Below are 62,576 nucleotides of genomic sequence, written 5' to 3'. Positions count from 1 at the left end.
ATTATATGTTTTCGGTAATAATTTTAAGGGGGATAAAATGTGTCATTTTTCATATCAAATCATTAAATTGCTTGCCAGTACTTCATAAATACCTTGTTTTTATTCAGTCCTAGCCTCCTGTTCAGTGTTTTTGTTCAAAACAAGCCTGCATGCATGAGAGATTTTATTTTTTTCCATGTTCTTATACATATATATGGCGGAAAACACTCAGGTGACTTGGGGTTCCGCTCTGAGACCCCCAATTTAGCCAACTTTCAAAATTTTCCGATATGCATGTGTGATACATCATTGGAAAGCGTAAAATTTCTATTTTCTGGGGGAAGAAAATTTTTGGACTGGAGGGCATTTAAAATTTCTTTTTTTTTTTTAAACAGCAAAACCCTATCTGGAGGTGAGAGCACGCGAGAGCAGAATTAAAGACGCCATGACTTTCATGAGATATCATCGCATAATTACCGTGTTTCGATCCAAAAACTCCACATAGCATGCATCACTGAGTGTCAACACACAGCTGTGAATGGCCACAGTTGGATTTTGGGGGGATTTTATGGGTGAAACATGGTCATATAACAAGGGTCGCGATGCAGAAATCGCAGACATCAAGGAGTGGTCGAAATGTGGCTTTTCATATATTTACCCTTTTAAACTTTTTCAATTTTTCTTCTTTTTCTCTGGATCGATTATCATCTAAGATATCGGAGAAAATGCGACAGTGACGAAAAAATACAATTAAGCGATAGTCATGAGGTAGATAGCCGTCACGTTTTTACAGACGCCAATTTTTTCATTGTGACGTGATTTGTTTAAAAGTTTAAAATGACAGAATAATTTTTTTGTCGTTTATTTTTTAAAATTAAACATTAGACATCAATTAATGATTCTAAGCTAAAAATGCCGGACATTTCGAATAACAAATATATTTACTTACCTTCTTTTTATGGCTCGGTTGAAACAAAAGTGGTTGCGCGACGTCTGTAAACGGGGGTTTTCAGGGTAAAACGGACAATTTAAAAATAGTTCGGGGGCTTATTGTGCCATGAATCTGCTATGGCAGCATGTAGACATGTTGTTCTATCAAACACAACTGTTCTTTTGGCTTAGAACACAGCAGTTTATTTTAAAGAGGGGTGCAAGAGCAGAAACTGCTTTTTCAGTCTTGTTTGTGTTTTCCGCCATATATATATATATATATATATATATATATATACATATATGTGTGTGTGTGTACTCAAGGCCTGCCCAGCCTATACGCAGACTATGCAGCTGCTTAGGGCCCCTGACCACTAGGGGGCCCCCAATCTGGCAACCTCATTTTATACGTTGTTAATGGAGCATCATGAATAATGTGGCGCGCATTGCCGTTCATCTATGCAAACATCCGTTTACGACAGTTTGCTTTATTTGACTTTTGTGAGTTTTGATACTTCATTACAAGCTTGAAAAAATAAAACATTAAAAACAGCAAATATGGCGGAATGTCGGCTTTAATCAGGGCCAGCCCAGCCAATACGCAGACTATGCAGCTGCTTAGGGCCCCTCACCACTAGGGGGACCCAATCTGGCAATTTTTAAAATTGATATTCTATTTTGTTTACTACAGTTTGCTTTATTTGACTTCTGTGAGTTTTGATACTTGATTACAAGCTTAAAAAAATAAAAGTTCTTCCTTAACTTCTTTCTCTTACTCTTTTAGAAAAAGGTTTGGTGCCATCTACTTTAAGTACTGACAATCATTTGGTGTGAGAAGTTTGAAGTATGCAGTGCAACAAAATCTGATTAATATACAAAATATGGACCTATGGGTTGGATTGCATGTATGGGTTTCACAGTACACTATCCGGTTAGAGCCACTATCCGACTCCATCACGATCATTTTATAGTGTTAGCCGCTAGCGTTAGCCTGTGGCTTGGCTACCAGTAGAAAGCACCCAGGGTTGCCAACTGTCCCTTGAAATAAGGAACGATCCAAAATTGGGAATTAAATGTTGCGTTCCTTATTGAACTAATCCAGAATATAAATGAATCGATATATTTCAATGCTTTTTAGGAGTTTTGGAGATGTTCCTTTTTTTCTCTGCCTGTACAGCTTTGGGCGCGAGGGGGGCGTCTCAAATTTCTTATTTCTGAAAGGTGGTAACCCTAAAAGCACCCGCTCCTAAAATTGTGAGAACCAGGGAGGAAAGCGGGCGAAAGCCCGTTTGGAGGCCGCCAAGAGTCTACTTAATGGCGGGTGAAAGTTTGGCGAAGCTCCCTTAAGCCCGACTCCATCACGTTTGCTTGTAGCGATAGCCGCTAGCGTTAGCCTACCGGGCTTCTGTTTGCTTTGAGTTCCTGATAACCACGTGACTTCATATGTAAGCACACTGACTGCTTTCTTAAAGGGGAATGAACATAGCCGAACAACACAGAGTCAAAGCGGGATGAAAAGACTAAGTTACCGAATTTACCAACATGGTCAAAATTACGTCGGTCATCGTGAAGAATTTCGGTAACAGTAAATTTTCGGTATACCGCCCTGCTCTAATTTGCCTTACACACTGTTCTGTTGTATTTGACAGTATTTATCTTTTTTTATTTTTATTTTTTGATTGTTATCAGCTCATATGTCTTTTTTGTAATTTCTATTAGAAAAATGTTTCAGTAAAATGTTAAACATTCTTGTCTATTTCCCACAGTTACATATTGCCACAGTTAACATCGAGGCTTTGGGCCTCTTTTGACCTCGTTGAGAGTTTGTAAGGTTGTGACTTCTGATGAAACAAACTAGATGCCAATCAAAATGTTTGTTCTTCTTTTTCCCCAAATTAGAATTGATAAGAGAATCGATAAAGAATCGAATCGTTAAGCAATATCGATAATGGAATCGGAATCGTAAAAATCCTATCAATTCCCTAACCCTAACTGTCACCCGAGACTGCAAAAGAAGACCAGTGCGCAGCTTGGAAGCCTATTACTCATTGCAGCACACATGGATACTGGAATGCCTGTATTCCAACACCACACTGAGAGTCTTCATTACAAACTCAATGAAGCTGTGGAAGACCACCCTTGAGGCCAACTTTGAGCCAATTGTGCAAGTTGCCGTCAAATTGGCATATACCAAGGAGAAGCCTTATCCCCACTGCTGTTCTGCATAGGCCTGAACCCCCTCAGCCAATTGATTAACAAGACTGGCTACTGATATCCACTTAAGAATTGGGCCAGCGTCAATCACCTCTTCTACATGGATGACATCAAGTTGTACGCTAAGAGCGAGCGAGACATTGACTCATTGATCCACACCACCAGGAGCTACAGCGGGGACATCGGAATGTCATTCAGACTGTAGAAATGGTGACAAAGACGGGGACGGTAGTCCAGACAGAGTGTGTTGCACTCCCAGAGGGGAGGATGGTAGATGTTAAGGAGAGATACAAGTACCTTAGAATACCACAGGCAGATGGTAACCACGAAGAGGCCACAAGTATCTGCAATGAGTAAGGCACGTCCTGAGAAGTCAGCTCAATGGCAAGAACAAAATTTGAGCAATTAACAGCTATGCCCTACCAGTGGCTGTGCAGCCAAGCGGAAGGCTCTGGACTGATTTGTCCGGGTTTCGTTGGAGATTTGCTGGGGCCACCTGATGTTCTTGATGGTTCTGATAGCCCTCCTGTCTTGCGGACAGTGTCTTGTTTAAGGGCCATGTTTCAGAGCCATAGAGGAGAATAGAGATTACAGTGGTGTTGTAGATTCGAAGCTTCGTCTTCCATGAGATGGCTTGGTGCCACCAGAGTGGTTCCCAGAGAGACTGCAGGGCAGCGGCAGCCAGGGCTCTCTGGCGGAGAACCTCTGGTTGTAGGAGGTGCTGAGCAAGATGGTGTCGTCAGCATACTCCAGGTCGGTCAGTTGGTAGTTGCCAAGAGACACTCGAGGTAGTCGCTCACAGACCCTGCACATCAGGTGGTCAATTACACAATTAAACAGGTCTGGAGCAGCTACAGAGCCTTGGTGGACACCACTGGAGTTGGGAAACCAGTCAGTCACAGCCGTTGACGCGGACACAACTCTGTGTATTGCTGTAAAGCAGCCTGAAGAGGGTGGTGATTTTCGGAGGGGGTGTCAAGGGCTTGTAGGATACTCCGCAGTGATGAGTGGTGGATTGTATCAAATGCGGCCTTGAGGTCTAGGAATTAGTGTTGTATCTGTCGCGAACGATTCGTTCTTTTTGAACGAATTGTTTGGGTGAACGAGACCGAACTAATCACCATCTGCACTGATTCGTTCTATGAAGTTGGTGGCGCTTGTTCGCTGCGTGGGAGGGCGTTGAGCAAGCGGCAGCGTCTTCTGACATCGCACACGACCAATCAGACGCCAGCCTCATTGCGTGCAGGGGAGGGAGCGGAAACAGAATCAAGGCGTCTGTCACTCATTTCCACGTGTGGCCAAATAAGCAGCAAGCGTGCAGGCAGGGGGGAAAGACTTGAGTTTTGTCACTTCCCGTTCAGTGATTCGATCCTCCGGTTCCTGACCTAGCTTGCTGCTAACTTGACTTTCCAGTAATGACTATGCGGTGAACGAGTCATAAAATGAAAGGAAATGACTTTGTCACATATTTGTTAACGTGGAGCCTATCAAATGCTGCTCAAACAGACAAAAACACCGCACAAATCTAGCGAGCATGGTTTAGTGTTCTACTTTTCTCAACAGACTCGGGACTGTACCTATGACGATATACTATCAAATTTACAGTAATTTAAAACACGCGTAGCTACGAGGCAAGCAAAAGCTGAGCTGCGGTCGCGTGACGGCAGTGAAGCGGGCAGAGAACTGTCACTATATGGAGGCTTCATGGCAGCGATATTTACCTCATATGTGCACAGAAAAAAAATAATATTTAGTATGATCACCATAATACTGATTTGCAATGAAACTGTATATACATGTCAATTTTTTCCGAGTGTTTTTTTTTTTTTTTTTTTTTTCGTGTCAGAGGGTGTCGGTTGGTTTGACAAATTATGTCAATCCGTCCATCATGTGCTACTCAAGCGCCCAAAACAAAGCGCGCGGACACGGGAGATGTCGCAATATGTCTACATTTTTCTTAACAGACTAATGAGAGTAGAAAGGCGACATCATAAAGAGCAAACAATTATTTCTCGTCAGCATTTGACGATCTGAGATGCGGGGACGACAGGGGAGCCGACCGGATTATTTTATTTATTAATACCAGTGCAAAAATTCAATACGATCGTCTTAATAATAAAAAAACAAAAATACAGCAGAGCAAGAGGTAAATATGATGTGTTGGTCGTTCCATATTTAGGAATTAAACTTTCGATTTATTTTTATTTTCGTGACAGCAAGCATGCCGCGTTGGCTGGTAGAAGCAGCAGCATTGTATATGTGAGCAAGATCATGCTAAAGAAAGTCCGTGCGCCCCCGACCCCAAACCCCCACTTTCCCCTCAAAAGGAAAATGTTTAACCGTGTCCTAAATCGAAATGCAAGCACGAGCCATGACTTTGAGCCCATAGAACTAGGACAGACGACGCGGAAGTTCTCCCTCGCTTTTGGAGCAGCGGGAGGGAGACGAGGCTGTCTGTGAAAGCAGAATGATATCGCCTGTCACTCATTTCTGAAACTACGACGAGTGGTCAATGTGCAAGAGAGGGAGGGACCAAGCAATGTCACTTCCCGTTCAGTTATACTGCAAAGCGGTCTTTGGTGATTCGTTCGGCAACGTCACTTCCCGTTCACTAACCGAACGATTCATTTGGGCGGGGAGGGAGATGAGGGGGGCGAACGATTCGTTGAACGATTCGTTTGAACGAATCTTTTTACTGAACGAACCGGAATGGATTCGTTTACTCAAGTGAACGACAGATCCCGTCACTACTAGGAATCCAATGTAAAGATGCTGGTCCTTCCGGAATTCATAAACTTCGCTAAACTTCCAACCTGCACGAATACATCACGAAGAAGGCCTCAAGAGGTTAAGCACTTAGTGAATGTCTCAGGCACTGGAGACTGGAAATGGAGGAGTTGGAGGAACTATCATGGGAGGAAAAAACCCTGCATGGGATGTACCACCAGCAGATAACTGGAGTGGTAGATATGAACAAGTCCTATTAAGGGTTAGAGAGGGCTGGACTGAAAGACAGCACAGAGGCGCTAACTAGGGTTGCCACCTGCCCCTTAAAATAAGGAACGATCCGAAATTGGGAATTAAATGCTGCGTTCCGTATTGAACTAATACGGAATATAAATGAATAGATACATTTCTTTGCATTTGAGGAGTTTTGGGGATGTCCCTTTTTTTCTCTGCCTGTACAACTTTGGGCGCGAGGGGGGCGTCCCATATTTCTTATTTCTGAAAGGTGGCAACCCTAGCGCTAACACAGGAACAGGCCTTGAGCACCAGAGCAATAGAGGCCCAGATATACAACACCAGGCAGGATCCCAGGTGCAGGCTGTGCAAAGTGGTGCCTGAAACAACCCAACACATAACAGCAGGGTGTAAGATACTGGCAGTAAAAGAATACATGGAACGCCATAGCCAAGTAGCCGGTATAGTGTACAGCAGGGGTCTCCAAACCGGTCCTCGAGGGCCGCTTTGGGTCCTGGTTTTTGTTCATACCGATCAAGCACATACCTTTTAACCAATGAGGTTTCTACTAAAACAAGCAGCATCTGACTGCAATCAACTAATTACACTTATAAAACACCAGATTGGTGACAAGATGTGGTCTTGTTTTGTTGGAGTGAAATCCTGCACCCACTGCGGCCCTATGTGGAATAATTTGGAGACCACTGGTGTACAGAAACATCTGTGCAGAGTATGGACTGGAGACTCCTAGTTCGGAATGGGAAACACCTCCCAAGATGGTGGAAAATGAGAGGGCTAAGATCCTTTGGGACTTCCGGGTACAAACTGATAAGATGGTCATCGCCAACCAATGCAAGTTAGCCAATTGTTGTAAACATTAGCATTATATAGCATTTGAGTTAGCAAACCTTTGCTATGCAAGTTAGCCAATTTTCTATAGCGGACTTTTGCTATGCAAGTTAGCCTAGCATAGCAAAATTCCGCTAGCTTAAATGCTATATATTGCTAATGTTTTACAACAATTGGGTAACTTGCATAACAAAAGTCCGCTAGCTTAAATGCTATATAATGCTAATGTTTACCAGATAGTTTCTGGTGCGCACAAGAAACAATCTTGTGCACACCAGATAACCTCTGATGCGCACCAGATTGCTTAAATTAATTTTATTTCTGTCGATGAACGTTAGGAACACTGTATTTTAGTCTCGTAAGACAAGTTTCTAGCTTGTTAAAATTTCCTCATCATTAAAAATATTGTTCGTTAGCAAAATATTTTCGTCATCGTTGACAAAAACCACACTGAATCTTTTTTTTTTTTTTTTTAAATGTCAACAATAGTTTCCGCACATGACGTCGGCCGCACAAGCAGACAGCTATGAATTAGAAGACAAGCAGACTTTGAGTCAGCTGCTTCTATATGTCTGAGCAACAAAACCTGTTTTTGTGTCACTGTGGGTGCCCGCCTTTCCTTTCGAGCGATGATCAGAGATGCCCACCAAAAAGTTGGCTATCTTGGAGTCGTTGGAGAACTTGTCCAAGAAGAATTATGACAGGTTCTGCGTGGCTCTGGTCGACCGGCGCGGAAAACGGAGGGTGGCCCTGTCCAAGGTGGAGGACGAACCACGCACGGAGGTCACCAACGTGCTGGTGTCCACCTTCACCGAGGCCACAGCTCCGTCTATCGTCTGTGAGCTCTTGAGGCAAATCGGGTGCTTCGATGAGGCTGAAAATCTGAGTATGTAAACAACTTTTTTTCCAGGGAATTTGGAAAACCTGTCTTTTTTCCTTTCGTTTTGCAAGTGCACACATGTACCATCTTGTTGAACGCGGTGGTCTGACTTGTTTTTCCAGTTTAGTTGTCACTCAAAAATTCATGTCTTATTCCCACACCGACAAATACAGTATTTTCTGGAGTTTATACATACAGATAAAATGGTCTGGTTTGAGCTCTCTATTTCGCTGGTATTGTCTGTTTGAATATTTTGTGGTGCGGGAACTAAATTACACTACCTCCCTTTGGAGAGTGTGAAATTATCACTACTAACACCCCCACCCCACATGATACTCAATCTAGGTAGTTTTTTAATCACTCTTAAACTCCACACCAAATGAGAATCAATCAGGATCTATCTTAATTCAACTCTAGAAACACCCAACACCACAAGATAATCACTCTCACTGCATGATAATCAATTACAATCATCGTTTTTCCATTCTTGAAACACCCAACACCACAATGTAATCACTCTCACTACACGATAATCAATCTAGGTACTTTTTTAATCACTCTTAAACTCCACACCACATGATAATCAATCAGGATCTATCTTAATGCATCTCTTGAAACATCCAACACCACAAGATAATCACTCTCACTGCGTTATAATCAATCTGAACTTAATTAACTTCTATAATCTCTCTTGAACTCCACACCACATGATAATCAATCAGGATCATCTTTTTTCCACTCGTAAAACACCCAACTCCACAAGATTATCACTCTCACTATATGATATCCAATCTGGATTAACTTTTATAAGATCTATTAAACTCCACGCCATTTGATAATCAATTACAATGATCTTTTTTCCACCATTGAAACACCCAACACCAAAATGTAATCACTCTCACTACATGATACTCAATCTAGGTACTTTTTTAATCACTCTTAAACTCCACACCACATGATAATCAATCAGGATCTATCTTAATGCAACTCTTGTAACATCCAACACCACAAGATAATCACTCTCACTGCATTATAATCAATCTGGATAAACTTTTATAATCTCTCTTGAACTCCACACCACATGAAAATCAATCAGGATCATCTTTTTTCCACTCGTAAAACACCCAACACCTCAAGATGATCACTTTCACTACATGGTATTTAATCTGGATTAATTTTTATAATCTCTCCAAAACTCCACACCACATGATAATCAGGATCTTTTTTCTACTCTTGAAACACCCAACACCACAAGATAATCACTCTCACTGCATTATAATCAATCTGGATAAACTTTTATAATCTCTCTTGAACTGCACACCACATGAAAATCTATCAGGAACATCTTTTTTCCACTCGTAAAACACCCAACACCACAAGATAATCACTTTCATTACATGATAACCAGTCTGGATTAACGTTTATAATCTCTCTTAAACTACACACCACATGATAATCAATCAGAATCATCCTTTTTTGCTCTCTTGAAACACCCAACACTACAAGATAATCACTCTCACCACATGATGATCAATCTGGATTATCTTTTAAATCACTCCTAAACGCCACACCACATGATAATCAATCAGGATCATCTTTTTTCCCACTCTTGAAACACCCAACACCACAAGATAATCAATCTGGATAAACTTTTTTAATCACTCTTAACACACTCCTTATTTACCAATTAAGATATATTTTTTAAAATGAAATAATTCTAAACACAACCTAAACCATCTGATGATCCTGAGGATCTCCCACTTTGACCCGAATGTTGGTAAAGGAGAGTACACCGCTTAAATATGATTTTTTTGCAGATGTACAAATTGCTCAAATCGACAAAGAGTCATTGAATGCATCTCCTGACAAACGTGAGTCTTTTCCTTTGTTTGTGTTTTGTACTCGCTATATTGCAAAACAACATCATAAACTATGAATTGGTTTCTTTACAAAGCCTGTTCTGTGACTGATCGGCGACCAGTCCAGGGTTGTGTCGGCCCTTCACCCAGAGTCAACTGTGATAGATTCGAGCAATCTAAGAACCAAAGGAGGAGCAGCGGGAAAGAAAAGGGAAGAATGGATGCTGCCAAGGCAAAAGAACGTAAATGTGAAATTTATATTTTCCAAACCCGAACTCTTCATGAAGTGTGACAGTATTACAACGAACATACCCCACATCACATTATAATCCAATTTTTTAAATCATTCATTTCACAACACATACCACAGGATAATCACACAGGATCATCGTATTTTCAAAATTGTTTTAAACATACCCCACACCACATGATCTTCAATAAGATTATCTTATTTTCAATTACTCGTAATACACCAAATGTTAATCAATTGGGATAATCATTTTCATCCCTCTTAACATACACGCACTACATGACAATCCAATTTTTTAATCACTCTTGACACAACACACACCACATGATAATCACACAGGATCATCCTATTTTTTAAATTGTTTTAAACATACTCCACACCACATGATAATCAATAAGATTATCTTATTTTCAATTACTTGTAACACACCAAATGTGAATCAGATAGGATAATCATTTTCATCCCTCTTAACATATCCGCACTACATGACAATCGATTTTTTTTTTAAATCACTCTTGACACAACACACACCACATGATAATCACACAGGATCATTGTATTTTAAAAATTGTTTTAAACTTATCCCACAACAAATTATAATCAGTAAGATTATTTTATTTTCAATTACTTGTAACACACCAAACGTTAATCAACTGGGATATTAATTCTCATCACTCCTAACACACAGGCACCACATGACAAGATAATTTTTTAAAATCACTCTTGACACAACACACACCACGTTATAATCACACAGAATCATCATATTTAACCCTGTTTAAACGTACCCCAGAACACACGATAATCAATGAGATTATGTTATTTTAATTTACTCATAACACACAAAATGTTAATCAATTATGATAATAATTTTCATCACTCCTAACACACCCCGCACCGCATGAGAATCCAATTTTTTAAAATTACTCTTGACACAACACACACCAAATGATAATCACACAGGATCATCGTATTCTTAAAAATTGTTTAAAACTTACCCCACACCACATGATAATCAACCAGAATCACCTTTTTCTCACTCTTAACCAGTGTTGGGCACGTTACTTTAAAAAAGTAATTAGTTATAGTTACTCACTACTTCTTCGAAAAAGTAATTGAGTTAGTAACTGAATTCCTCTATAGTAAAAGTAACTAGTTACCAGGGAAAGTAACTATTTCCGTTACTTTAAAAAGAAGTTGTTGTATGACAAAGAATTTGAAATTTTCTGAGCAGTATTCGAGTCAGTTGAATAGAGAAGAACAGACAGGTACTGTAGTTGTGTTATAGAACCTTGTAATATTTATTGCACCTCACCAGCAACAGATTTATCCTACACTTGAAGTGCAACAAAAATAAACAGTAAACAATATAATAAAATAACAATCAGAGGTAAACAATATAAAGTGAGTTTAATCAATTAAATCTAACTCTCACAACCTGGGACAACTGGTCAAGTAGACATAGCCTACTGTACTTCAAGTATTTTGTCAACAAAAGTCAATAGTAAAACAATATAAAGTGAGTTGCTTACCACAGATGTCGACAAAAGCTTCGCCCCGGGACATAAATAACAATTTACATGCACGTTCTTTCCTTTAATTTCGACCAACTTGAAATAGTGTTTATATCTCCACCTCGTAAAGGACAAATTTTCCTCTGAATGCTCTGCCATCATATCCCTCTGCATCTGTTTTGCGTGTGTGTGTTTGCCGCACGCGCTGTTCCGGTTTGTGTGTGAAAACACCGGCTCTGATTGGCTTACCATGACACATGACTCTAAGCGTCAGCCAATCACAATCACTTCCATCGCATCTATCCAGGGGGTGCATTCAGGTAGCCTCGTCCCCCTACTCCTCCCGTTACCCTCAAAGCGTCTGCCGTTCTCAAGATGGAAGCAGCATTTTTGCTGGCTGACAGTGAGGGATAGGAACGAGGCTAGCATTCAGGTGTAGCAAACACAGAAACGTTAGCAAGCTTTGGAAAGCATTGTCTAATTGAATGAGCAGGGACAAACAGCCTGGAATCATAAGAAGTACGTTCGCTATTCTCGAACCTGAACGCACCCCAAGTCTTGGATGACAAATAAACAGAGCAGAGTAGACTCGCTACGCCTGGTAGTTTCTTCAATTTATTCAAAGTAAGTAACGCACCGCTTTTGACCGTTAGTAAGGGTAACGGCGTTGTAACGGCGGAAAAAATTATTCGTTAGATTACCCCCGTTACTGAAAAAATAACGCCGTTATGTAACGCGTTATTTATAACGGCGTTATTCCCAACACTGCTCTTAACGCACAACATATCTAACAATTAGGATATGTAATTTTTAATGAAATAATTCTAAACACAACCTAAACCACACGATGATCCTGAGGATCTCACATTTTGACCCAACCGCTTAAATCTCCGATTTTTACAGATGCACAAATTGCTCAAAATGACAGAGGGTTATTGGATGCAACTCCTGACAAACGTGAGTATTTTCCTTTGTTTCTTTTTTACTATGGAGGTAGATTTGTGTCTTTATTATTCAATCCAAAAAAAAGTTGCTTCAATCAAATAAAAAGTTGCTTCAATCAAAATATATATTTTCAATCGAAGAAAACATCACTTCAATCAAAAAAAAAAAAAGTGTTTGAATGCAAAAATAAATTTGAAACACAAAAAAATATATTTGAAAACTATTTTTCTTTGATTGAATTTTTTATTTTTTATTTTATTAAAGTTTTTTTTTTATTGAAACACCATTTTTGTCATGTAATTTTGCGTTTGGACCACATTTTGGCTAGGGCTTTTGTGTCTTTATTATTCAATCAAAAAATAAATTGCTTCAAACAAAAAAATATATATATATTTTCAAAAGAAAAATCACTTCAATCAAATTTAAAAAAAAAAAAAAATCAATCGTAGAAAAAAAGGTTTGAATGTGAAAAAATATTTGAGACTCAGAAATTCGCATTTGAACACTTTATTTTTCATTCAAACTGTTTTCTTTGATTGAAGCAATCCTTTTTGTGTTTGAGCCATATTAGTGGTAGGACGTTTGTGTCTAAATCATTCAATCGCAATAAAAGTTGATTTAATCCAAAAACTATTTTTAATCAAAGAAATATCTTTGAGAAATGGCTTTCTTCTTGCCACTCTTCCATAAAGGCCAGATTTGTGCAGTGTACGACTGATTGTTGTCCTATGGACAGACTCTCCCACCTCAGCTGGAGATCTCTGCAGTTCATCCAGAGTGATCATGGGCCTCTTGGCTGCATCTCTGATCAGTTTTCTCCTTGTTTGAGAAGAAAGTTTGGAAGGACGGCCGGGTCTTGGTAGATTTGCAGTGGTCTGATGCTCCTTCCATTTCAATATGATGGCTTGCACAGTGCTCCTTGAGATGTTTAAAGCTTGGGAAATCTTTTTGTATCCAAATCCGGCTTTAAACTTCTCCACAACAGTATCTCGGAGCTGCCTGGTGTGTTCCTTGGTTTTCATAATGCTCTCTGCACTTTAAACAGAACCCTGAGACTATCACAGAGCAGGTGCATTTATACGGAGACTTGATTACACACAGGTAGATTCTATTTATCATCATCGGTCATTTAGGACAACATTGGATCATTCAGAGATCCTCACTGAACTTTTGGAGTGAGTTTGCTGCATTGAAAGTAAAGGGACCGAATAATATTGCACGCCCCACTTTTCAGTTTTTTATTTGTTAAAAAAGTTTAAATTATCCAATAAATGTTGTTCCACTTCACGATTGTGTCCCACTTGTTGTTGATTCTTGACAAAAAAATTAAATTTCATATTTTTATGTTTGAAGCCTGAAATGTGGCGAAAGGTTGCAAGATTCAAGGGGGCCGAATACTTTTGCAAGGCACTGTATATTTTGATTGAAGCAGCTTTTTATTTGATTGAAGCAAGTTTTTTTTTTGATTGAATAATAAAGACACAAATTTACCTCCATATTTTACTGGCTATATTGCAAAACAACATCAAAAACTATGATTTTGTTTCTTTGCAAAGCATGTCCTGTGACTGATTTGAGACCAGTCCAGGGTGCTGTCGGCCCTTCACCCGGAGTCAGCTGTGATAGATTCGAGAGACCTAAGAACCGAAGAAGGAGAAGCAGGAGAGAAAAGGAAAGAATGGATGCCTCCACAGTGAAAGAAAATAAAGGTGACATTTATATTCTCAGCAAAAAAGACACCAAAAGTCCAAACCCGAACTCTTCATGAAGTGACGCCTTCAGACTAGTGTTTGTCTTTTAATATACGCTTTGTCTTAGTCTTTTGGACGAAGATACTTATAAATAACACTCTGGACTACATCATTTGCTTCACACATTTGAATCTCACACAGACCTTAAAGTTTCATGCTTAAAAAACTGTACATTTTACAAGCTACTTGAAGTGTTCTTGTTTCCAGCAGCGGCGCAGGCATTGATGGCCGTAGGCAAAGCTGCAGCAATACACTCCAAAGGTAACAAGGCATGCAAAGTGTTTGTTATTCTATTTCTTAAATTACTCATGACACAACACACACCACATGACAATCACACAGGATCATCATATTTTAAAAATTGTTTTAAACATACCCCACACCACATGATAATCAATAAGATTTTTAATTACTCGTTACACACCAAATGTTAATCAATTAAGATAATAATTTTCATCACTCCTACCACACCCGCAACACACGAAAATCCAATTTTTTAAAATCACTCTTCAGACAACACACATCACATGATAATCACACAGAATCATATTTTTTAAATTATTTTAAACGTACCCCAGAACATATGATAATCATTAGGATCATCTTATTTTCAATTACGTGTCGTAAAACACCAAATGTTAATCAATTAGGATAATCATTTTCAGCTCTCTTAACACAAACGCACCACATGGCAATCCCCTTTTTTAAATCCCTTTTGACACAACACACACCACATGATAATCACACAGGATCATCGTATTTTCAAAATTATTTTAAACACAACCACACCACATAATAATCAATAAGATTATTTGAATATCAATTACTCATAACACACCAAATGTTAATCAATTAAGATAATCATTTTCAGCTCTCTTGACATACACGCACCACATGCCAATCCCTTTTTTAAATCACTTTTGACACAAGACACACCACATGATAATCACACAGGATCATCATATTTTTAAAATTATTTTAAACACAACCACACCACATAATAATCAATAAGATTATCTGATTATCAATTACTCGTAACACACCAAATGTTAATCAATTAGGATAATCATTTTCAGCTCTCTTAACACACACGCACCACATGGCAAACCCTTTTTTGGCAATCCCTATTTTTAAATCACTTTTGACACAACACACACCACATGATAATTACACAGGATCATCGTATTTTCAAAATTATTTTAAACACAACCACACCACATAATAATCAATAAGATTATCTGATTATCAATTACTCGTAACACACCAAATGTTAATCAATTAGGATAATCATTTTCAGCTCTCTTAACACAAACGCACCATATGGCAATCCCTTTTTTTAAATGACTTTTGACACAACACACACCATATGTTAATCACACAGGTTCATCGTATTTTTAAAATTATTATTAACACAACCACACCACATAATAATCAATAAGATTATCTGATTTTCAATTTCTCGTAACACACCAAATGTTAATCAATTAGGATAATTATTTTCCATTTTTTCTAACACACCCGCACCAGATGAAAATCCATTTATTTTAATTAATCATGACACAACACACACCACATGATAATCACACAGGATCATCATATGCTTAAAATGGTTTTAAACATACCCCCACACCACATGATAATCAATAAGATTTTTAATTACTCTTAACACGCCAAATGTTAATCGATTAGGATAATAATTTTCATCACTCCTAACACACCACGCACCAGTTGAAAATCCACTTATTTTAATTAATCATGACACAACACACACCACATGATAATCACACAGGATCATCACATTTTTGAAATTATTTTAAACGTATACATACCAAATTATAATAAAAAAGACTGTCTTATTTACAGTATATCACTCCTAACCTGCTTTCCACTCTCACTACATAATAATCTCTCAGAATTTCAACAAGTACGTCAAAACTCTCACACTTTGACCCGATTGTCGGTAATGGGTGAACCACGTTTAAATCTCTGATCTTTGCAGATGCCCCAATTGCTAAAATCGACAAAAAGTCACTGAATGCAGCTCCTGACAAACGTGAGTATATTTCTTTTTGTCAGATATTTTGCAAAATATCGTAAACTAATTGGGTTTCTTTACAAAGTGTGTCCTGCAACCGACCAGCGACCAGTCCAAGGTGCAATTGGCCCTTCACCCGAAGTCATCTGTGATAGTTTTCAGCAATCTGAGGACCAACAGAGAAGCACCAAGAAAGAAAAGAGAAGGATGGATGCTTCCATAGCGGAAGAACGTAAATATGAAATTGAGAAGAATAAGAAAGACAGTTTTTTTTTTAAAAGTTTTTATGTTTCACACCTGCTACTCTTGTGCCCCAAACCCCATACAACCCCAACCGACAGTGTCTTTACTGAACAGAAAACACCAAAACACAACAACCGCAATCACCACTCTCAGTCAGGGTTGCCACAACTATCCATGAACCATTGCGGGCGTAACACATAATAAATAATAGTTGCTACAGTAGGAATATCCAGTCGAAATTATTTTCTGAATAATAATCCGGAAAATTTTACATTTTCTTTTTTTTTAAATCCAGCATCTTGTTATGGAGTACTCAAAATCACGACCGATCATCCCAGCACATTTGAATTTGTACATTAAACCGTAAAGTTTTAAAGCCAACTGCAATATTGCACTTTTGCCCAAAAGATGGCGATGTTTCCTCCATAATCAGGGATTTTCTATGCTAATTCTATGCTAGTTCTAATGCTAATTACGCACCATAAGTAAGTCCACACAGACAAACTTTTTTATGGTTAAATATAATTTGAGGTAACTCCGTTGAGAAAGTTCGACAGTATCACTGTAAACACATTCCACATCACATGAAAAATCCCAATTTTTTTCACTCATGACACAACAATACTCACCACATGCTAATCACATAGGAGCATCATATTTTTAAAATTTTAAACACACCCCATACCATATGATAATCAATCATATGATCTTATATTCAATCACTCCTAACATACAACAAATGTTAATCAATTTATATAATCCTTTTCATCACTCTAATCTCACCCGCACCGCATGATAATCACAATCCTCTTTTTTCATCACTGTCAGCACACCGGCACCGCATGATAAATTTTGAGATTATTATTATTATTTTTTAAATCACTCTTAACTCACACCAATCGATAATCAATCAGGTTGATATATTTTCATCCCTCTCAACACGCCAACACCACATGATAATCATTGTGATGATTATTTTGTTTGTTTGTTTTTAAATCATTCTTAACTCACTCACACCACTTGATAATCAATCAGGTGGATATTTATTCATCCCTCTCAATACACCAACACCAAATGATAATTACGATCCTCCTTTTTCATCACTCTCCGCATACCCACACCACATGATAATCACTGGGGATTAACTTTTTGTAATCACTATTGATGCCCCACATCACATTATAATCAATCATGTGAATCTTTTTTTCATCACTTTTACCTCACCCACACCACATGATAATCCCTCATCATCTGATTTTCTCAAATCATTCTTAAATTACATCACACTAAAATAAACCCAGATAGAATCACTCTTCACATACCACATGATAATTGGACGGATTTTTTTTTTTTTTTATTAAATAAGTTTAAACGTAACCCACACTCAACGATAATAAGATGTTTGTTTGTTTTTGTGTTCTCAAATCACTCTCGACACACTCACACTACTTGATAATCAATCAGGTTAACATTTTTTTCATCCCTCTCAACATACCAATAGCACATGATAATCAAGAAAGTTATCTTATTTTCAATCACTCCTAACACACACCAAATGTTAATCAATTAGGAGAATCATTACATCACTCTAAAAACACCAATACTACATGACAATCACTAGTGTTTAACCTTTTGTAATCATTCTTGATGGCCACATCACATTATAATCAATGGTGTGAATCTTTTTTCACCATTTTTACCACACCCACACCACATGATAATCCCTCACAATCATTTTATTTACTCAAATCATTCTTAAATTGTTCCACGTCACGTCACATTAAAATCAATCCAGATAGGATTTAAAATCACTCCTCACACACCAAATACAACACAATAATAACACAGATTAATGTATATTTTTAATAAATATAAATTTAAACATAATCCACACCACATGATAATTAATCAGGTTAATATTTTTTCATCCTTTTAACACACAAACACTACATGATAATCATTCAGCATGATCTTTTAATCACTCTTGGCACACCCCACACCACGTGATAATAAATCAGGATCCTCTTTTCCGGACATTCGAACATCATGCTTTTTCTGACGTTTTAGAAGTGTGGGGAAAAGCTAACCTTAACGCATTTATTGGTGTTGATTAGGTATGTATAACTCTAAATCTCTTTTGCAGATTCCCAAATCACTCAAATTGACCAACAGTCATTGAATGCAACTCCTGATCAACGTGAGTCATTTCTTTGTATTTTTGTTTGCAATTTTGTTAATTTTGCTACTTGGATTTTGTTTCCTTGCAAAGCATGTCTTCCGACTTTCCGGCTACCAGTCCTGGGTGCAGTCGGCCCGTCATCCGAAGGCAGCTGTGATGAGCTTCAGTTATCTGAGAAACCAAACGGGATCAATGGCAAAGAAAACGGAAGAAAAACGGAAGAAAAGATGCTTCCACAGTTCTCAATGAAGAGAGACCCGTCGGCCGGTAATGAAAACAAAAAGTTTTAACTCATTAACAGCCATTGACAGCGATGGACGTCCAATCCATTTAATGGACTTAAATGGATTGGCCGTCCATCGTCATCAGTAGCTTCACCTAATATGTTTTGTCATCATCGTTAATTCTAGAGTTGGCCGATAAAAGCATTTTAAAGTGATATCGGATAATATCGACATCGATTTTTCATTATCGATTTTTGACTAATATGCATGTTGCCTTCAAAGTGAATGTACAGTGCCTTGCAAAAGTATTCGACCCCCTTGAATCTTGCAACCTGTCGCCACATTTCAGGCTTCAAACATAAAGATATGAAATTTTATTTTTTTTGTCAAGAATCAACAACAAGTGGGACACAATCGTGAAGTGGAACAACATTTATTGGATAATTTAAACTTTTTTAACAAATAAAAAACTGAAAAGTGGGGCGTGCAATATTATTCGGCCCCTGTACTTTCAGTGCAGTGAACTCACTCCAGAAGTTCAGTGAGGATCTCTGAATGATCCAATGTTGTCCTAAATGACCGATGATGATAAATAGAATCCACCTGTGTGTAATCAAGTCTCCGTATAAATGCACCTGCTCTGTGATAGTCTCAGGGTTCTGTTTAAAGTGCAGAGAGCATTATGAAAACCAAGGAACACAGCAGGCAGGTCCGAGATACTGTTGTGGAGAAGTTTAAGGCCGGATTTGGATACAAAAAAAATTCCCAAGCTTTAAACATCTCAAGGAGCACTGTGCAAGCCATCATATTGAAATGGAAGGAGCATCAGACCACTGCAAATCTACCAAGACCCGGCCGTCCTTCCAAACTTTCTTCTCAAACAAGGAGAAAACTGATCAGAGATGCAGCCAAGAGGCCCATGACCACTCTGGATGAACTGCAGAGATCTACAGCTGAGGTGGGAGAGTCTGTCCATAGGACAACAATCAGTCGTACACTGCACAAATCTGGCCTTTATGGAAGAGTGGCAAGAAGAAAGCCATTTCTCAAAGATATCCATAAAAAGTCTCGTTTAAAGTTTGACACAAGCCACCTGGGAGACACACCAAACATGTGGAAGAAGGTGCTCTGGTCAGATGAAACCAAAATTGAACTTTTTGGCCACAATGCAAAACGATATGTTTGGCGTAAAAGCAACACAGCTCATCACCCTGAACACACCATCCCCACTGTCAAACATGGTGGTGGCAGCATCATGGTTTGGGCCTGCTTTTCTTCAGCAGGGACAGGGAAGATGGTTAAAATTGACGGGAAGATGGATGCAGCCAAATACAGGAACATTCTGGAAGAAAACCTGTTGGTATCTGCACAAGACCTGAGACTGGGACGGAGATTTATCTTCCAACAGGACAATGATCCAAGACATAAAGCCAAATCTACAATGGAATGGTTAAAAAATAAACGTATCCAGTTGTTAGAATGGCCAAGTCAAAGTCCAGACCTGAATCCAATCGAGAATCTGTGGAAAGAGCTGAAGACTGCTGTTCACAAACACTCTCCATCCAACCTCACTGAGCTCGAGCTGTTTTGCAAGGAAGAATGGGCAAGAATGTCAGTCTCTCGATGTGCAAAACTGATAGAAACATACCCCAAACGACTTGCAGCTGTAATTGGAGCAAAAGGTGGCGCTACAAAGTATTAACGCAAGTGGGCCGAATAATATTGCACGCCCCACTTTTCAGTTTTTTATTTGTTAAAAAAGTTTAAATTATCCAATCAATTTTGTTCCACTTCACGATTGTGTCCCACTTGTTGTTGATTCTTGACAAAAAATTAAAATGTTATATCTTTATGTTTGAAGCCTGAAATGTGTCGAAAGGTTGCAAGGTTCAAGGGGGCCGAATACTTTTGCAAGGCACTGTAGAAGCCTTCTTCTGCCTTTGTACAAGGGCTGGTCATAGCTTAGCACAGCAGTTATGTTTAATGACAATTAGATGCATACTTGTCAACCCGAGGCCGTTGGCAATCTTACAAATAGTGACGTATGCCCTTACAAATTGGTGACTAATCTTACGTTGTTCATAGCGTGCAATGTGAAACAAAAATAAAAGTCAATTTTTAAAATAATATGAATTTATTGGTAATATCGTCACATATAACCTGGTGTAATCAATATTTTCAGCTACATCATGATTACTAAAATTAAAAGTGACTTCTGTTATAATTGTATGTAGCACGTTTGGCAATTTCTATCATGTCTTGATGGCTGCACTTCATGGCACTTCAGCTCGCAATTCAGTTAGACTTGAAGGTAGTTCGTTAGTGTGTCCAATTATAAAAAAAATCAAAAGGTCAGTTGATAAAATTAACTCACCGACGCAATCTTTGAGTCAGGTAACATTTCTTTTGCCAGTTCTGAGAAGTGATCAGCAATAGTTGCAGGCAAATCGTGTTCGGCAACAAATTGGCAGAATAAAATCTCCGCTGTCGTCGCTTGTCATTCAGCAGACTTCATCTTTATGACCAGTGTTGTTAATCTTACTTTCAAAAAGTAATTAATTTGTTACAAATTACTTCTCCCAAAAAGTAACTGAGTTAGTAACTCAGTTACCTGAATGTAAGTAAGTGAGTAATTGAGTAATGAGTCATTAGTTACTTGGCAAAGTAACTGGTGTTAAAACATAGTAACCTTTGCTATGGTAGGAAGTCATTTTCATCTGTCATTTCGCTTGTAGGTTGTCGGCTACAGTCAGGAAATATTGGAGCCACCTAGCCTAGCATCGCGTTTGCAACAGCGTCACAACAAACACTTCGCTCTTCGTGTCGCTGACTTTTCTCGCGTCATTCAACCAACGTAGTAACGCATAGTAACGCACATTGTCTCGTTGCCGAAACGGTGACAAAATACGAACTGAGAAAAAAAATGTAATGCACGAAAAACGTACAGATTTTGAACATACGGCCTACACATTTAAAAATCAGTGCTCACTTGTACAAATTACGCTAAAACCGTACAACTTGACAGGTATGTACTGTAGATGTCTCCAAACTAAGATACTTGGGATTTGTTATGGGAGCAGACAATTTAAAAAATAATGAATAAATCAAGTCCACGACCGCATATATCGGAATGGGTTTGATATCCGTGTAGGAGCCACAACGAAAGCCCTTCAACCTGACACTATCCTCTTCCTTCTTCCTCACTTCTCGCGGGACAACAGGCAAAGGAGAAACTCTCTTGCCGCTCCTTACGTTCGTTCTTTAATCCAACAAAAGGTAATCCACGGTTTGACATCAAAGTACAAACAAAAGAGCAACTGAGAGATCGATAGAAAGCGAGGTACAGTGGGGCAAATAAGTATTTAGTCAACCACTAATTGAGCAAGTTCTCCCACTTGAAAATATTAGATAGGCCTGTAATTGTCAACATGGGTAAACCTCAACCATGAGAGAGAGAATGTGGAGAGAAAAAAAACAGAAAATCACATTATTTGATTTTTAAAGAATTCATTTGCAAATCATGGTGGAAAATAATTATTTGGTCAATAACAAAGTATTGAGATTAACTTTTTGTATGTACCCTTTGTTGGTAATAACGGAGGCCAAACGTTTTCTGTAACTTTTCACAAGCTTTTCACACACTGTTGCTGGTATTTTGGCCCATTCCTCCGTGCAGATCTCCTCTAGAGCAGTGATGTTTTGGGGCTATCGTTGGGCAACACAGACTTTCAACTCCATCCACAGATTTTCTATGGGGTTGAGATCTGGAGACTGGTTAGGCCACTCCAGGACCTTGAAAGGCTTCTTACGAAGCCATTCCTTTGTTGCCCTGGCTATATGTTTGGGGCCATTGTCATGCTGAAAGACCCAGCCACGTCTCATCTTCAATGCCCTTGTTGATGGAAGGAGATTTTCACTCAAAATCTCTCAATACATGGCCCCATTCATTCTTTCCTTTACACAGATCAGTCGTCCTGGTCCCTTTGCAGAAAAACAGCCCCAAAGCATGATGTTTCCACCCCCATACTTCACAGTGGGTATGGTGTTCTTCGGATGCAATTCAGTATTCTTTCTCCTCCAAACACGAGAACTTGTGTTTCTATCAAAAAGTTCTATTTTGGTTTCATCTGACCATAACACATTCTCCCAGTCCTCTTCTGGATCATCCAAATGCTATCTAGCGACCCGCAGACGGGCCTGGACGTGTACTGGCTTCAGCAGGGGGACACGTCTGGCAGTGCAGGATTTGAGTCCCCGGCGGCACATTGTGTTACTGATAGTAGCCTTTGTTACTGTGGTCCCAGCTCTCTGTAGGTCATTCACTAGGTCCCCCCGTGTGGTCCTGGGATTTTTGCTCACCGTTCTTGTTATCATTTTGACACCACAGGGTGAGATCTTGCATGGAGCCCCAGATCGAGGGAGATTATCAGTGATCTCAGAGTTTTTCCTTGCCGACATGGAGGGTCTAAGGATGGGGGATACCCAGGACTTGAATTTATTTATTCATCTTTGTTTCTTCATTTGCTGTTTCTGATTGTGTATCATATTGCCTCTGCAAAGCCCTTTGAGACAACCTTGTTGTGATCCAGGGCTATACAAATAAAATTGAATTGAATTGAATTGTATGTCTTCCATTTTCTAATAATTGCTCCCACAGTTGATTTCTTTACACCTAGCAAAGAGTGAAGAGTTACAGAAAACGTTTGGCCTCTGTTATTGCCAACAAAGGGTACATAACAAAGTATTGAGATGCACTTTTGGTATTGACCAAATACTTACTTTCCACCATGATTTGTGAATAAATCCTTTAAAAATCAAACAATGTGATTTTCTGTTTTTTTTTTCTTCCACATTCTGTCTTTCGTGGTTGAGGTTTACCCGTTGACAATTACAGGCCTCGCTAATCTTTTCAAGTAGGAGAACTTGCACAATTGGTGGTTGACTAAATACTTATTTGCCCTGCTGTAAAACCAAATAAATTATTTACAATTAACATAAATAATTATCCAAACATTATTTTAGCAACCAACAATCGGTATAGAATTTTTGAAGTTAGACAAAAGCGGGATATCGGTTAAAATGTGATTATTGGACAACTCTAGTTTATTCTTGTCTGCAACTCAATATATTTGACATCAACATTGTACGAAGAAATGAACCTGAATTGTCCTTACCATCATTTCTGCTGCAGGAAAACAAACACCTGTAATCCAGATACGCAAATTATCTGACAGCGACGAATCCAGCGACGACTACAGCGATTACTCCAGCGGTTGTTTAGACAGTGATGACGACATACTTGATCGAGTTCGATTTTATTGGAGGAGGACGAAGAATAAGACAATGAAATTTATGAAAAAGCATGTACGCCTAAAAAAATAAAATCTTGTGTGAATTTTCATTTTCAACTGTATTTCTTTAAAGTTTTGGTTTTGGGGTATTCATAGACTCCACCATCAGTTGACAAGACAACTCACACAGACTTTGCGCCACGCCTTCCCGTAGGGGGCCGACCCGTAGAGCGTTGAGGTGGCTGTCACTATTCGCTGTGATAAACGCAAACACACGCTGCGTTCTAACGCCAGATTTAGTTGGAAATAGGACAAAGGTTTACTGCATACAAGCAGGCAGTACTGTCTCAGGAGTGATTTGGTCGAGAATTCAGATTGCAGAGATTTATTTGTCATTGACACCAGCTCTCACAAGATGACAACAGATGCAACAAAATTTCGTTCGATGAGTGAGCATCGGGCCGCTGCAGACTTTCTGCGCTGCCAACTTCTCTCTCTTCTTCAGAAATGACAGAGCAAGTTACAAGTAGACACACATACAGTCCCTGACAAAAGTATTGTCGCTTATCCATTTTGTAGAAACAATTGCTAATAACCTGACTTTTAATTATTCAATTGGTTTCAGAAACGGCTCATATGAAAGCTAAGACCCACCAAATGACCCCAGACCATGATTTTGCCACCACCAAACTTCAGTGTTTTGTGGCAAAAGGTGGATTTTTCAGATGAATCTTCCATTGAATTACACCACAGTCGCCGCAAATATTGCAGGAGACCTACTGGAGCCTGCATGGATCCGAGACTCACTCAGAAAACAGTGAAGTTTGGTGGTGGCAAAATCATGGTCTGGGGTTACATCCAGTATGGGGGTGTGTGAGAGATCTGCAGGGTTGAAGGCAACATAAATAGTCTGAAATAACAATAAATCTTAGCTGCTTCTTACATTCCTAACCATAAAAAGGGACAAATTCTGCAGCAGGATGGTGTTCCATCGCATACTTCAATCTCTACCTCAACGTTCCTCAAGGCAAAGAAGTTTAAGATCCTCCCGGACTGGCCAGCCCAGTCACCAGACATGAACAGGATGAAAGAGGAAGCATGGAAGACGAAATCCAAGAATGTTGATGAACTCCGGGAGGCATGCAAGACTGCTTTCTTTGATGTTCCTGATGACTTCATCAATAAATTGTATGAATCCTTGCCGATGCCCATGGAAGTCATACAAAATATTAAATTTGGATCTCACAGCACCACTACTTAATTCGCTTATGTTATGTAACATATTTTTTGTATTTGAAGTACATTTTTTGTTCAATTTTCACACTACTTTCTGTAGGCGACAAAACTTTCGTCTTACCAAAACTGGACCTTTATGTCTTCATTAAATGATATATCTTTTTTCAATGAAACAAATATATTTTTGTTCATTCAGCATCATTTGGGAGGGTCTTAGCTTTCATATGAGCCATTTCTGAAACCAATTGAATAATTAAAAGTCAGGTTATTAGCAATTGTTTCTACAAAATGGATAAGCGACAAGACTTTTGTCAGGGACTGTACTTGTATAAAAAAATATATATATATATTCGGGGATTTTATTAAGGAAACGACTTTGAATTTTTTGGATATCGCTGCTCATGGAGACTCATATACAGTTGTGGTCAAAAGTTTACATACACTTGTGAAGAACATAATGTCATGGCTCTCTTGAGTTTCCAGTTATTTCTACAACTCTGATTTTTCTCCGATAGAGTGATTGGAACAGATACTTCTTTGTCACAAAAAACACTCATGAAGTTTGGTTCTTTTATGACTTTATTATGGGTTAACAGAGAAAGTGATCAAATCTGCTGGGTCAAAAATATACATACATGGATCTGAAAAAGCGAATCATTGACTTGAACAAGTCAGGAAAGTCACTTGGAGCCATTTCAAAGCAGCTGCGGGTCCCAAGAGCAACAGTGCAAACAATTGTAAGTATAAAGTGCATGGCACTGTTTTGCCACTGCCACAATCAGGAAGAAAACGCAAGCTATCACCTGCTTCTGAGAGAAAATTGGTCAGAAGGGTGAAGATTCAACCGAGAATCACCAAAAAGCAGATCTGCCAAGAATTAGAAGCTGCTGGAACACAGGTGTCAGTGTCCACAGTCAAGCGTGTTTTGCATCTCCATGGCCTGAGAGGCTGCCGTGCAAGAAGGAAGCCCTTGCTCCAAAAGCGGCACCTCGACTCAAGTTTGCTGCTGATCACATGGACAGAGATAAGACCTTCTGGAGGAAAGTTCTTTGGTAAAAATCGAGCTGTTTGGCCACAATGCCCAGCAATATGTCTGGAGGAGAAAAGGTGAAGCCTTTAACCCCAAGTACACCATGCCTACCGTCAAGCACGGTGGTGGTAGTATTATGCTGTGGGGCTGTTTTGCTGCCAGTGGAACTGGTGCTTTACTGGAGGAGAAAAGGTGAGGCCTTTCACCCCAAGTACACCATGCCTACCGTCAAGCACGGTGGTGGTAGTATTATGCTGTGGAGCTGTTTTGCTGCCAATGGAACTTGTGCTTTACAGAGAGTAAATGGGATAATGAAGAAGGAGGATTACCTTCAAATTCTTCAAGATAACCTAACGTTGTCAGCCCGAAGATTGGGTCTTGGGCGCAGTTGGGTGTTCCAACAGGACAATGACCCCAAACACACATCAAAAGTGGTAATGGAATGGCTAAATTAAGGTTTTCGAATGGCCTTCCCAAAGTCCTGACTTAAACCCCATTGAGAACTTGTGGACAATGCTGAAGAAACAAGTCCATGTGAGAAAGCCATCAAATTTAACTGAACTGCACCAATTCTGTCAAGAGGAGTGGTCAAAGATTCAACCAGAAGCTTGCCAGAAGCTTATGGATGGCTACCAAAAGCGCCTAATTGAAGTGAAAAAGGCCAAGGGACATGTTACCAAATATTAGCGATGCTGTATGTATATTTTTGACCCAGCAGATTTGATCACTTTTTTCTGTTCACCCATAATAAAGTCATAAAAGAACCAAACTTCATGGATGTTTTTTGTGACAAAGAAGTATCTGTTCCAATCACTCTATCAGAGAAAAATCAGAGTTGTAGAAATAACTGGAAACTCAAGAGAGCCATGACATTGTTCTTCACAAGTGTATGTAAACTTTTGACCACAACTGTATGCCTAAGGAAGGTGTTTGTTTTGGTTTTAGGTCGCTGGCGGCTTTGGTTTTGAAAATACTAGAATTTTGCGTTTTTGAAAATAAGCCCTGTACGAATCCGCCCCGAGCACCGTGTCCCGCCAACTGATAGTGGAGTCTGTGGGGTATTTGTCTTTAGAGCTGCAAGAAAAATGTCGAACGGCGTCTTTGGAAGTGAAACAGTTTCTATGTGCTCCATTATGTCAGCGCCATAAACAGAGAAAACAAGCAGACTTCAGATCAGTTACCTGAATGTTTTTATCTAACTGACACGCCAACCTTTGCTCCCTTCCGCCTCGGCTCACCTGTGAGTATACAAGATGTCTACCAAAAAGTTGACCATCTTGCACTCGCTGGAGAATTTGTCCAAGAGTAACTACGACAGGTTCTGCATGGCTCTGGTGGACCGGCGTATGAAGCCGAGGGTGACGTTGTGCAAGGTTGAGGACAAGTCACGCATGGAGGTCACCAACGTGTTGGTGTCCACCTTCACCGAGCCCGGAGCTCCGGCCGTCGTCTCCGAGCTCTTCAGGCTCATAGAGTGCTTCGACGAGGCTGAAAAGCTGGGTATGTGCTCAACTTTTTTCGGAGGATTTGGAAATAGTCTCATTTACTTTCACTTTCGAGAGAGTTTTTGCTTGCATGACCTGGTTTTTTTCACATTCATATTTCTCTCAAAGTCCCCATTCAAATATTTCCATGTGTTATTCAAACATTGGCATGTTTTTTCCTGGGGTTCACATATACAGATAAGATGTTCCAATCCAAAACACTCTATTTAAATGGTGTTGTCAGTGTGATTATCTTGTGGTGTGGGACCTGAAATAGCACTACTTTATTTGAAAGAGTTTAACAGTGTCTCTATTGTTGAGTTAATTATCGAGAGTTGATTGAATATTTGCTTGATTGATTGAATATTTGCTTGTGCTCATATATACCTGATTGATTGAATATTTGCTTGTGCTCATATATACCTAATACATACATAATACATATTGCCATATTTTTCTTATGTGATATAACCAGTAAATGATTATTTTTTGCTATACTAGGTATAATGTTTAAGTGTTACAAAGTGTTAAAAAGGGTCGGGGGGACAACTGCCTTGCTTCATGGCCGCAGCGTTGCATAACTGAAGTGTCTGGGTCATTCTGACCACTTTACCTAAGTGCCCTTGCTTACACTCGTGTATTTAGTTAGTTCCACCTACATGCTCACACATAGCCAACCAAAATCACATGGGTGTCTCCAGCTTGCTTTCCCCCTCCTTTTAGGGCGGCACCCTTCTGTGTCAGGACAAACCCCTAATAAAAGAAAGAGCAAGGTTTTTTTTTTTTTTTAGATCAATTTTAGTGACTATACAGCTTAATCTAGCATTTCTCTGCCTAGTCCCTCCTTGCTCTCCTTGGCCAAGAAAACTGAGTGTCTTCTATCCTTATTTTTGGGTAATTTTACTAATGTCTACCTAAGGATCTATTTTTGAACTTGACATCTATCAACATCCTCCACATCACATGATAATCGATATATATACTGGACTGTCTCAGGAAATTAGAATACACAATATTCTAATTTTTTGAGACAGTCCTGTGTGTATATATACAGGACTGTCTCAGGAAATTAGAATACACAATATTCTAATTTCCGGACTGTCTCAAAAAATTAGAATATTGTGTATTCTAATTTTCTGAGACAGTCCAGTATATATATTTTACCACTCTTTAAACATCTCTACCACATGATAATCAACTAGGACCGTCAGTTTTTTTAATCACTCTCAGCACAATGAAACCAAATGATAACCAATCACTATCATAAATTTTCATCATTCTCACCACTCAAGATCTTTTTCAAATCACTCTTAACCCTTAACCATACCAATCAATATGGCAATCTTTATTAATCACTCAACTAGTGCTGCAACGATTAATCGATTAATTTGAGTATTCAATTAGAAAGAAAGACTCAAATTAATTTTTGCTGCTTCGAGTATTCGTATAATTAAAGTGTCGTTGTAATGGTTTATTTTGAAAGTGTTTTTAATTTAGTTTTATTGATTTGGGTGGATACACTGCCCTCTAGTCTGCCTCATTTCACATGGCTGAATCCAGCTGCTCCCTGTTAAGACCAACAGAAGGTTTTTTTTTTTTTTTTTTTTTTTTTAATGCATTCGTAATTTAGTTTATAGGTATATTCAACGATTTTTTTGTGGGAATATGTATTTGAACCATTTGTTAAGAGCAAAAAAAAAGTTAACATTTTATAGCATTTAAGCTAACAGACTTTTGCTATATAAATTATCCAATTGTTCTTTTGTTGTACATACGTACGTACATCCTCATTTATTTATTTTTTTATACCGTTTGGGGCTCAGCTCAGGTATTTTAATTTTTCACGTTCCTCATCCGATTACTTGATTATTCGAACAAACAAGTTCATTGATTAATCGACTACTACAATAATCGACAGCTGCAGCCCTACACTCAACACACCAACACCACATAATAGTCAATCAGTACCAACACAGGTGTTTTTCCAATCACTCCTAAATCAGTTTCAGCATTTTTTAAAATCAAAACTCTTAACACACCATACACCATCCATCTATTATCTACTACATAATCCGGGGTCGGCTCGCAGGGGCCTCAGCTTTAGCAGGGAAGCCAAGACTTCTCGCTCCCCAGCCACTTCAATCAGCTCATTTGAAAGGATCCCAAGGCGTTCCCAGGCTATTCGTCCCCGGGGCCTCCTCAGCTGGCTCCTCTAAACGCAGAGGAGTAGCGGCTCGACGCCGAGTCCCTCCCGGATGACCGAGCTTCTCACCCTATCTCTAAGGGAGAGCCCGGACACCCTGCGGAGGAAACTCATTTCGGCCGCTTGTATCCGGGATCTTGTTCTTTCGGTCACGACCCACAACTCGTGACCATAGGTGAGGGTAGGAACGTGGATCGACTGGTAACTCGAGAGTTTGGCTCAGCTCCTTCTTCACCACAAGGAACCAGTACAGAGTCCGCATCAAAGCAGAGAGTGTACCGATCTGCCTGTCAATCTCCCGCTCCCTCCTACCCTCACTTGTGAACAAGACTTGGGGCAGGATCTCATCCACGACTTGCAGAGGGCACGCCACCCTTTTCCGACAGAAGACCATGGTCTCGGATTTGGAGGTGCTGATCTTCATCCCAACCACTTCTAAATTGGCTGTAAACCGCTCCAGTGAGAGTTGGAGGTCACAGCTTGATGAAGCTCAATGCACTACATCATTTGCAAAAAGCGGAGATGTAATGCTGAGGCAACCGAACCGGACCCCCTCAATGCTTGGGCTGCGACTGGAAATTCTGTCCATAAAAGTTATGAACAGAATTGGTGAAAAAAGGCAACCTTGGCAGAGTCCAACACTCAATGGGAACGAATCCGACTTACTGCCAGCATAGTGGACCAAACTCTGACATTGGTTGTACAGGGACCGAAGAGCCCTTACCTGGAAAGGGCTCTTTACTCTTAGACCCTGCACCGATCCGCCAGTCCATCTTCCGTTCCCTCCTACCCTCACTTGTGAACAAGACCTCAAGATACTTGAACTCCTCCACTTGGGGCAGGATCTCATCCCCGACCCGGAGAGGGCATGCCACCCTTTGCCGACTTAGGACCATGGTCTTGGATTTGGAGGTGCTGATTTTCATCACAACCATTTCAGACTCGGCTGCAAACCGCTCCGGTGAGAGTTGGAGGTCACAGCTTGATGAAGCTCAATGCACTGCATCATCTCCAAAAAGCAGAGATGCAATGCTGAACCTACCAATCCGGATGCTCTCAATGCTTCAGCTGCGCCTAGAAATTCTGTCCATAAATGTTACAAACAGAATCAGTAACAAAGGGCAATCTTGGCGGACCCCAACCCTCACTGGGAACAGATTCGACTTACCGCCGGCAATGCGGACCAAACTCTGAAAACAGTCGTACAAGGACCGAACAGCCCTTACTAAGGGGTTCGGTACTCTACTCCTGTAACATGCCCTACAGGACTCTCCGAGGGACACGGTTGAACGCCTCCTCCAAATCCACAAAACACATGTAGACCAGTTGGACAAACTCCCATGCACCATCGAAGACCCTGCCAAGGTTGTAGAGCTGGTCCACTTTTCCACGGCTGGGACGAAAACCACACTGCTCCTCCTGAATTACAGATTTGACTTCCCGACGTAACCACCTCCAACCATTATATGGTGATTATTCTAGATCATTTTTGAATACAGTATATAAATCAGACTTAACACAACCTAAAGAAACTTAGATCATGCGGATCATCTTGTTTTCCTCAACTACTCAACACACCATATATCACATGATAATCAATCACATTCATCTTTTTTAATCACTCCCAGCAAACCCACACCACATGATAATCAATCTGGATTATCTTTTCTTCAATCACTCTCAACACACGCCCAAAATATGCCTAAAACCAATCACAATGCCTTTTTCATAGCACATTTACACCACATGATAATCACGCAGGATAGTATTTTTTTTCCCCAAAATTGCTCTTGACGTAACCCATACCAAGTGATAATCATGCAGAATCATCTTACACCCCACACCACATAATAATCAATGATAGGGCTGCAGCTATTGATTATTTTAGTAGTCGATTAATCTATCAACTAGTTAGTTCGAATAATTGCGCAATCGGATTAGGAACATTTTATGAGCTGCAGAATATATCTAAAAATATGTAAAGCAAAGGCTTGCTATGATTGCATTTAAAATGAATTAACTCATTCACTGCCAGCCATTTTCACCGGTGCAACCCCCTTCGCTCCCGGCCGTTTTACTGGATTTTGACTGATTTTGCAAGGCCCACAGAAAATTCTGTTCGATTGCTATATAAACATGGAACCCACCAAAAGAAAGATTCGACTCTCTTATTTCAGCAGGAAAAAAAGTTCATATCTTTTTCCGTTCTTTAGAAATCACCATTAGAAAATAGCTTAGTTTGAGCAATTTTCCAATATCTGATGAAAAAACTGAGAAACTGAGCTTTTTGTAAAAGCATACATTTCAAACATAACTTTGACTTTAACACAGCTATTTTGCATTAGTTACATCCCAAACATTTGAATAATGTTTTCCTTCTACAAAATAACATAAACAACAAGACAAATAGAGCTTTTGTTAGCAAAGTAACAATTTATTTGCACATGGCTGGACTGTTGGGCTGGGAGATGGCGCTGTTGTGGCCGCCGCAGCTGTCTCGGCGGACGGGGTGGGCTTTTTCCTCGTTACCGCCTGTAGTATCTCATCAAGATGGATTTTTTTTAGTCTTTCTTTTGTGGTAACCACTGCCTCGTGGCGGAGTTTGCCGCTGGGAAACCTGTGTTGTGTTCCTGGGGGGCAACTGGTTTGGCCGTGCACGTTTCCGGCTGAGTTGCGGGACACTGGAAGGTGCGGGGGGCGCGTGCGGCCGAGCACGGCGGCGTGCACTCTGCTCCGCGAGCAGCACGGACACAACTGCATCCTCCGCTGCACTGGTGGTCCCGGTCGTCCTGCTCAGACTTCCTGACGTCCTGGACGTCCATTCGGTCGTTTTCTGCCAGCACCCTGGCCGTGCGGCCCGGCCGTTCATTCCGTTGAATTGGGTTGCGAGTCTTACCAAATGCGCTACTGCCCTCCAGTGGCCAGTTTTATTGCTTTAAAATGGATTTTCAGCATTGTGCTTCTGAGCTAAGTTGCATCAGAACCTAGAGATGTCTCTTATGAAAAAAAACCCCGTAAAAGACGTATAAATACATCTTTGGGACACTGAAACAATTAAAAATAGAACGTATTTATACGTTTTTGGGAGCAAATGAGTTAAAATGCCTGAGCTTGGCCTCAAACGGTATTAAGAAAATGAATAAACAAGGCTCTAAGTACAACAAGAGAACAATTGGCCAACTTGCATAGCAAAAGTCTGCTAGCTTAAATGCTATAAAATGCTAACTCTTTTTTTTTTTTTTTTTTTTTAACAATGCTCTTAACAAATCGTTCAAACACACATTAACACAGAAAAAAAAACGGCTAACTATACCTGTAAACTACATTACAAATGCATAAAAAAACATAAGATATAGCAAAAACGTACGTTATTTTGGTCTTAACAGGGAGCAGCTGGATTCAGTCATGTTAAATGAGTTTTGTCATATTCACTGTTGCCTCTACAGGGCAGTGTATCCACCCAAATCAATAAAACTAAACGCAAACACATTGAAAACAAACCATTATAATGTAACTCTAATTAAACGATTACTCAAAGCAGCAAAATATGATTCAGAGCTTTTTTCTAATCGAATTACCTTGGTTAAACGATTAATCATTGCAGCACGGATCAATGATGATGATTTTTTTTTTTTTTTTTTTAATTCAAAGAATGCTGCCGGGCAAATAATGAGTTATGGGGGCCAGACAGAAAGAAAGAACAGAAGTGATATATAAGACATGATTTAATACCCAGAATTGTTTCTAATCCCATCTCACACAGTAGGGCAAATAAGTATTTAGTCAACCACGAATTGGGCAAGTTCTCCCACTTGAAAATATTAGAGAGGCCTGTAATTGTCGATATGGGTAAACCTCAACCATGAGAGAAAGAATGTCGGAAAAAAAAAAAAAAAATCACATTGTTTGATTTTTAAAGAATTTTTTGCAAATAATGGTGGAAAATAAGTATTTGGTCAATAGCAAAAGTTCATCTCAATACTTTGTTATGTACTCTTTGTTGGCAATAACAGAGGCTAAACGTTTTCTTTAACTCTTCACAAGCTTTTCACACACTGTTGCTGGTATTTATGCCCATTCCTCCATGCAGATCTCCTCTAGAGCAGTGATGTTTTGAGTCTGTCATTGGGCAACACGGACTTTAAACTCCCTCCACAGATTTTCTATGGGGTTGAGATCTGGAACCTGGGTAGGTCACTCCAGGACCTTGAAATGCTTCTTAACAAGCCACTCCTTTGTTGCCCTGGCTGTGTGTTTGTAATCATTATCATGGTGAAAGACCCAGCCACGTCTCATCTTCAACGCCCTTGCTGATGGAAGGAGATTTTCACTCAAAATCTCTCGATACATGCCCCCATTCATTCTTTCCTTTACACGGATAAGTCGTCCTGGTCCCGAAGCATGATGTTTCCACCCCATGCTTCACAGTGGGTATGCTGTTCTTCGGATGCAATTCAGTATCCTTTCTCCTCCAAACACGAGAACCTGTGTTTCTACCAAAATGTTCTATTTTGGTTTCATCTGACCATAACACATTCTCCCAGTCCTCTTCTGGATCATCCAAATGCTCTGTAGCGAACCGCAGATGGGCCTGGACGTGTACTTTCTTCAGCAGGGGGACACGTCTGGCAGTGCAGGATTCGAGTCCCTTGTCGGCGCATTGTGTTAATACTGATAGTAGCCTTTGTTACTGTGGTCCCAGCTCTCTGTAGGTCATTCACTAGGTCCCCCCGTGTGGTTCTGGGATTTTTGCTCACCGTTCTTGTTATCATTTTGACGCCACGGGGCGAGATCTTGCATGGAGCCCCAGATCGAGGGAGATTATCAGTGGTCTTGTATGTCTTCCATTTTCTAATAATTGCTCCCACAGTTGATTTCTTTACACCAAGTGTTTTACCTATTGCAGATTCAGTCTTCCCAGCCTGGTGCAGGTCTACAATTTTGTCTCTAGTGTCCTTCGACAGCTCTTTGGTCTTGGCCATAATGGAGTTTGGAGGGTGACTGACCGAGATTGTGGACAGGTGTCTTTTATACCAATAACGAGTTAAAACAGGTGCCATTAATACAGGTAACGAGTGGAGCCTCATTAGATCTCGTTAGAAGAAGTTAGACATCTTTGACAGCCAGAAATCTTGCTTGTTTGTAGATGACCAAATACTTATTTTCCACTCTAATTTGGAAATAAATTCTTTAAAAATCAAACAATGTGATTTTCTGGTTTTTTTTCCACATTCTGTCTCTCATGGTTGAGGTTTACCCATATTGACAATTACAGGCCTCTCTAATCTTTTCATGTAGGAGAACTTGCACAATTGGTGGTTGACAAATTACTTATTTGCCCCATTGTATACTCATCTCACACGACATGATATTGAGTGAGGATGATCTTTTCTGATTTTCAACATATTGTCGCCAATGGTGTGTACTCTGCTGTCTGTGTTTGCAGATGATCAAATTGCTAAAATTGACAAACAGTCATCGCGTGCAACTTCTGGCAAGTTTGAGTCTTTGTCTTTTTGTTTGCTGCTTTGTTAAATACCATTTTAAGTTTTGAATTTGCTTCCAAAGCATGCTCTGCGACCAACCGGCGACCAATCCAGGGTGCAGTCGGACCATTACCCGAAGTCAGCAGTGATAGGCCCCAGCGACAAGAGACTCGAAGGAGGAGCAGTGGTACAGAAAACAGAAGAAAAGACGCTTCCACAGCGGCAGAACGTCAACCTGAAGTTTATATTCTTACCAAACGTGGACCCATTTGCTTTCGGGACGATGACGGTAATTACAGCAAATGATGAAGTTTTAGCCAGAGGTGGCTAAAGAGGTCAAAAAATTCTCTTAACTCTTTCAGGGATAGCGGACGTCTATTCAAAAGTTATCTTGAGGTTAACTCATTCACTGCCCGCGGGGTCACAGAAAATGTTTTTTTTTCTGTAAAATTCAATTTTTAGTCCACCCAAAAAATAAATGAAAAAAGGTTGGAAACCTTTACAATCTCAAATGAACATTGACAGACAAGCACATACAGGTAGTCCCCAGGTTACGACATACCCGACGATTTCGACTTTACGAAACCTGAGTATTGTTGTTTTTCTTTTCTTTTTTTATGTTGATTTTTGTTTGTGTTGGATGTTTTTATTTAGGGAAGCGTGGAGCAGGTAGTGCTTTCGCATGGGAGCGCATGTACACACGCGCCAAACCCACAAGCGAAACATTTGGAAGTGCGCAGCCGAGTGAGAGGTGACAGCCTGCGCGCACATTTGTTGCTTGTGTAGCATCCACACTGTATATAACCCCTTTTGGACAGTTTATTGTGCGTTTTCAATTTTGGTCGAATATTGGTTTATGTTTATGTGATTGTTTTAGATTAAGTGCGGACGCTAACTGATACATGCTAATCGTTTGTTATTGCTGTATCAGCAACTACTTATAAACGCAAAGTTGAATTGCTGTTATTGAATATGAGACTGATTTCATTTCATTTTTATTTAGTGTCATTCTGCAACTGTTGATGTCATGAGCAGCTGAATAAAGTCAGCAAACCACACCGACGTCTGACGTCGTCATTTTCGAGCTTAGCTAGCTGTTTAGCTAGGACTTAGCTCCAATGGTTTGAGGAGGATAGTACAATGATGTATAATACATATTTTTGGATTTACTTTTTTAAACTTTTTTTTAATAACTTGCGCATAAATCTGGTTACATCATTCGTAAACTGGGGACTACCTGTATTGTCGCGTCAAAAAGGACATTGCCATTTTCCTGAATATAATACACACTCAGCAGGAAAACAATATGATAATTCCAAGTAACTATCCTCGGGTGACCATATTTTGATTTCCAAAAAAGAGGACACTCAGCCCGGCCTCGAGATACTTGAATTTTACTCGACGTTCACTTAAAGACGCCTATATTACTTTAATATATGTAATAGGTGTACCTTCTCCGTCTGTATAGAAAAATTCAATTTTATAAAAAAGATATGTATATTGCCATATAGTAGATATACTATATGGATTTTTTTTTTACTCAACAGGCTACAGGTTACTCAACAGGCTTTATTTTTCCGGAAAAATAATCAAACAATAAAAACGCAAAAAACAACAAAAAAAAACGAATAATGATAAAAAAAATATATATATATTGCAGACTCATGGAAATATAGTCGAGTCAATACACACAGTAGGCTATCTGCCAACTAAACATTTTTATAGATTCCAACATCATAAACGTCTCTTAAAACTACTCCTTATTCTAGTCTGTAACTGCCTGATCACTTGCCAAACCGTCAACCCAGTAGATGGCGGTAAAGCCCCAACATACAAGGGGTAAACTGCCAACAAAAAAAACAAGAAGAACTACTCCTTCTCCCCCTATTAGTAGGAGCCACGTCAACGCAAGCAGGCGCTGCCCCCAGCGGCCAGAGGAATTCTCTTCAAATCGGTCTCGTGAAAAATCATGAAAGCTGGACATTTTCATGAATTTATTAAACCCGGCCGGACGCAACAGAGAGGATGTGAAAAGTGGACTTGTCCGGGCAAAAGAGGACGTTTGGTCACCCTAAATTATACCCACGTGGACGTGTGTAAAAAAAAAAAGGTTGTCTAACAGTTTCAGAAATCGGACACTCACCGTTAGCATTAGCCTACTGCTAACTTGAACGTTAATGCTATGCTAACGCTACGAGTTACATTTAGTGTGTGATGATCACTCGGAAACTTTGCATACTCTTTCTTGCCAAGAAAAGAAAAGAAATCTTTCCGTGTGTGATTCAAAACAAGCAAGCCTAGAGAGGACACAGGTTAGTTGGGGTGCGTCACATGAGTGACACAACCAGACACACTCACGATGCAGGCTAACTACCACTGAAAATGTAACACATTGTGAGCATGTGACAGAAACTATGCCGCACTTAAGTCTCATGCGACAAAAACTGGCATTCGTCTCGTTATGTTTTAGTCTCCAAAGAGAAGTTTTAAGTTCTTTCATCATCATGAAAAAAAATTTTCGTTGACGAAATATTTTCATTATCGTCATCGTTGATGAAAACAATGGTAATTAGTGGTAATTAGCAAAAGAGAGGAAATAATATTAATAAAATCCATTTAAACTGGGAGGGGCTGGAAACCATCGAATGATGATTCCCCGATGGCAGCTAAAGGGTTAAGTAATGTGAGTTCACAAAATATTTATAAAACAAGCCCAAAAAATAGTTAGAATTCCCAGAGCAAAATACACATGGGCCACTCTTATTTTAATTTATGTCTTTCTTCTTCTTCTTTTTAATATTATTTACGATTTGTTTTAATTTGAAATTTTTTTAAAGTTTTACTTAAAACTTATGAACTATTCATATAAATTTTTTTATTACTCATGTTTTTTTTTTTTTTTAATTAATGTGTATTTTTTTTTTTTACCTATTTTTTTATTCCGAAATGGATCCTTCATTTCAATTTTTTTTTTTAATTTAAAATTGTTTATATAGTTTTTCACTGCCCATCTCAAAATATGCATGTGCGAGCAACACTAATATTATAATTGGACAATAAATGGTGGCTGCAAAATATAGTCCCCTGGGCCGCAATTGAATATGAATATAATGAAAATTTTTAAGAAAGAAAAAAAATATCATAATTTTTCACATGAAAGGGTAAAATGACACCCCGGAATGAGAATTTTTTGGGCTAACCAAAAAATGTTTTATCATTATCATTAATGGTTTTAACTGAAATGGCAATGAACAAGATATTTTTCCATGAACAGGAAAATACTGTGTATCCAACTAAATATAAAGAACCTGAATTATCTTTGCCATTATTTCCGCAGCAGGGGAACGGCCACTTGAAGTTACTGTTCTCAATCCAACTCGCGAGGAAGACGAAAGCGATGAGGAAAGCTGTGAGGAAAGCAATGAGGACAGCGACGATACTTACGACAGTGACGAAAACGTAGTTGATGTGGTCGCATCGGTGTGTCGGAAAAAGATGAAGAAAATGTACATCCAGGCTTCCAAATTTGGCCAAAAATTCATCGACGAAGTTCTGTAAGGGTAAAAAAAAAAAATTATGTTAACAGTATTGCATGTGTTCAAGTCAATTTCATTTCATTACTTTAAAATGTGCAATCGAATTTAAGAACAAATTCTTTGAAATAATGTTTACTGTGCATAAATTGTAAATTTTACTGATGCTCAGTGTTTGGAATTTTGAAATAATTTCTTATATATTTTTTATGAATATTTTTTTATTTGTATGTCATAAAAAAATTATGAAAGTAGCACAAGTTTTAATGTCTTTTCTTAATGTATGCATTACAAATAAATGTATTAAAACACGCAAATAAATAATAGTAGTAGATTAAATTGGATTTATTTTTTTAAACAATAATTTTTAAGATATAATAATTAATTTTAGTTTACATGAAATCAGATTGTGTCACCTTTTATAGAGCATGTTATGTTTCCTTTGTATCACAAATAAATGTGTTGTTTTATTATTGTTGTTGTATTGTTTTTCAAATTCTAATTTTGACTAAACACACAATTGTTGTAAATGTTTATCGCCAGCTTGGTAATAATACACACTCAGCAGGAAAGCATTATTTTCAATTAATTACATCCACTTTGACGCCACTAACTATATGTAAAAAAAAGCTGTCCGAGAGATTAAGAGGATTAGCATTATCATCACAAAGCATTAGCCTAATGCATTGCATTACTTGAAATAAATCTATTGCAACTTATCAGTCCCAGTTCTTGTCTACAACACTGTCCACACATTGTCAATGCATATTCCAAATAGAATAACAAAATTAAGTCACCTGACTTTGTAATTATTACACCTGTTTATTATGAAGACCTGAAGTAAACAACAAGCAGTTACAGTTTGTCAAGAAGTTGTTCAAGTCATGTTTTGGTATTCATATTTTATTGACTTTTCACAACAACACTTGGGATCGTGTTTGTAAGAGCAGAGCAAACTGAAGTTTCAGCGTGCACTCTTCGCCTTTCCAACCTCTCGTAACGCTCCGATGTGGTGCGCTTGACCTCAGAATAACCCAAGAAGAGATATGGTGACCAATCGGGATGTGTTGTCAGCATTTCATATGCAGGTTTTCCTAGTAACACAACAGGTAGGTGAGGAGGAGGAGTAGGTTAGCATTGCTACCGAGGCAGATTTACACAACGGTAAAAAAAATAAAAAAACGTTTTGAAACCAAAACGGATAAATCGTTCAACTTACAAGAGTCGAGATGACGGGAACACGCTCTCATTCCAGCAGAAATATGATCAAAAGAAATGCTTTTCCGACGAACCGCTGCAAACCAGCCATCCGTCGTGCCTTCGTGATCTGATATTTGGTCCTCCATGCAGGAACCCACAGAGTACTAATCTGTACCCACAGTTTACTAATCTGTACCCACAGATTACTAAACTGTACCCACAGTTTACAAATCTGTACCCACAGATTACTAAACTGTACCCACAATTTACCAAACTGTACCCACAGATTACTAAACTGTACCCACAGTTTAGCAATCTGTACCCACAGTTTACTAAACTGTACCCACAGTTTACAAATCTGTACCCACAGATTACTAAACTGTACCCACATATTACTAATCTGTACCCTCAGTTTAGCAATAACCCGGAAACTGTAGTCACCAATGTTTGGCGGGGACTCCAAACGCCGAGGGACCGACCGAGCAAGCACCTGCACCTTTTGCCCTCGGCGAACAAAGGGGTTTTAAAAGGTAACTATTTCACATTTTCTTTGGTAGCTGTCTACATTTTCAGGTGTCATCAATCAATATGGCATGTTGTGTGTTAGTAGCCGCTAATGCGGCTACTAAAAATAGCTAACTGACACTGCTTGAATTAAGCACGCACGGACACGACAGCAGCACAGAAAATGTGCAAACACAACTTGCCATAGTGATTGATGACACCTGAAAGACGCCTACCAAAGAAAACGTGCAATAGCTCCCTTTTAAAACCCCTTTGTTCGCCCAGGGCAAATGGTGCAGATGGTTGCTCGGTCGGTTCCTCGGCGTTTGGACTCGGAGTCCCCGCCAAACATTGGTGACTACTGTTTCCGGGTCATTGCTAAACTGTGGGCACAGTTTAGTAAACTGTGGGTACAGATTAGTAAACTGTGGGTACAGTTTAGTAAACTGTGGGTACAGATTAGAAAACTGTGCGCACAGTTTAGTAATCTGTGGGCACAGATTGGTAAACTGTGGGTACAGTTTAGTAATCTGTGGGTACAGATTAGTAAACTGTGGGTACAGATTGCTAAACTGTGGGTACAGTTTAGTAATCTGTGGGTACAGATTAGTAAACTGTGGGTACAGATTGCTAAACTGTGGGTACAGTTTAGTAATCTGTGGGTACAGATTGCTAAACTGTGGGTACAGTTTACTAAACTGTGGGTACAGATTAGTAAACTGTGGGTACAGATTGCTAAACTGTGGGTACAGTTTAGTAATCTGTGGGTACATGATTGCTAAACTGTGGGTACAGTTTACTAAACTGTGGGTACAGATTACTAAACTGTACCCACAGATTAGTAAACTGTGGGTACAGATTAGCTAGGATTTTTTATTTTTTCCATCCTGGCACCCGGGGGGCTCCGTACTTTTGCACCCGGTAACACAACAATGCACACCCATATTTTCTTTCTAATACACCGAAGGAATTAGGTTAGCACTACCACACGTTACAATCCCCGTTGAGTCTGCCGGAAGGATATTGCCAGCATGGCGGCCTAGCCAAACAGTGACGTAGTACGTCCCATTCCCTACTGTGTAAGCAGGATCTGTGTATTATTCTTATTATTTAATTAGAGGTGTTTTAGCTCATTTCAATTTATTTTATTTAAATGGGCTATTATTTATTTTATTATGTGTTTGTATTTTACAAATGAGATGTAGTATTCATTCGTATATTTTATGTTGTATAACTTTATTTCCTATGTGAATATTAGTTCCTACTTGTTTTGTTGTGGTAGGAGGGTTTTGTATTGAACACGCGGCCGTGTTAGTTATTATTATAGCAGAGAAGACAACTGTAAATCAACAAAGACAAGTCAACTGTGCCCCGATCTACCACTCAAGAGATCTGATGGACTCAAAAAGTGGGGTACGATTGCATATTAGTTTGAAAATCGACCGGATCCACCGTATTTTTACACGAGTGACTTCCGGTCTGCCCGGTTTGTTAGCTAGTAGTATTGACGCCGGAGGGCCGCATCTCGCGTCAAATAAATAAACTCTGCCGTTCCTTTCACGTGCATCGCGTTGAGCCGCTTCTGGGACATGTCTAACACGCGGCCGCACTGCGACTGGTGTGTATAGACCCTACTCACCTACGTCACAAAATGACGTGTCGCTGTAACCGGCCGCCATATTGTCCATATTTTTTAGACTTATTCTCATTGTTTTCAATTAGTCGCGCAAGTTATAGAGCAATTCATGGAAGCCCCGGTGTTATCTGACGCTGTAAACTCATTGGATGCGTTGCATAAAAGGCGTTATGTGGAAAAGCCTCAGTTTATCCATTCGCCAGATCCATATTTGATGCCTAAATCGATGTTTTTCGACCTGCTGTCTTCGCCGTCTTTGCCTGACATCTGCTAGCTACCCTGATATTTACAACTATCTTGTCCACACAAAATCAGCCTATTCTCACGAAAGTTTGAAAAACTTTAAGAGCTTGGAGGCTTATAAATACTTCATTGCTGGTTGGGTGAAACAGGTCCTTGTCCAGGAAAATTCAGCAGGAATATCTTGTGCTCGGGAAGGTGAGTTACGAAATTTTCAATTCAAAGTCTTTTGTTCTTGCTAACATCCACTGTCAAGTCTAATGTATTTCATGTCATTTGTCAATGGAGCTAGGGCTTTTAATGTTTATATGGTCTAGCGATAGCACTCTCACTACATACATATATAATATGTAATAAATATGACGTGCAATAGCACTACTCCAGATTGTCCCTAGTTGAATTTATTTTTTGGCTTTTGACCTCAATAGTGAAATTGTAAATTAATTGTATGACAACTGTCTTATTATCCCCTTATAATTATATATTTTCAGGTCGTTCATTCACAACGTCTGAGTGTACGTTGTCGGCGATTAGCCTAGCAATGATTTTAATTGTGGTTGTCAGCCCAAAACCCTCTAAATATATATTAAATGCATCTTACCAGATATAAAATGACTACTACATAATCTGTGGTAGTCGTTTGGAGCCCAGTTTTCTCGTCGGATTGCAGCAGTCAATCTCACTCTCCTCTCCGGGTCTCTCGAAATACGGTAAAACTTTGTTTTTGCAACCGACCGCCACACACGACTTCACCATTTTGATTATTAATGTTAACGAGCAGAAAAACACGCCGTAATAGGAGGAATTTACGAAGCGCTAATGCATCAACATGACGAGTATACGGACAACATGGCGCGGGGGCGTGGCTGTGACGTCACGTGAGTAGGGTCTATTGGCTGATTGACTTTAACGGCTGCGTTTCACTGCGTTCTCGTGGCGGCCAAGTTGTCACGCCGTTGACGTTTCTAATTTACTGTCCTACCGTGTTGGTCCTCATTCTAGTGGAGAAGAAGGAGTAAATATAATAACCACAAAGAAACTGTAACCCGATCGACTCACAGCCTCGAAAAGTAAGGGTTACATCACGTCAGAAACTCGTTCAGTACGACTCCGTTCCGAATCGAGCACCAAGTACCGAAACGGTTCAATACGAATACATGTACCATTACACCCTTATTGATACATCATCACTGATTAAGAGTCCCCCGGTGCTTTTATTATAACGTGTACCATCAAGGCTTCCAACACAGTTTGGGAAGTTCCATACCCGCCAGAAATCTGTTACGGCTTCTCATTGGCTCGTTGTAGGACACGGCAAAGAAATCGGACAAAACCCAGGACAACGCAGCTTGCTATCTTCCACCCGATGCTAGAATTCGTAATGTGACCGCCAGTCTCTGTGCGGCATCAACAGTCGGACAGACCACCTCCGCAACTTCTTCTGCTTCGCCTATGCCTCAACATTTTGTATGATCAATGTAAGAGCCATATTCCTGATTTGTCTTATTATCTGTAATTTTACTCCTCGCCACTAGAGGCTGTCAATCGCGTCTTTCCACTGACCTCGAATCAGCCCAGGTATGTTTAAAATGACAGCTAATCATGTCACAGGTGTTGGCAGTTAGGAGGGCAAACAGTTTTTGACTGTGGCTTAGTAGCAGCATGCAGGAAGGAATGGACTCATTTTGGTTGTTTGTTGTAAATACGTTTTGAGTCTTTTGGTTTGTTACTTTTATTTGGACAAAGTGCTTTTGAGTTAACTTATTAAACGCCACCAGAATAAACTAGTTGAACAGAGAAATGGACTCGCTGGTGTTTGCTTCGCGTCTCCAACTGCACTGAGCGCACGTCATCACTACAATCCCCTAACTATCATCCAGTACTAGACTGAGAACAGGGATCAGTCAGTACACTTAAGGTCAAAAACTTGCTTTTTTGATGTGGACACCGATCGTTAATTGGGACAACGATCATCAAGAGGACGCGGAGCTGCACGCAGCGTGTAGATTTTTACCAGCTCGTTTGGGAGCAGCGGATGTCAGCTGGGCAGCGTTTGACATCGCCGATTGCTGACTGGAGCCGTACGGGAGCTTCCTACGAGACCAGCGGCGGATCATCATCGCGAAGGAGCACCATTCATCAAGCCGGCCAACGCTCGATTGGGGTATGTGGAGACCAGCGCTTATTTGAATGGCCATTTTAATTTGTGTGCACACATTCGCATAAATCCAATGCATTGGTGACGTCACGAACTCGCGATCGTCTAAAAACTTTGCGTCGAGACGAGTTGCGCAACACTTCTTTGCGGGCTAATTAAAAGCCATCTAAACATTCGTGGTCATAATGGCCGAAGAGGAAAAAGGAAAGCTTCGTCATGAGACCGAACTTACTGAAGGTGCGGGTGTACGGGAAAAGCGTGTGATTAAAATTACACCGAAGGTTTTAATGGAAAAAATAAGTAGCTTAGAAAAACAAAGGAAGTCTGGGTTTGTTAAACTGTCAAAAGTAAAGGAAAATATTGCAAAATTGATGTGCGATAAAAGGCACGTAAATGAGGTTGAAAATGAATTTAACACGTTTAATGAGTTGTGTGACAATATACAAATGGTTCATACATCTATATTAGGGTTGCTACCTGCTGACGAGGCAGGCAAACATGATATATGGTACCAAGCCAAAATGTTGAATGTTAATGATTTTATTGAGTATACAAATCAGTGGTTAGCTGACAATAGGACTGGTTCAGTGCGTGATTACCATGGTGTTGGTTATGAAATGGGAACACAACGTGAGCAAACACAAACGGTACAAATTGAAAATGAAATGGGACCAACAGAAACACAAAGTACTGTGGACAATGGCAATGAAAATAAAGTTGCGGATGTCAAGGATGAAGAGGAGGAAAATCAAATAAAACCACAAGACAGCATTTCAAATGTGCAGTCACAGCACCATGGCTCAAGCCGTCGATCATCAAGTGGCAGATCATCGAGCAGCAGATCCTCCACTTCTTCAGCTAGGCTCAGGGCAGAGGCAGAACGAGCTGCTCTCTTGGCTCGAGCTGCTGTTTTAAGGGACCAGCATGCGTTAGAGGAGCAAGAGCTTGCAGTGAAGAGAGCATTAGAGGAGCAGGAGCTTGCATTGAGGAGAAAAAGGGAGCAGCTTCAGCTGGAGGCTGAAATCGCTGCAACCTCGGCTAAGCTAGCGGTGCTTCAGGAAGGGAGCAGCGTCCATTCAAGGCGATCTGATGGAATGGCTTCCTACATTAAAAAGGGGGCTAGACCTAAGATCGACCTCGCCTCCCTCAATCCAGAGGCTGCGACATATGTGCCTCCACCACCGCAGCAGCAAGCTTTTCTACCTCTACAAAGAGATGTGTCATCAATGGTCATGCCCACAACCATATCCAACTCAAGGAAACCACAAGTTGATCCTTCAACATTGTATCCCACCTATTCTCAATCACAGGCAAAGCCAATTGTCAGTCAAGCCTCTCAAACACTTCAATTAAAACCAAATGCAACCTTCACTCAAGGAATTCCATCACAGCAAGGCCAACACTTGTTTCAACCCCTACAAGAACAAAATCCAACAATAGGCCTCTACAGTCTGCTGCAGCAACAAAATGACATAACGGCTCACCTTGTGCAAATGCAAACAGCACAACTACTCCCACGAAGAGAAATTCCAACTTACGATGGTGATCCTCTACAATACAACTCATTCATCAGGGCATTCGAGCACTGTGTTGAAGCAAAGACCACCTGCAAAGGAGACTGTTTATACTACCTCGAACAATTCACCAAAGGGCAGCCAAGGGATATTGTTCGCAGTTGCCTGCACATGACTGCAGATAGAGGATTCGCTCTGGCCAAAACATTACTCAAAGAACATTTTGGAAATGAATACAGGATAACCGCAGCCTACATGGAGAAGGTCACAGTATGGCCAAGTATCAAGCCGGAAGACCCCAAAGCACTCCAAGCATATGGACTTTTTCTCCGTGAATGTTCCAATGCTATGGCTGATCTTCAGCACTTGGAAGAACTTAACATGCCGACAAATATAAAACTTTTGGTCCAAAAACTTCCTTACAAACTGAGAGACAAGTGGAGAACAAAGGCATGTGAAATACTGGAGAAAACAAACAGGAGAGCACAATTTACAGATTTAGTCAAATTCGTCGAGCAACAGGTCAGAATAATTTCTGATCCAGTTTTTGGAGACATACAAGATACATCACCTGCCATCAAAGGGGTTACAAAGGCAATTAAGTTACCGTTGAAACCACAATTGAAAAGCAGTTTTTCTACACAGGTGGTCATTGATGAACAAACCCAACCAGGTGATGACCAAAAGGAAAAGGCACAGAACAAAGGGACTTCTAATATAACTACTTCCACATCCTGCCTGTATTGTAGCACGGGTGGTCATGTGTTGGCGCAATGTTTTAAGTTGGGAAAAAAGACCCACGGGGAGAAATTGGACTTTCTAAAGGAGAAAGGTCTTTGTTTTAGTTGTTTAACCACAGGACACTTGAGCAAGAGCTGTGATAGGCGCATCACTTGCAACAAGTGCAACCGAATGCATCCCAGCATACTGCATATAGAACAAAAGGAAATGGTGAATCATAATGATGGTCAACAAAGCACAAGTGAACAACCAAATACTTCTGACAGTTGTACAATATCCTCCACATGTGGTCTTACAGGGGCCGGAGACTGCAATAAAATTCTTCCAATTTTGCCTGTTAAAGTGAAGTGCTCAAAAGGGAACAAGGTGGTTAAAACCTATGCCTTTCTGGACCCAGGGAGTACAGGAACCTTCTGCACCAGGAGCCTCATTGAAAAGCTGAACACCAAAGGACGGAAAGCTAAAATCAAAATCCGCACCTTGGGGCATTACAACATAGTGGAAAGTTCTCTGGTTGATGGTCTTGAGATTTCAGGAATTTCTCCTGAGCAATTTTATTCGCTTCCCACAGTTTGCACCCATGATCAGATGCCAGTTTCGATCACCAACATAATCAGTGAGAGGGAGCTGAGAAAATGGCCTTATTTAAATAACGTAAAGATTCCCTACCTAAATGCCTCTGTTGACTTGTTGATTGGCACAAATGCATCCAAGTTGTTAGAACCCTGGGATGTGATTAACAGTCGTGAAGATGGACCCTACGCGATTAGAACCCTATTGGGGTGGGTGATAAATGGTCCGTTATGGGGCAGTAGCGACTGTGAACAAGAGCATCCTTCAGTTTACGCCAACACAATTTCACATCATGCCATATACCATCCAGGGAAAGGAAAATTGAAAAGGTCTGCTAAAAGGTGGCGGAAAAAGCAAGAGCTTCCAGAGGGAGAGGGGGTCCATGTGGAGATGGTCAATAGAAAATGCCAGGACAAGCGGGAGCTGATCAGGGCTCAGCCGGAGAACCAGAGGGAATGGGTGGTGAAGAAGTCTACAGTCCAAGCCGAATGGTTCAAGAGCACTGGCTCTGCCCCCTGCATGATGTCGCTGTCGCCTCTTTGCATTCCCCAGAAGTTGGGCAAGCTACCAGGTGCTTTTACCCGGCGCCGGAGCTCGCACTACGGCAGCGGTCGGAAGGATGGGCCGCTCTCAGCTCAGGGCTTTGTGAGGACGCTTCCTGGCCGCATCCATCCCCAAGAAGCCAATACCATCCCCCTCTCCTCTGAGTCCCAGGAACTTCACAATGGACGTGGTGTCGGGCAACAAGCCAACACCGCAAATGACTGCGAGCGGCCTATGCCGTGCGACAGAATGCAAACTTGTCGTGCTGTCAGTCCATGTCTTATGGATCCAGTGAAGATGGAGCATCCGGATGACATGAAAATGCTGGTCTTCAGAGGTGGTACCTGATGGAAAATCAACAGGACAGATGAAAAGAAAAGGGGCATCCAATCAGGAAATTTAATTGAGAATTCACCAGGCATAAAAGTCCGCCAGGTTTCTCTGGACGCCTCCCCTACCAGAAGGAAACAAAGGTTCTCCTGACATTTCTCCTCCGATGAAGCAACGCCACAAACCTTCTGACTTGCCACCACAGGCAGCAGTTGAAGTCTGAAAAGGAGCAAAACACTCCCTCTACTGGACGAATGTTTGACAACCTGTCAAATAGGAGAAAGCATGGAACTGGGACAGAAATTACAGGAAGCTCAAATACATCCCGCAACGCTCAGTTTCGAGACGAGCGTTAAAATATGTTCAAAAATAAACACCGTTTGGTGGTCTATGATCATGGTATGACTACAATATGGGATTGGGAGCAATCAATCTTTTTTTTTTTGTGCATGTGTATATCTATGGCTCATTTTGAATGGTAATGTAATTGCTTTAAAAGGAGCAATTAGGGGCCGGTGTGTAAGAGCCATATTCCTGATTTGTCTTATTATCTGTAATTTTACTCCTCGCCACTAGAGGCTGTCAATCGCGTCTTTCCACTGACCTCGAATCAGCCCAGGTATGTTTAAAATGACCAAGAGAGTCTGGCTGCAGCCCGCCTCTCTCAGTACCCTGCGCCGCTCGTCTCAGTACCCATCCCGCAGACCGGAAGTGACGCAATATCGCAGCTCTCAGACCGGAAATGACAACATGAAACAGCGCTCGACCTCCGAGCTTCCGGTTTTATCGTAATAGTTAGCGTCCATTCGAATGTAAATACTAGTTTACTTTTCTTTTCGCACGTCTTTTATTTTCGGTTTCAGCATCACTCGTTATTATTTAAATAATAATTTATTTCCATGCTCCTTAAATTGATTTGGTGAAATCGGGAGATTAACTCTTTAAGCGCGGTCAGTTTGTTAAAGCCCGCTGATTTTACCAAAATGAAAAACACGGTTACAGTACATCAAAATTAAAATACACACTACTGCAATAAAGGTTTAATTGGTGACTGAAAGATCGCATGTAACCTATCACAGTGTGTACTTTAGTTTGTCAATTGTAAAATATACTCCAATTGAGAATTATTAGAAATTGCTGTCATCCTTACATTTTTATGAACGGACACATTAATATAGCTTCATTACAATTTAATGTATCAAAAACGTAATATTCTCTCAATGTTGCAACCAAACCAATTTTGTCTTTCATTTTGCTATTTAAATTCATTCATGTGGGTGAAGATCCTAATTAACTAATTCAGAAACTATATTAAACTTTCTGCTCCAGGAAAGGCACCTTTATTTCAAACAGAAATGACAAAATAGTTGTCATGTGTTAGTTGTTTTTTTCTTTTATCCCAGACAATAGTTGTAGGTTGTTTTAATTACCTGACATTTTTCGGCAAGCACTCCCGCCTTTATCACAGGTAATTAAAACTACCTACAACTAACATCTGGGATAAAAGAAAAAAAAAAACTAATTTATAAGTGTAGAAAAATGAACTCAGTACAACCAGTTCTAATGTGGTAAACTTTATTTTTTTAGTTTTATTATTTTTTTATTATTATTGAGAGAATACCAGATATTTTCTTTGATCAACAATCTCCTCAAAAAAGGTAAATCCATCTTCCAGATGGTTGAAACAGAACTTGAATGGCTCCAAGACATTGTAGTTCATGCTCATCCTCTTCCATCTGCAGGATGCTTGGGAACTCCTACTGCATTGAACCCCCCCCCCCCCCCCCCCCCGTCCGAGGCTTTTGTGCTGTCTTGCACAATCCTTTTACCAAAACTGTTCATTGGAAAAGAGAAAGAAAAGAGCTATTTGAATATTACATAAGTAAAATAAAAATGATGCTTAGTTAATTTTATACTTGATTTTTCTTTTCAGGCATTGCATTAAACTAGGTATATAAATAATCTTACCATTTTTTCCCGCCGTATCTTTTTGGAGTGGGCCACCACTAACTTGAAGGAGCTGTGGTTGCACCTCTTCCTAAAAATAAATCAGTGAATAAAGGGGGACATGTTCAAAAGTGCGTCAGAGTAATGGACACTAAAAAGTCTTTAAAAGCTGACCTCAGCAATTATATTCAAATTTCACTTCTGTAGCTGATAGACTGGTGGCACTTCACCCTGCAGTAATGCTTTTGCCTTGTCTGTCCAATGGGCAAACTCTTTCCTGTGGCTCACCTAAGTTGAAAAAAATACACAAATAAGTATTCCACATTTTCCACCAAAGAATTAAGGTGCTGTGCACCTACTTTCCTATGAATGCCATATCAACAGTTTCAAAGACTTACCATGCACCCAAGTTTGAAATTGTCCGCTAGCAATATACACCACCACTTCCTCAGAGTTGGCATATCAGTCTAACAAAAATTAAAAACAAGTGTAAATAAAGAATAACGACAACGATATTTTGTAGCCCAATTTGAATGATTCGGTGAACTTCATTTTACAATGGTTAAACTCAAAGAGAGCATCCAGAACAGTGCAAAGAGCATACTACAAATGGATAAATGAATACAAATATAACAGAGGACAAAATTGGACAGTTAAACTCACCTACCATCAACATGAAGATGCCACAGTCCTTCCCCTATGGCTGTCCCGAAAAACCCTAACGTAAGAATTTAACCGAGTCATTTCCTTCAAGTTTTGAATCAATGAATATACACACTTTTACAAATACCTCTATTTCACTTCCAATCCTCTCTTTCCATGTCCCCCTGTTGATTGACTGTCAACGTTTTCTGCAATTGAAAATATAGGTTTATATTAAATACAGTAGTTAAACAATTACAAACGTGTTTCCATGCATAAGAACACCAACCAGTCAGGTTTAAATGATTCATGCAAACAAAACAAGGGCGTAGGTTTGCATAGGGACGTAGGGACATAACACGACCAACTTTTCAGGATGCTAAAGTTGTCCCCACCAACTTTTGAGCAACCTTATTTGCATTATATTCGTCCCTACCAATGTTGAGACCGGGCCAACGCCCTTGAAACAAAACATTCGCAATTTTAGAGTGGCATTTTAGAATTTTGCTTCAAATGATTGGATGAATCATCTGGAGTGCAATTCTGCTTTAATTGAAGGGGCAACATAAAAGGATCGACTGGAACATACCTTCAAAACCAAACAAGGCTATTCTGGATCATCATGGAAACGCCATGCCAATATGAATGGTTACTGAATTTCATTAGAGATAACAATAGTTCTCTGATCTCAAGATTGGATCGGTTTTTCTTCCCACAAATAATTGGAATTTGGATCATTTAATTTGTTATGATTTGACTGTTCTTTGAAAATGAACCAATGCTCCAAGTTGTAGTTGTTACTAATCAGCCTTACAGGCAAATGCATGTGTGGGTCACATCCTGTAGGCTTTCACCATGTTGCAACAACATAGGGGTCAGCCACAAATATGGTCCTTCCCTGAAAAATACATAATCTATACACACGGACATATGTTATATAAATACAAACGTACGCAGACACCTACATGAGCCCATACAAGCATTCTGTAGGCTACATAGTTAAAATAATACCCTACACAGGCCAAAAAATACTTTTTTATACCTTTGAATGAGCTACTTGTTAGACAAGTTATAAATATGCATTTCATATCTGCAAAAAAACAAACACAAAAAGTTACATTTTACTTATTTGTACAATTGACATTATGTTCTTTAGAGAAACTAAATCCTCAAAATTCACAGTTGATTCCATTTCATTGTTCAGGCCAACGTTCCAAAAGTCAGCACGTGTCAATCAAACTTTCTTTTTTTAGACAATCAACACCATTTCTGGCCTCTTTATATTCAAGATTTGCATAAGCTAATGAGAATGTTGATTGGTTAAATAAACAAAGAGTAAATAATCAATTATGTCCAATTGTTAACTAATATAAGGAATAATAAGCCTATCCAGATTTCCACTGAGCACAACATTTGTCTCAGACATAAAAACATACCAGCCGTTCCTGGGCAGGATGAGTTTGAACCGTCCATGAAGCTCGGCATGGTCTTATATTGTCACCATTGGTCCTGTCTGCACAGTGGGTTTTATTTATTTATTTCTGGGTTTGTTCGATGTCTATCAAAAAAAAGTGTTCAGCACAGTCCAAAATCTAAAGTACATTACTATTTATGCTACTTACTTCCATTTGGATCTGTGTGACATCCCTGTATCTGCATGGGAAGACTACCATTTGGGGGTCGTGATTTAGTTTCTTCCCAATGGGGTGGTGATCTTGCAGCTAGTAAAAAAAAAAAAACAAAATAATGAAAAAATATATAGCTAAGCAGAGTAACAATATCAAGAAAAAATTACAACCTTGTCCTATTTGGATCATGTGACAACATTCAAACTACAAAGGACCAGACAAAACAAATGAAGGCAAAACAACAATACCATACAACAACAAAAACAGCGAGCTGCGAATTGCAGCCATGTACATAATGAAAAATACGAGTGCAATATAATGAAAACTACACAAAGAAGACTGTTCATTGTGAAAAAAAAAATGTAAAAAGCATTAGCAGCATTAGCCAATTCGCTGCTGAATTCATCAGTACGTATTAAACAATATAAGTAGAGCAAAGTCACATGCAGTTAGTAAAGGAAGACATTATTTAAATTACATTAAGAATACTAGATATAAGTACGGTCTTTTCAACTCAGAATAAACACTTCATATTTTCACCGCAAGTGTTGTTTAACTATTTAACATTTTTAAACATGCATACGCTTTTAAAAACTTTTTTTCAGTGCGGCCACTTACCGTGTTTTTTTCGCGAGAGGTGAAATAACGTAACTTGTTTTCGTCGCAAGGGTTGACGACATTTCCGGTCTGAGGGGACTGAGAGCTGCGGTGTTGCGTCATTTCCTGTCTGCGGGATGGGTACTGAGAAGAGCGGCGCAGGGTACTGAGAGAGGCGGGCTGCAGCCAGACTCCTCTCAAAATGACAGCTAATCATGTCACAGGTGTTGGCAGTTAGGAGGGCAAACAGTTTTTGACTGTGGCTTAGTAGCAGCATGCAGGAAGGAATGGACTCATTTTGGTTGTTTGTTGTAAATACGTTTTGAGTCTTTTGGTTGGTTACTTTTATTTGGACAAAGTGCTTTTGAGTTAACTTATTAAACGCCACCAGAATAAACTAGTTGAACAGAGAAATGGACTCGCTGGTGTTTGCTTCGCGTCTCCAACTGCACTGAGCGCACGTCATCACTACAATCCCCTAACTATCATCCAGTACTAGACTGAGAACAGGGATCAGTCAGTACAATCAACATTTGTTGTTCAATGTTGATGAGCTGAAGATGCACATTCAACCGTTCCATCTCTGTTGCCATTGTTGTCCAACCAAAAGATAATTCAAGGAATTCGACAAGAGTCCCCCAAAACTGCACAAAAAAACGCAACGCCTCTAGTGGCTTGGCGACGAGTTACAGAACAACGCCTTATTTTGACGAAGAATTTCGAATGCTCGTTGATGACGTCGGGTCTACGCCGTTGCTAATCCGTCACCGCAACGCAGAAGAATAAATTAGGCTAGTACTCAGGTCCTGAGAGCGCTCAGGAAGGGGCAACTGTATTTCATTCAAAAATAGAATTTCAAAATAAAATAGGTGTTTGTATTTGATCTGAAGATAAAAATGTCAAGTGATGTGGTTTGGTGTATAATTGTCTTGGAAGTCAAACCGTTTCAAATTCTATACATTTTACTCCATGATGATCTGCTTTAGCAGACAGGGAAGGGGAAGCAGATTTCAGATTCTGTTTATCTGCAACCTCTACAAGCAACCTTTGCTCCTTTGTGTTTTATTATACACCTTGACTGAGTATCCACTGTTCCACTGACGCGCCAAGATGTCCACCAAAAGGTTGGCTGTACTAGAATCACTTGAGAACTTATCAAGGGTCGACTACACCAGGTTTTACATGGTTTTGTTGCACCGGGGCGAGATGAAGAGTCTGGAAGACCGACAGGTGGCGTTAAAGAATCGCACTGAGATGACCAACTTGCTTGTGTCTACCTTCAGCAGAGCCAGAGCTCCGGCTGTTGTCATTGAGCTCTTCAGGCTCATCGGATGCTACGAACAGGCCAAAAATCTGAGTATGTGTGAAACTTGACTAGGAATTTAGAAATTGTTTCTTTATTTGATTTGATTTTTTTATTTAAGGCTATTATGATAAAAGTAACTTTCAGTTTGGAGTGCATGCATGAACTTGTTGAATGGAGTAGGTTAATTTTTGTTTTCATTTTTACTCGTCTCATCTCACGAAGTCCTTGTTTGAACTGTCATATTGGTTTATTAGGTTTTAGGTAGGGTTGTTCCGATCATGTTTTTTTGCTCCTGATCCGATCCCGATCGTTTTAGTTTGAGTATCTGCCGATCCCGATATTTCCCCATCCGATTGCTTTTTTTTGCTCCCGATTCAATTCCAATCATTCCCAATAATTTTTCCCGATCATATACATTTTGGCAATGCATTATGAAAAAAATGAATAAAACTCGGACGAATATATACATTCAACATACAGTACATAAGTACTGTATTTGTTCATTATGACAATAAATCCTCAAGATGGCATTTACATTATTAACATTCTTTCTGTGAGAGGGCTCCACGGATAGAAAGACTTGTAATTCATAAAGGATAAATGTGACTTTGTATATTGTGACTAAATATGGCCGTCTAGTGTATTTGTTGAGCTTTCAGTAAATGATACTGTAGCCATTTAACTGCTCTGCCCAAATGCATGATGGGAAGTGCAACCATGACTGTGCATAGGGGCACCAATTGATATATCTTCTCTGCGTTGGGAAATAACATATGGTGTTAAGAAAAAGATCAACTACTATCTTACTTCCCCACATTGCTTCCTACGGAATTTCTAATTGTGAAGAGAGGGATTTCAAGGCTTTAGCCAATTATAAACAGGCTCCGAAGACTGCCTAAATTCACTCTACTCATTTTACGTTATCTTTTAGCTCTATATGTAAGTAAAACGGCGCCATAATAGATTGAACGCGACAATGCATGAGTGGGTCGTGCATCGCATACGGTAATTGCGTTAAATAATTTTACGTGATTATTAATCACCGCCGTTAACGCGATAAGTTTGATAGCCCTACTTTAAGCTTAACTAAAGACTCTGGATGAGTGTAACACATTTTGTCTAACGTTAAATACAAATACAAAACGATTTAATTAAAAAATTAGGGCTGTCAAAATTAACGCGTTAACGCGCGGTAATTAATTTTTTAAATCAATCACGTCAGTGTGTGCGTGAATGGTTGTATGTCTCCTTGTGCCCTGCAATTGGCTGGCAACCAGTTCAGGGTGTCCCCTGCCTACTGCCCCGAGTTAGCTGGGATAGGCTCCAGCACCTCCGCGACCCTCGTGAGGAAAAGCGGCATGGAAAATGAATGAATGAATGACGTCAAAATATTTGACGCAATTAACGCACATGTCCCATTCAGACAGTATTCTGCCTTTTGGTAAGGTTTACAGCAAGGCTTTTTATGCTGTCTAACAGCGAACTCTTGTGGTCGCTTTGCGACATGGTTTATTTTTTTCTTGCCAGTTCTATATGGCTGCACGATGTCTCTGTTGTGCTTATATGATCCTTGGACAAGATTTGTCCGTAAGTATGGTTGTTGTAAAGAATGTACATATTATGTTAATCAGTGAAATGTTATATTTTTTGTACGAGACGCTTTTTGTTTATGTTTAGTTAACCTGTATAGCGTGCTAAGCTAACGTTGTTGCTAATGCAATGTTTGTGTACTTTTTTTTGGTAGCTTTACGACAGTCTAAAGAGGACAATGGTTTGAGGCCATTTTATTACTAAATCAGATGAAAAAGGAAGAAGTCTGATTATTAAGGCGTCGTTCACTAGCTGTCTAGCTTTGGAAAAAGTAGACGCTTTGGCGTGAGGACAGCATAGACAGATTTAAATGACAGTAGAGTGAAATGCCCACTACAGTCCTTTTGTACCGTATGTTGAATGTATATATCAATCTTGTGTCTTATCTTTCCATTCCAACAATTTATTTTACAGAGTATATATATAATTCACAGAAAAATATGGCATATTTTATAGGTGGTTTGAATTGCGATTAATTGCGATTAATTACGATTAATTAATTTTTAAGCTGTAATTAACTCGATTAAAAATTTTAATCATTTGACAGCCCTATAAAAAATATAAATATATTAAAAAAGGCATGTCCAATATTTTTTTGCCGATTCCGATACTTTGAAAATGACGTGATCGGACCCGATCGATCGTCGTCCCGATCGATCGGGACATCTTTAGTTTTAGGGGTCTATTACTAAGTTGTTGCCTGTGCGATTATCTTCTGGTGTAGCGTTTGGGAGGTGAAGTAAACTATGTGACTTGGAAGACTGACTAAGGGTGAATCCCATTTCATCCCTTGGCCCTCCCCCTTACCCCTTCCCCCTACCACTTGGCCCTTCAAACGGAGCAATAAGGGGTAGGGGCTTGAAACGTTAGCCCTACGAATTGGGACACCCCTTCACACTCACGTACGTCATAAGTCCATTCCGCCAGTTATGACGTCATCAAAAAGCGACAGAACCAAACAGACACGCCTACATCAGTTATCACAACTTAAAACTGTTAAAATAGTTAAATTAGGGATAAACAGAGCTACTTACATTTGTGTACTTCTTTCCTTGGCTCCGCCATTTTGGAAATGATTCTCGGGGTAATCGCTTTGCACCCTGGGAAATTTCGCGTAACCCTCCGTTTGGAGTGAGGGTAGTCATGGCCCTCCGTTTGGAGGGGTGGAAAGCCCTCCCCCTTACCCCTACCCCTGCACATTAGCGTGAATTGGGACAGCCCTACCCCTACACGCGAACGCGCAAAACGGAGGGGAAGGGGTAAGGGGTAGGGCCAAGGGGTGAAATGGGATTCACCCTTAGTCACTATTAACACAACGCAGACCACACGATAATCAATAAGACAGTCTTTTATTAATCACTCAACATACTAACACCAAATGATAATCAAGATCATCAGAGATTTTTTCCAATCACTCCTCAATCAGTTTCATCACATTTTTTAAAACACTCTTCACACACCATACGATGATCATTCTGGATCATTTTTAAATATACTGTATATAAATCAGACTTAACACAACTTAAACAAACTCAGAGCATGCTGATCACCCCCCCCCCCCCCCCCATCACTCACTCAATACACCATACTTCACATGATAATTGATCACAATCATCACTCTCAACACTACATGGATATGACTCAGGATCATCCTTTTATTTTTTTAACCAATCTTAAAACACTCCAAACTACATGAACTTCATTCAGGATCAACTTCATAATATGTACATTGGATAAACGTACCTCGATAACTTTGATCGGTAGTTTGTTAAGAGCTTGGGGTCTATTTCTAAGTTGTTGCCTGTGCGATTATCTATTCTTTCGGGAGGTGAAATACACTATGTAACTTGGGAGACTGACATCGACACTGTTAAAACACCCCAGACATGATAATCAATGAAACATCCTTTTATTAATCGTTTAATGTACCTACTCTGCATGATAATCAATATGGATCATCACAGAAGAATGATGAGTACTACCCCAAGGACACCATCCCTACTGTGAAGCATCCGGTGATAGCATCATGCTTTGGGGGTGTTTTCTGTACATGGGACTGGACGACTGCACTGTATTAAGGAGAGGATGACCAGGGCCATGTATTGTGAGATTTAGGGGAATAACCTTCTTCCTTCAGTTAGAGCACGGAAATGGGTAGTGACTAACCAGACAGTGACAGCCAGAATAACCAAGGAGTGGCTTCGTAAAAAGAATAATAAATACTATAATAATAAAAAATATCAAGGTTCTGGAGGGGCCTAGCCAGTCTCCAGAACCTAAACCTAATAGATAATCTTTGGAGGAAGCTCAAACTCCATGTTTCTCAGTGGCAGTCCACAAACCTGATTGATCTAGAGAAGATCTGTGTGGATCAGTGGTGCGAAATCCCTGCTGCAGTCTGAGTAAACCTGGTGAAAAATTACAGGAAACGGTTGACCTCCGTAATTGTAAACAAATATCGATATTGATTTTCTCAGGTGTTCAAATACTTATTTGCAGCAGTATACCACAAATTAGGGTTGTTCCGATCATGTTTTTTTGCTCCCGATCCGATCCCGATCGTTTTAGTTTGAGTTTCTGCCGATCCCGATATTTCCCGATCCGACTGCTTTTTTTCCTCCCGATTCAATTCCAATCATTCCCGATAATTTTTCCCAATCATATACATATTGGCAATGCATTAAGAAAAAAATGAATAAAACTCGGACGAATATATACATTCAACGTACAGTACATAAGTACTGTATTTGTTTATTATGACAATAAATCCTCAAGATGGCATTTACATTATTGACATTCTTTCTGTGAGAGGGATCCACGGATAGAAAGACTTGTGACTTTGTATATTGTGACTAAATATTGCCATCTAGTGTATTTGTTGAGCTTTCAGTAAATGATACTGAAGGCCATGCCCAAATGCATGATGGGAAGTGGAACCATGACTGTGCGTAGTGCTACAAATTTATATATATTCTCTGCGTTGGGAAATAACATAAGGTGTTCAGAAAAAGATCAATTGCTACCTTGCTTCCCCATATTGCTTCCCATGATACTTCTAATCGAAGGGAGAGAGATTGTAAGGCTTTAGCCAATTAAAATAAGGCTCTAAAGGCTGCCAAAATTCACTCTACTCATTTTACGCTTCCTTTTAGCTCTCTATATAGGCAAAACGGCCCCATTACAGATTGAGTGCGACAATGCGTGAGTGGGTCGTGCAGCGCATGCATTATTCGCGTTAAATATTTTAACCTGATACATTTTTTAAAAAATTAATTACCGCCGTTAGCGGGATAAATTTGATAACCTTACCTTAAGCCTAAATCAAAGACTGGATAAGTGTAACATATTATGTCTGTCACGTTAAATACAATTAGAAAACGATTTAATTAAAAAATATACAGTAGATATAGTATTAAAAAAAGGTATGGCCGATATTTTTTTGCCAATTCCGATACTTTGAAAATGACATGATCAGACCCGATCGATCGGATCTCTACCACAAATAAATTGTAAAAAAAAAAAAAAAATAATATACTGTGATTTCTTGATTTTCTTTTTTTTAGATTGTCTCTCACAGTGGACAGGCACCTACCATGATCATTTCAAACTCACCCTTCATTTAAGGTGGAGAACCTGCGAAATCGCAGGATGTTCAAATACTTATTTTCCTCACTGCATATTTAGAAATGATCATTTAGTGTATGGTGTGTGAAGACTACAGTGATTAAAAAAGGTGTTGAAACTAGGGCTGTCAAACGATTAAAAATTTTAATCGAGTTAGTTACAGCTTAAAAATTAATTAATAGTAATTAATCGCAATTAATCGCAATTCAAACCATCTATAAAATATGCCATATTTTTCTGTAAATTATATATATATTCTGTAAAATAAATTGTTGGAATGGAAAGATAAGACACAAGATGGATATATAGTACATTCAACATACGGTACATAAGGACTGTAGTGGGCATTTCACTCTACTGTCATTTAAATCTGTCTATGCTGTCCTCACTCCGAAGCGTCTACTTTTTCCAAAGCTAGACAGCTAATGAACAACGCCTTAATAATCATACTTCTCCCTTTTTCATCTGATTTATTAATAAAATAGCCTCAAACCATTGTCCTCTTTAGACCGTTGTAAAACTAAAACAACAAAAAAGTACACAAGCATTGCATTAGCAACAATGTTAGCTTAGCACGCTATACAGGTTCACTAAACATAAACAAAAAGCGTCTCATACAAAAAATAGAACATTTCGCTTACTAACATAATATGTACATTCTTTACAACAACCATACTTACGGACAAATCTTGTCCAAGGATCATATAAGCACAACATTACAACGTAGGCGTCAGCCCGAGACGTCGTGCAGCCATATTGAACTGGCAAGAAAAAAAATAAACCATGTCGCAAAGCGACCACAAGAGTTCGCTGTTTGACAGCACAAAAAGCCTGCTGTAAAACTTACCAAAAGGCAGAATACTGTCTGAGCGGGACATGTGCGTTAATTGCGTTAAATATTTTACCGTGATTAATTAAAAAAATTAATTACCCCGCGTTAATGCGATAATTTTGACAGCCCTAGTTGAAACTGATTAAGAAGTGAGTGAAAAAAATCTGTGATGATCCTAATTGATTATCATGTGGTGTTGGTGCATTTAGTGATTAATAAAAGGTTGTTTCATCGATTAACTGATTATATCACTGTGTATAAATCAGATTGAACACAATTTAAAATTAGATTATGCTTGTTTTCGCCAATCACCATACATCACATGATAATTGATCACATTCATCTTTTTTCATCACTCTCAACACCACATTGTTATCACGCAGGAACCCCCCCCCTTTCTCTTTGTTTTTTTTTTTTTTTTAATCACTCCTAAAACACCCTACACTACATGAGAATCACTTAAGAAAAACTTCATTTTTTAAAAATACTGTATATACATCCGATAATCGAACTTTGGTAATTTTGATCACAAGGGAGGAAAAAAGCTCAAATTCAAACCGCTTGTCTGAAAGGTATGTGCTTAAATCTCTGTGATTTGCAGATGCCAGAATTGAGCAAATTGACAAAAAGACATTGAAAGCAAATCCTGACAAACGTGAGTTTATTCTTGTTTTTGTTGTTGTTTTTTTTTTTTACATTTTTGGTAAATTTCAACTAACCATTTCTTTCCACAGTAACTGACCAACGACCACTCCAGGATGCAGCTGGCACTTCCCCTGGTAAAGAAAAGGGAATAGAGGATGCTTCAATCGCCAAACATTCTCTATGTGAAGCTGTTTTCATTAAGGATGTGAACGGTAATGAAAGCAAATTATTTAGTCGAAGCGAAAGGTTGCAAAAGTGGTAACATTTTCTTCAATAAGGCCCAGAATGAGGAATGTTTTACTCACCAAATATACTGTATTTTATCATGAGTGATTAGAGATGGGAATCGAAATCCGATTCCAATTCGGAACCGGTTCCGAGTGTTTCGAGGCCTCGACATCACAATGAAAAAGCCTTAACGATCCCTTTAACAATTCCTAAAGACGCGTATTGCGTCGTGACGTGTCTTGTTGTCCAGACGCATCAAACTAGCATGGCGCCAAGAAGCACTCGCTCCAAAGTTGGACTACACTTCACCAGGAAAGAGTGTGAAAATGAACGGTTACGACGGGGAAGCACGAGCATTGCAGCCATAAACATAACAATGACAGCACGTAGGTTCAAACGCTCGAAAGTGTGTCTTCACTTCACGAGGAAAAATTACAACAAAGCGACTTGCAGTCATTGCAAGGTGGAGATAACTGCATCGGGAGGGAATACGACTGCGCTGTCCTCACAGAGAGGCTAAGGCTCAGTCCTGGCTATACAGCTAGCTAAACTCCCAAATGACAATGCAGAAGACGTTGGTATAATTTGCTGACTTTATTCAACCATCATTTGAAGAGTGAAACTAAGAATAGAAATGAAACACATCAATTTCGTCCCCAATAACAAACAGGTTTGCATCAACTTAAATCAGCAATGATTAGCTGCTAATAACAGTAACTATAAAACTGCAATTTCGGGAGAAATTACTTCTGGTCTTTGCCATGTGGCGATACAGATCTTAGCCCCACTCAGGTCTATCAATAGAATGGACAATAATGCCAGTCAATGGCATTAAACAAAGTAAACGCCATTAGAAATGATTGAGAGAATTGGACGTCCATGTCCGTCAATGGTATCACCCTCCATAAGCGTCACAGGAATTGGGGAGGTTTGGGGGACACGTCCTATTGATATCTGGTCATTTTCTGTTGATTTGGGGAAATTTTGTTTTTTTTCCCCATTGAAAATAAATGGGAACATTT

General features: G+C 39.6%; 1 protein-coding gene and 1 long non-coding RNA gene across 5 annotated transcripts; one reads left to right on the top strand and one right to left on the bottom strand.

Moving 5' to 3' along the window:
• Positions 1-7,473: 7,473 nt before the first annotated feature.
• LOC130914672 (uncharacterized) lies at positions 7,474-24,341 on the top strand. Its single transcript, XM_057834091.1, has 12 exons — positions 7,474-7,819; positions 9,631-9,684; positions 9,768-9,914; positions 12,340-12,393; positions 13,938-14,090; positions 14,340-14,393; positions 16,132-16,185; positions 16,253-16,399; positions 18,554-18,607; positions 18,680-18,856; positions 24,005-24,120; positions 24,261-24,341. The coding sequence occupies exons 1-12, from the start codon at positions 7,573-7,575 to the stop codon at positions 24,339-24,341; spliced, it is 1,338 nt and encodes a 445-aa protein (XP_057690074.1). The 5' UTR covers positions 7,474-7,572.
• A 25,961-nt stretch (positions 24,342-50,302) lies between these two features.
• LOC130915396 (uncharacterized) lies at positions 50,303-53,512 on the bottom strand. 4 transcript variants are annotated; one of them, XR_009063081.1, is made up of 10 exons: positions 53,351-53,504; positions 52,903-52,936; positions 52,727-52,825; positions 52,541-52,617; positions 51,253-51,313; positions 51,130-51,180; positions 50,861-50,929; positions 50,637-50,750; positions 50,484-50,553; positions 50,303-50,349 (listed from the first exon to the last, which is right to left on the bottom strand). It is a non-coding gene; the product is annotated as an uncharacterized LOC130915396 (long non-coding RNA). The 4 variants fall into 4 exon arrangements; XR_009063080.1 differs by lacking the exon at positions 52,903-52,936 and having other exon boundaries at positions 53,351-53,512; XR_009063084.1 differs by lacking the exon at positions 52,541-52,617 and having other exon boundaries at positions 53,351-53,503.
• Positions 53,513-62,576: the final 9,064 nt, after the last annotated feature.

The sequence above is a fragment of the Corythoichthys intestinalis genome, chromosome 4, assembly GCF_030265065.1.
Source record: "Corythoichthys intestinalis isolate RoL2023-P3 chromosome 4, ASM3026506v1, whole genome shotgun sequence".
NCBI classification, from domain to species: Eukaryota; Metazoa; Chordata; class Actinopteri; order Syngnathiformes; family Syngnathidae; genus Corythoichthys; species Corythoichthys intestinalis.
The sequence above is the reverse complement of the archived record's forward strand: the minus strand, read 5'-3'. Positions and strand labels throughout refer to the sequence as shown.

Bases quoted from the DNA above. Each gene is read 5' to 3' on its own strand.
- LOC130914672 (XM_057834091.1), top strand. From the start codon at position 7,573: ATGCCCACCAAAAAGTTGGCTATCTTGGAGTCGTTGGAGAACTTGTCC. The intron at 12,394-13,937 runs GTGAGTATTTTC...TTCTTTGCAAAG, and splicing joins GGATGCAACTCCTGACAAAC to CATGTCCTGTGACTGATTTG. The intron at 14,091-14,339 runs GTGACATTTATA...TCTTGTTTCCAG, and splicing joins CACAGTGAAAGAAAATAAAG to CAGCGGCGCAGGCATTGATG.